This window comes from Lolium perenne, chromosome 3 (genome assembly GCF_019359855.2).
Source record: "Lolium perenne isolate Kyuss_39 chromosome 3, Kyuss_2.0, whole genome shotgun sequence".
NCBI classification, from domain to species: Eukaryota; Viridiplantae; Streptophyta; class Magnoliopsida; order Poales; family Poaceae; genus Lolium; species Lolium perenne.
The window spans coordinates 295,483,587-295,555,675 of NC_067246.2; the positions used below are offsets into that span (position 1 = coordinate 295,483,587).

The window sequence follows — 72,089 nt, forward strand, 5'->3', positions numbered from 1 at the left end:
TCGAACTTGCTCCGTTGGAGTTAGGATCAACATAAGGTGGTGGTGGAGGTGCTGCCGCTATTCTGAGCTGATGCCGATTGTCGTCTGTAATCGCGGGAGGCGGCGGCAAGTGAATCTCGCTTCTGGGTTCTCGAGGATTTCTCTGTGCTGCCCGCGCATTAGCGTTCTCTGCATACCGCAACATTGCTTGAAAATTTCGACAATCCTTCTGCAAGTGCCCTGACTGTCTTTTTCCGTTGCTGTCGAGGAAAAAATGCATCTGGCACGGTCCGTTCATCATCTCTTCAGGGGACACGAAAGGTCTTGGGAACCTAGGCCCGCTATTTTGCCTGTTGCGTGAATCATCCCTGTTATCACCTCGCTGTTCACTGCTTCTCTGGTAATCATCTCTGTTGCTTCCTCCTGTGTTTGTCCGAAAACCTGCCGAAATTTGTCCTGGAGCGTCGTAATTCTGGTACTGCCGAGGAAATCTTCGCCTCGGTTGATAGTTTCGACCGCGGTCCTCCTCTGGCGACCTGTGTCGTTTGTTGTGGACAGCGTCTTCTCCATCTGCCCATTTATTTGCTATCTCCATTAACGCGGATACTGTCTTTGGATTGGTCCTTCCCAAGTCCTCGACAAAATCTCCACGCCTGACTCCTGCGACAAACGCATCTATTGCTCTCTCGTCAGATATATTTTCTGCCGAATTTTTGATGATATTCCACCTCTGGATGTACTTCCTCATTGGCTCATCTGGCTTTTGTCGACACGCTCTCAACTCCTCTAACGACGCGGGTTTTTTGCACGTGGACCTGAAGTTCTTGACGAACACATCCTCGAAACTTTCCCAGCTGTCGATGGATCCTGGAGCGAGTTTCTTTATCCAAGATCGTGCGGCTCCACTCAAATGCACCTGGATGCTTTGCATGGCTGTTGCCCTAGTTCCTCCTGTCAGCTTCACCGTCTCTAGATAGTCGACTAGCCAGTCCTCTGGATCTTGAAGGCCGTCGAACTTCTTGAAATTATCGGGTAACTTGAATCCTGAGGGGACTCGAGTTTTCCGGACTCTCCTCGTGAAGCATGGCAAGCCACACATATCTTCGTCGGTCAGCTCCGGAGATTGCCGATGATCCCTTCTGCTCTGCCGTGCTCTGTCGACACTTGCTTGTGCTGCTGTGTCTCTTGCTCCACTTGGTCCTTCAGGTGCTGCCGCTGTTGCTGCTGCGGGTCGTGGACTATTTTGTCTTGCCGCTCCTTCGGGAGGCGTTGATACAAACGCTGTCCCCATAGCTCCAACTCCTGCTACCGCCATATTGTATAGTGTTTCCCTTGGATCACCTGGAGGTGGTTTAGATGCAAGGATAAAAGCATGTGTCGCCATATACCCAGCCTCTGGTGTCTTAGGGATGATATTTCCTCTTGTATCTATCGACATAAAGGACATGTCGAGGTTTTGGACCAAGTGCTCTCTTTCTGCTTCGGGTATATGTTGCAGCCTTGATCTTGCTCTGTTCCGCGCCTCCCGGTGGCTATCACCCGTAGTTCTAGATTGTCGACTTAGATCTGCCCTTCTCCTGCTGGATGCAGAAGCTGCCTCCTTCCTCCTGTTCAATTCAGCTGTCTGTTTTTCCAATTCCCTGGCAGCTCGTGCGAGCCTATATTGATATGCTTGCAATTCTTCTGGTGTGGCTGTGGTAGCCATTGGTTCTGTGCCGTTCATAGCTCGCGCGGCTCTGTCCCACGCTGCTTGTGAAAGTTGAACTCTATCTCGCGGCTCTGACCCGACGTATCTGTTGCCCAGGCCTTGCCGCAGATTGGAGGGATCGACGTATGGATTTCCCAGACTGTCGAAAGCCTCGGATGTCTCCTCTTGATCTTCAATGGCGTAAATCTGATGATACTTTGTACTCAGATCTACGTTGGGTTTGGTGACATCATCGTTGAGATTGATGAAGACCTTGCCCACTGTGAGAGATTTGTCGATAAAGTCGTAGCGTCGACATCGCTTGAGCCATCGCTTATATATGAGTCCGCAGATGACTCAAACGACATGTCGTTGAAGATCTTGGCGAGTTTCTCTCTTGTTCTGGTGCTGACGTAACGTGTCGCCGAGGTTTCTTCTTCTCCTGACTCGGTTGACGATGCATAGCTTGAAAAATCTGAATCGACCACCGACGATCCCGACGAAATCGGAATCTCGACACGATACGATCCTTCCTTCTCGACGCGAAAGTGAAACCTTCCGAACGTCATCTCCATGGGCTCCGCCAGATACGCATATGCATCCAAACGGGAGGGTGGGTGAGGAACAAAATCGACAAGACCAGCAGCGATCTGTTTACCTCGATCCATTATGTTGCTTGCGGTTGACGATGTCGAAGATCTTGAGCGTGCCATCGAGATCAGCTCCTTACGCCTCTAGTTCCCACAGACGGCGCCAATTGACAAGGTATCAACTTGTCAATGCCTATGGATTGTAGGCTAGGGTTTAGTTGGAAGTAGAGGGTAAGTAGATCTCGAAGGTTTCAGCCGAAAAGTACTCGACGAATATGAAAACTAGGGTTTGCAGACAATGATTCGATTGATTCTTCGTCCCTCGACTCCCCCTTTATATAGGAGGTGGAGCCGAGGGATTCGTGCTATACAAGTTTACAGAGTCCGGGACGGTTTCTAACTCATCCCGCCAGATTACAAACAACACTTCCTATTACAACTCTATCTTTCCTTAGTAAATCTTAGGCTCCCGAATCTTCTTATTCTTCGGGTATTGGGCCTCCAGTAAACCCCGGGTACCATCTTCGGCAGGCCCATTTGGGATGCCTATGTCAGGTACCGCCATAAATCTGGCGTAGGCTGGTCGTCCCAACAAAGCGTGGTACTGCGACGGGAAATCCACAACTTCGAACTCTAGCCTTTCTATCCTGTAGTTCTCTCGGGTTCCAAGCTGAACATCGAGATTGATTTTCCCCAGCGGATAACTTGGCTTGTCTGGTGTGATACCATGGAAACGCGTGTCGGTTAGTTTTAAGTTTGCCAGGGATATGTTCATCTTCCTTAATGTATCTGCGTATATAAGGTTTAAACTGCTGCCTCCATCTATGAATACTCGCGAAACGTCGAATCCTGCGATCACCGCTGGTAAGATCAGTGCTGACTGCCCTGGTCGAGGAACTTGCTGTGGGTGGTCCGCTATGGTGAAGCCAATGTCAGGTACTCAATTGTTGGTGGAGGCATCTTCTCTGCCATGAACACTTGTCGCGAGATTACTTTCTGAGCTCTGTTAAACGGCCTGGCTTTCTGAATCATCGAAACCGCGCCATTGGTGTCGATATAGGGAGGTGGGTTTGGAGCTGCCGCTATTTGCAGATGTTGTCGATTTGCATCTGTACTCGCGGGAGGGGGTGGAAGGTGGATCTCACTCCTTGGCCCTTGAGGGTTTCGCTGTGCTGCCTGCGCGTTAGCGTGACCTACGTATCTGTTCAACGCCTGGAAAGTTCGACAATCTTTCTGTAGATGTCCTGATTGCCTCTTCCCATTGTTGTCGAGATAAAAATGCGTTTGGCATGGTCTATTCATCATATCTTCGGGAGATATATATGGCCTCTGGAACCTTGGACCATTATTTTATGGACGGGAGCCGTCCTTGTAGTTCTATGCTGCTCACCACTTTTTTGATAATCATCTCGATTGTTTCCACTACTATTTCCTCGAAATCCAGCCGATATCTGGCCAGGAGCATCATAATCTGAAAACTGTCGAGGAAATCGTCGCCTATTTTGAAAGTTTCGGCTGCGGTCCTCCTCAGGCAACCTATGCCTCTTATTGTGAACAACATCTTCTCCATCTGCCCACCGATTCGCTATCTCCATTAATGCTGATATTGTCTTTGGGTTGGTTCTTCCTAAATCCTCGACAAAGTCCCTCCTTCGAATACCAGCAACAAACGCATCTATCGCTCTCTCGTCAGATATATTTTCTGCCGAGTTTTTGATGATGTTCCATCTCTGGATATACGTTCTCATGGACTCGTCAAATTTCTTCCTGCAAGCCCTCAGTTGTACCAATGATGCAGGTTTCTTGCACGTGGATCGAAAATTCTTTACGAATATGTCCTCGAAACTTTCCCAGCTATCGATAGACCCAGGAGACAGCTTCTTTATCCACGATCGTGCGGTGCCACTCAAGTGTACTTGAATGCTCTGCATGGCTGTTGCTCTAGTTCCACCTACTAACTTCACCGTCTCGAGATAATCGATTAGCCAATCCTCAGGATCTTGTGATCCATCGAATTTTTTATAATTACCGGGTAACTTAAACCCTGATGGAACTCGAGTTCTTCGTACTCGCCTCGTAAAGCACGGGAGTCCGCACATATCCTCTTCATCAATCTCTGGTGAATGCTGACATTCCCTTCTTTCCTGTCGTGCTCTATCCACCCTTGCTTGAGTCGCTGTGTCTCTTGCCCCACTCGTTCTCGCGTGATCTTGTGCCATTGCAGTAGGTCGTGGACTATTTTGCCTTGCAGATCCTTCGGGAGGCGTATTTGCGAATGCTGTTCCCATGGCTCCAACGCCTGCCATGGCCATGTTATACAACGCTTCTCTTGGATCTCCGGGAGGTGGCCTGGATGCCAGGATGAAAGCTTGTGTCGCCATGTATCCAGCTTCTGGTGTTTTGGGAATAATATTCCCCCTCGTGTCGATCGACATAAAGGACATGTCGAGGTTTTGAATTAAATTCTCCCTGTTAGCCTCAGGTATATTTTGCAGCCGAGATCTTGCTCTATTTCGAGCTGCTCTGTGACTATCTCCCGAAGTACCTGATTGTCGGCTCAACTCTGCCCTTCGCCTGCTTGACGCGGAAGCCGCGGCTTGCCTCCTATCCAACTCAATTTTCTGTTTTTCGAGCTCCCACCTGGTACGGGAAAGTCTGTATTGGTATGCTTGTAGCTCTTCAGGTGTCGCCGTTACGGTCATTGGCTCTGTACCATCAATAGCTCTTGAAACTCTATCCCACACTGCCTGCGGAAATTGCACCATCTCTCGTGTTCCAGGTCCTATATATTTGGTTCCCAAACCTCGCGTAAGATCCGCGAGATCGACGTACGGATTTCCCGCGTTATCGAAGTTCTCTGATGTCTCCTCCTGTGGGCGACTTTTATCTCCAATTGCATAGATTTGATGATATTTTGAACTTTGATCTTTGTCAGGATTGGTGACACTGTCATATAGATCGGTGAAGACCACTCCAACATTGGTAGATCTATCGATGAAGTTCAACTTGTCGATGCTATCCGAGTCGCTGCTTATATCAGAGTCCGCAAATGACTCGAAAGACATGTCGTCGATGATCTTGGCGATCTTTTCGCTTGCCATAATGTTGGTGAAGCGCGGCGGCGAAATCTCCTCGTCACCTGTCTCGATCGATGCTGTCGAGACCGAAAAATCGGAATCGACCGCTGACAATCCCGACGAAATCGGAACCTCGAGACGATACGATCCTTCTTTCTCGACGTGGAAGTGGAACTTTCCGAACGTCATCTCGATAGGTTCCTCCAGGTACGCATATGCATCCAAATGGGAGGGCGGGTGAGGAACAAAATCGACGAGATCAGTTTCGATCTGTTTACCTCTATCCATCGCGTTGCTTGCTACCGACGAAGTCGACGATCTTGAATGTGCCATCGAGATCAGCTCCTTGTCGCCTCTAATTCCCACAGACGGCGCCAATTGACAAGGGATTAACTTATCAATGCCTACAAGTTGTAGACTAGGGTTTTGTTGGAAGTAGAGGGCAAGTAGATCTAGAAGATTTCAGCCGGAAAAGTACTCGACTGCTTATAAAAACTAGGGTTGTGTTGATAATGATTTCGATCCTATCTTTGTCCCTCGACTCCCCCTTATATAGGAGGCGGAGTCGAGGGTTTCGTATTACACAAGTTTACAGTTTTCGGGAGACTCTCTGAGTTCAACCCGTAAAGTTACAAACCTCTGCTTTCCTAATACAACTCTATCTTTCCTTAACAACTAATTGGGCTTCCGAACTTCATATTCTTCGACTAGTGGGCCTTCAGTAAACACTGGGTACCATCTTCGGCAGGCCCATTGGGGATGCCTATGTCACGGGGTATCTGAAATATTTCTATCCACAACTCATGAAAAAGACAAATTCCAGCCAAGTTAGCACGAAGTTGGTCAGAATTGAACTACATGTACATGATATAATGTGTAGTTAGAGTTAAAATGGTCCATGTGAGAGATAAAAATAACTTAAGTTTTTTTGAAATTTTTTTAAATATTTTTTTTGAAAAATTCTAGCCAAAATTGCCAAACCGGCCGTTATTTCTATGCAGACGATTTTGCCGTTAGCATAGGATGATGTGCCGATGGCCAGCCTGTGCCAACGACAAATGAACCTATGCAGAGGCCATATTATGCCGATGGCAAGGTGCCAACGGTGAGCACTCGCCAGCACCAGCATTCCCCATGGTAGCTCCGCCACCAGGTAATTGCAGCACCGCCGCTCGCTGCTCCGCCGTTAGGCAATTGCAGCGCTGCCGCTAGTTGCTTGTAGCTCCACCGTCAGGCGATATCAGCGCCGCCGATCTACGCATGTAGCACAACCGGTCGTCGGTCGCAACTCCGGTGGGAAGGATTTGCAGCAACCCGAGCTCCCCTTTCAGCAGCGCGCGGCCGGCAGCGCCAAGGTGCACCTCTGAATTGCAGCAATGACAGTGGAAGGGAACTCGGGATCGGAAGTAAGCGGCCGAGGGAGAGGCCACATGCGGAGCCTTATCCAACGACGCTTGGGATGGAGGCATGCCACCATAGGTGGGGGTGGAGGCAGTGGCGCGCGGGATCGTGGCCTACGGCCATCGCGGGGAAGGAGGCGGCAAAGCGCTCCGTGGAGGCAGGCCGCCATGGGGAAGGAGGCGGCAGAGTGCTCTGTAGAGGCTGGCCATCGCAAGGGACGGATTTGGCCGTGTGTACTATGATCTGTCGAGGATGGGCGGAGAAGTTGTGGAGGACCAGATGAAGGAAAGTTAGGGAGAAGAGATGGGAGGATAGGATATGATTAGGTGGAAGGAGGTGGTGGGACCGGAACACACGTCACGCACCGGCAGAGATCAAAACCTCCGGAGGAAATAAATTGTTTTTCTTTATTTAATGCTTTTTTAGCTGTACAAATTTTATTTCCAAAATATGACTATGTTGGCAACCATTTGCATAACCCACTCTTCTAAAATACTACGAATATTTTTATTAGAACTAAAACTGGCTAATTCTTTCAGCCGATATCTCCTTATTTAAGTTTAGATTAATTATCCATCACATATACAATAGGCATCCTTTTAGGATTTTTGTTTCAATCATTCGGGGAGATTTACCTGCAATTTATACTTAGTCATAATATGCACAAATATTTACTAACTTAAAATAAACATCACTTATATCTAGGAGAGAAGTCATGTTCACATGGACTCACCGGAGTAAGTATTACACGGTGTGGACGCGTGGTCAACTAGAACACACCAAGCACTCGATGACTCAAGTAGTCAAGCCAAGCCAGTGGTAGAGATATCTTGGTCATGTAGTAAAGGCGTGTTTGGTAGGCTGGAGGTCCCTCGGCTCGCATCGGGGACACACTTTTTGGCCCGTTTGATTTCCTGATATCACCACCAGCACCATTTGCCGATGCCGCTGCCCTCCTCCTTCGTAATATCTCCAGCCTCGTATGATACCACCATTCTCTTGTGTAGACATCCATGTTGGATGGATCCATCATTATGATTTTGTTCTCCTCCGCAAGGAGCTCCGCTATGGCACTCTTCTCGTCTCCACTAGCTCTTCTATCATCAACGACGACCTTGTGATTCTCATCTTCCCAAAGTAGTTCCCACCTGGCTTTCTTCTCTTGGTTTTTCATCTCCATCTGGTGGAAAAACAGGCTTCGGGTGAGCCCCATAAGTCGCGATGCTGCAGGAACCGCGACTAATGGTACCTTTAGTCGCGGTTCGGGAGGAGAACCGCGACCAAAGGCCTGGGCCCAGGGCGCTCGGTGGCCAGCCGGTGCACGTGGGGGGTCTTTAGTCGCGGTTGGCCAGGCCAACCGCGACTAAAGGTGCCTGAAGGCCTTTAGTCGCGGTTGGCCAGGCCAACCGGGACTAAAGCCCCTCCCCTATATATACCCATCCAGCAGCCAACACTTAGCCATTTGGTGCCATTCTCTTCACAAGCTTCACAAGTGGGTGTTAGGTTTGCTTTTGGTTCCTCTTATGCACATAAGGTGTTTGATGAAATGCCCCAAGAGCATGAAACAAACATGATATGAAGTGTTGGAGCCACACTTGAGCTTTCTCATTTATTTTTTCCTCCTCGATCGCGGTTAGCAACTTGAACCTTTGATGTATCGTTGATAAAATGTGCATGTGTGTGTAGTTCATTGTTTAATTTATATTGTTTGTAGCTAGTTAGTTTAACAAATGCATGATGGTTAATTATATATTTTATATTATAATAATGCAGATGAATCGACAATGGATGTACGGTAACCGACTCTCCGGCGAGTTCAGTGCGGGTTTGAAAGATTTCCTCGTAGTGGCCAATGCGAACAAGCAGGGGGGTTTTGTTATCTGTCCATGTGTTAAATGTAAGAATCAGAATGGTTACTCTTCCTCAAGAGATGTTCACATGCACCTGCTTCGGCACGGTTTCATGCCAAGCTATAATTGTTGGACCAAGCATGGAGAAAGAGGGGTTATAATGGAAGAAGATGAAGAAGGGGATGATTTCAATGATGCCAAGCTATCTTGCTCATTTCGGTGATACTTTCATGGAGGATGCTGAAGGTGAAGGGGAAGGTGAAGGGGAAGGTGAAGAAGAGGCACGTGATGATCCCGTTGATGATCTTGGTCGGACCATTGCTGATGCACGGAGACGCTGCGAAACTGAAAAAGAGAGGGAGAATTTGGATCGCATGTTAGAGGATCACAGGAAGGCGCTGTACCACGGATGCGATGATGGTCTGAAAAAGCTGGGCTGCACACTGGATTTGCTGAGATGGAAGGCACAGGCAGGTGTAGCTGACTCGGCATTTGAAAACTTGCTGAAAATGTTGAAGAATATGTTTCCAAAGAATAACGAGTTGCCCGCCACTACGTACGAAGCAAAGAAGGTTGTCTGCCCTCTAGGTTTAGAGGTTCTGAAGATACATGCATGCATCAACGACTGCATCCTCTACCGCGGTGAATACGAGAATTTGAATGAATGCCCAGTATGCACTGCATTGCGTTATAAGATCAGAGGCGATGACCCTGGTGACGATGTTGAGGGCCAGAAACCCAGGAAGAGGGTTCCCGCCAAGGTGATGTGGTATGCTCCTATAATACCACGGTTGAAACGTCTGTTCAGGAACAAAGAGCATGCCAAGTTGTTGCGATGGCACAAAGAGGACCGTAAGTCGGACGGGGAGTTGAGACACCCCGCAGATGGAACGCAATGGAGAAAGATCGACAGAGAGTTCAAAGATTTTGCAGCTGACGCAAGGAACATAAGATTTGGTCGAAGTACGGATGGCATGAATCCTTTTGGCGAGCAGAGCTCCAGCCATAGTACCTGGCCCGTGACTCTATGCATCTACAACCTTCCTCCTTGGTTGTGCATGAAGCGGAAGTTCATTATGATGCCAGTGCTCATCCAAGGTCCGAAGCAACCCGGCAACGATATCGATGTGTACCTAAGGCCATTAGTTGATGAACTTTTACAGCTGTGGGGCAGACCTGGTGTCCGTGTGTGGGATGAGCACAAAGAAGAGGAATTTGACCTACGAGCGTTGCTTTTCGTAACCATCAACGATTGGCCTGCTCTTAGTAACCTTTCGGGACTGTCAAATAAGGGATACAATGCATGCACGCACTGCTTACATGAGACTGAAAGTGTACATTTGCCAAATTGTAAGAAGAACGTGTACCTTGGGCATCGTCGATTTCTTCCGAAAGGTCATCCAGTAAGAAAGAAAGGCAAGCATTACAACGTCAAGGCAGATCACCGGCCGAAGCCTGCGGAACACACTGGTGCTGAGGTATTTGATATGGTCAAGGGTTTGAAAGTCATCTTTGGAAAGGGTCCTGGCGGACAATCAGTTCCGAAGGGAGCTGACGGGCACGTAGCCATGTGGAAGAAGAAATCTATATTCTGGGAGCTAGAATATTGGAAAGTCCTAGAAGTCCGCTCTGCAATCGACGTGATGCACGTTACGAAGAATATTTGCGTGAACATCCTAAGCTTCTTGGGCGTGTATGGGAAGTCAAATGATACAAAGGAAGCACGGAAGGACCAGCAAAGTTTGAAAGACCCTGATGACCGGCATCCGGAACGGTTTCAAGGTCGTGCCAGCTACACTCTGACCAAAGAAGAGAAGGTCATCTTTTTTGAATGCATGAGCAGTATGAAGGTCCCGTCAGGATTCTCGTCCAATATAAAGGGAATAATAAACATGGCGGAGAAAAAGTTCCAAAACCTGAAGTCTCACGACTGCCACGTGATTATGACGCAATTGCTTCCGATTGCTTTGAGGGGGCTCCTGCCGGAAAATGTTCGAGTAGCCATTGTGAAGCTATGTGCATTCCTCAATGCAATCTCTCAGAAGGTAATCAATCCAGAAGTTCTACCACGGTTACAGAACGATGTGATCCAATGTCTTGTCAGTTTCGAGTTGGTGTTCCCGCCATCCTTCTTCAATATTATGACGTACCTCCTGGTTCACCTAGTCGATGAGATTTCCATTCTCGGTCCTGTATTTCTACACAATATGTTCCCCTTCGAGAGGTTCATGGGAGTATTAAAGAAATATATTCGTAACCGTGCTAGGCCAGAAGGAAGCATCGCCAAGGGCTATGGAAATGAGGAGGTAATTGAGTTTTGTGTTGACTTTGTTCCTGACCTTAAGCCGATTGGTCTTCCTCAATCGCGGCACGAGGGGAGACTAAGTGGAAAAGGCACGATCGGAAGGAAATCAATGATATGTATGGACGGCCATTCTCTGACTGAAGCACACCACACGATTCGACCAATTCCAGCTTGGTGGCTCCGTACTTTGAGAAACACAAGAATATTTTACGCTCGGACAACCACAGGAAGCCCGAATCCTGGATTAGGAAGGCCCACATGGAGACTTTCGGCAGTTGGTTGAGAAAACATTTAATGAGTGACAATAAGGTTGTAGATCAGCTGTACATGTTGGCCAAGACACCATCTTCGACTATAACGACTTTCCAAGGGTACGAGATAAATGGGAATACATTTTACACGATCGCCCAAGATAAAAAGAGCACCAACCAAAACAGTGGTGTCCGCTTTGATGCAGCAACCGAGAATGGGCAAAAGGTCACATATTATGGTTACATAGAGGAGATATGGGAACTTGACTATGGACCCTCCTTTAGGGTCCCTTTGTTCCGGTGCAAATGGTTCAACCTAACAGGAGGTGGGGTAAAGGTGGACCAGCAATACGGAATGACAATGGTGGATTTCAACAATCTTGGTTACCTTGACGAACCATTCGTCCTAGCGAAAGATGTCGCTCAGGTTTTCTATGTGAAGGACATGAGTAGCAAACCGAGGAAACGGAAAGATAAGAAAACGATCAGTACATCATGCGATGATCCAAAGCGCCACATTGTTCTTTCAGGGAAAAGAAACATCGTGGGAGTGGAGGACAAGACAGACATGTCAGAAGATTATAATATGTTTGCTGAAATTCCGCCCTTCAAAGTGAACACCGACCCAAGCATTAAGTTAAATGATGAGGATGCTCCATGGATACGGCACAATCGTAAGCAAGCAGGGACACAAGGGAAGAAATGATGTGTAATAATTTATTGTACCAAACTTTGTTGAATGAATCATGTGAATTATATTACCCGTGATGTGTTTGGTGTCCATTTTCGAATGATTCAATTGACTCGAGATAGCACTGATGATACATGAAATTTGGAGTGACTAAGTCATACTCCTGCATACATGAAATTTGGAGTGACTAAGTCATACTCCTGCATATAGGAAATTTGGAGTGACTAAGTCATACTCCTGCATACATGAAATTTGGAGTGACTAAGTCATACTCCTGCATATAGGAAATTTGGAGTGACTAAGTCATACTCCTGCATACATGAAATTTGGAGTGATTTAGTCATACTCCTGCCTAGGCGTATAATATGCATACTCGTAGTCTTCATAGCCGCCGCCGTTGTACTGGTAGTCGTCGCCTTCTAAGTTGCCGGCGTCGTCGTCGCTGCTGTCGTCGCTGTCGTCGGGCGGCGCTCGTGGCTCGAACTGAGGGTAGCGCAGGCGGGGGATATCGCCGGCCGTGATGTAGTCCATGACGCTCTGCAGAGTTCGGCCGTACCACCATAGCCGACGGCCGGCCTCGTGGAAATTTCCAGGAGGCAGACCGTCCTCCTCATACCTGGCGAGCGCCCTCTCACGCCGATTGATGAAGAAGGCGTCCCAAGTATGCTGGTTATCGGGATGCCAGCGGGGATTCATCCGCTGCTCCGGCGTGAGGTCGAGGTAGTAGTGGTTCGTGATGGCCGCCCGGCGCACAGTACCTTGAGGGACGGGAGGGACCGGCACGCCGCCGGCGCTTAGGCTCCAGCCGGCAGGGACGCGGTAGCCCGGAGGGCAAGGGTAGTTCGAGGCGCAAAGCTCCTCCACCTGCTGGTAGGTTAGAGTGGGTGCGGTGGAAGCCATGAGAGAGTGATGAGAGATTGTAGAGATGATAATGCTGGCCAAGCCGGGCTACCTATATGTAGTGACAAATGGCGGGAAAAATGGGAGCGGGAAGACAGGAGGCGGGAAGAAAGAGGCGGGGAGAAAGTGGCGGGAAGAAATTGGCGGGAAAAAATTGGCGGGAAGAAAGAGGCCGGAAGAAATTGGCGGGAAACAATTGGCGGAAAGAAAGAGGCGGGAAGACAGGGAAGAAATGGCGGGAAGACGAGGAGGGAAGAGGGGGTCGGCGGAAAGAGGCGGGAAGAGGGGGCCAACGAACTTTTGAATTGAATTAGTTTTATTTTTATGAATTTTTGATAATTTGTATTTTTAAAATTTTGAATTGAATTAGTTTTATTTTTATGAATTTTTTGGTATATTATTTGTATTTTTAAGATTTTGAATTGAATTAGTTTTATTTTTCTGAATTTTTTGATATATTATTTGTATTATTAACATTTTGAATTGAATTAGTTTTATTTTTCTGATTTTTTGGTATATTATTTGTATTTTCAACATTTTGAATTGAATTAGTTCTATTTTTCTGAATTTTTTGATATATTATTTGTATTTTTAACATTTTGAAATGAATTAGTTTTATTTTTTCTAAATTTTTTGATATATTCACCAACCGCGACTAAAGGTGCCTCCCTATAAATATCGCGCGGCGCGCAGGCGCGATTCAGTTCCTTCTTCCTCCTCGAAACCGCCAGGCTCCGCCGCTGCGCCCTCGACGACGCCTCGCTTAACGCCGCCGCCTCCGTCGTCGTCCGCGCCGGCCGCCTCTCTCGCCGTCACGTCCGCCGCGCCGCGCGCCGTGTATCTTTCCGTCGTCCGCCGTGACCGCCGGCGCCGCGCCCCGTGTCCCAAAACGACCCGCGCGCCGCCGTGCGCGCGTTGACCGCCGCCGCGCCCGTGACCGCGCGGCACCGGCGAACGCGCCACCGTGTCGCACGCACCGTACGTCGTCGCCGCCGCCGCTCGCCGTTGAGAGAGAGAGGACGTACGCGCGCCGCGCGCAGGTGACCCCCCGCCGGCCGTCGCGTTGCAGGTGCCGCCGGCCGGCCGCGCGCGCGTTGAGAGAGAGAGAGAGGCCGGAAGGAGAGGCCGACCCTTTTTTTTTTTAATTAACTCACAATTTGTTAATCAAAATTGTAAATCTAAAATTTTGTTAACTTAAATTTTTGTAAACTTAAAATTTGTTAATTACAATAGTGCTAAGTAATTAATTAACTTTTCTTTTAAATGTGTTGAAGTTTGTGTAAACAAACACCGTTAAGACCTTAGCCGGTCGATAACTTTATTAACTTAAAATCGGGCTCTTTGAGCTAGCTTATATTATCTAAAAACAAAATTTTGACATAACAAAAATTTAACTTAACAAAAAATTTACTTAACAAATTTTTTGACTTAACAAAATCTTGACTTAACAAAATTTTGACATAACAAAATTTTAACTTAACAAAAAATTTACTTAACAAAATTTTGACTTAAGAAAAATTTTACTTAACAAAATTTAGACTTAACAAAATTTTAACTTAACAAAAAAATTAAATTAATTAACAAGAATTATTTTATTTTGGGATCGAGAGGGGGCGGCGAGGGTTATGTGTCCTCGGCACCGCCACCGCCCTTTCGCCACCGCCCTTTCGCCACCGCCACCGGTCTCTCGGTCACGCGGTCACTACGCCCCCCCTCTCGCCTCCCTCGTCGCCCTCTCTCTTTATATGTAGAAGAGATGTGATATATAATGCATATACACAATTAATTTGTTTTGACTACATGTTTTCAGATCGACATATGGCGGACGATAGAGCTGACCCGATTCTGGACAACTATGATCCGGACGCTGAAGACCATATGTTCGGCATCATAAAAGGCGATATTCCATATGTGCCGACCGGAGAAGAAGAAGATGATATCTCTTCTTATCTGAACCTTGAGTGTGAAGATGAAGGGCGCCGTCAGCAAGCAGATGATGCCGAAGAAACGTCGATAAACGACGATCTTCAATTGGAAGTAGCAACCACCTCCGGCGCCGAGGTATATATATATACATATTGAGCGTCTGGTGATACAAACTAACTGATTTGAATAAATGTGTGTGTACTAACGCGCGCGACTCTCTTTCTTATTTTAGCCCTCGGCCGGATCGTCGAAAAAATCGAGTACGTCGTCAAAGCGTGGCGCAACCAAGACGATGAAAGCAGGAGAAACATGCACCATCGATGTTGTCGACGAAGCAACCGGCAGCCGCTGGAGCCCAGCAAGAACGCCACCAAGTTTGTCGGCCAATGCGGAGCCGTTGTTAGAGACAACGTCTCGATCACCCGCCAGAGTGGAATGAGCCAAAGAAGGCACGTGTTGGTTTCACTTTTGTCGATAAGAGAGAAAAAAAAGATTGCTTCAACAAGCTTATGGAACATTTCGTTCTACCTCCGGAATACCGCAAATACGATGAGGAGGGTAACAAGATTGCGGAAAACAAGGAGAGGCGCAAGCTAGTCAAACAGTTCGCTCTTTCTAGGATGGCCAACGCATTCCGGAAATACAAGCAAAATCTAGCCCATGACTTTGTCAACCAGGGCAAGACTCCGGATTTCAAAGGACAATATGAGAAAGTGCAACATGATTGGCCAGAATTTGTGAAGCAAAAGAAATCGGAGCAGTTCCTTGAACTATCGAAAAAAATAAGGAAAATGCGGCCAAGAAGGAGTACAATCATAAAATGGGGCCAGGAGGGTATCGCTTTTGGCAGCCTAAGTGGGAGAAGATGGAGAACGAGCTGAGGGCGCGAGGAATCCGTCCAGGTACGGAGGGATGGGACCCAAGGGCCAAAAGCTGGTGGTACGGGCATGGGGGATCGCTGAACCCGGAGACAGGGGAGTGTGTTTATCAGGGCAAAATAATTACACCCACCCAAAAGCTTATTGAGGCAATGAGGGAGGCTCAAGAGGGGAGGATCAGGTTCAACAGAGAGAACGACGCCCTGACAAAAGCCCTCGGGAATCCTGAACACGGAGGACGTATACGAGGCATGGGGCCCATTCCGTGGAAAATAGGGTTCCCCCAGAACGATGACCCGTACGGTTACAGAAGCCGTAAGAGAAAGATGGATCGGGATGCAGATGTTGTGGCGAAGTTGGTAACGGAAATGGATGTGATGAAGAAAACCGTGAGTGTACTAGTCGCCGAAAGAGATGCAGCTCGGGCGCAGCATGCTGAAGATCATCCAATGGATCTCGGAAGCCAGCAGCGGAGAAGAAGCAGCGTGGCTTCCACGGAGGCCTCACCGGCTGGTGCACCGACGATCGAAATTACTGCACCGGAGCCTCTGGTGGTCGAAATTACTGCACCGGAGCCTCCTCGCTACCCCGTGGACGATATAAAGGAGATGAAAGCATGTCATCTGTATTATCCTATCGGGAACATGTCCATGAAGGTAGCCATCGGCAGTGCTTTGCCACCTGGAGCACTCCACCACAACAACCCCATTCAAGATGGCTATGCTCGTGTGACGGTGGAGGAGATAGTCCAAGGGTTTGAGGACCTGGACATTGACATTGCTACACCCGAAGGGGTGAAAAGACTTGGAGATGTCAAGCGCCAGTTCATTCTATGGCAGAAGAAGTTTATCAAGTTTCCAGGCGAGGCGCCAACAAGTCCACCCCCCTACGGTGGTGGTGGTGGCGGTGGCGGTGGCAGTGACGGTGGCGGTGGCGGCGGTGGTGGTGGTGCTTCACCTAATACACCTCCTTCACATCAGCCGACGCCGCCCCCCAGTCCTCGTCCGGCGGGTAAGCAGACGCCGCCCCCTAGTCCTCGTCCGGCGGGTGATCAGCAGACACCGCCCCCAATCCACCTCCGGCGAAGAAGCGAAGCAGTCCTGGGTTTTTAACCCTGACCCTTATGTACCTAAGAATACAAACATACGATAGCCATCACTTATGCGTCTCATCCCGAGGCCTTGGGAACTTAGTGTCGAGGAAAATGCAGCGGCCGTGGCTGCTCAGCATGAGAAATGGAAGGAGGAGTGCAAGAAGAAAAGAGAGGGCGAGCCCAAGCCAGTATATTCTGACAAGCAAAAGCAGTGGGCTAAGTCATTTTTGAACACACCGTCCCAAGCCGCGAAGAATATGCCTGACGACTATTTACGTGAACTTCGTAGGCAAGCACTCGCGTTCAAGAGGAACCAAGAGTTGGCGGAGAAGAAAGCCTTGGAGGACGAGGCCGAGTCAAAATTAGAAAAGGGGAAAGAAGTTGCCCAGCTCGGGGAACAAAGTAAACAATCGATCGCCCCGCTCATAGTGCAAGCCGCCGATCCGGATGCCCCCGATATCATAGCAGCTGCGGCAAGACATGGATTGACCGTAACGAGTGCCGAGAACAAGCGGCCGAGTTAGGTATCACTCTTCGTGCAATCGCTAGGCCTTGATGAGGCGCCAATGAAGGACGTAGTATTTACATATGTGAAGAATGGCCCTCTCGTCGAGCTGCGCAGAAGAGGATCTACCTCGACAAATGAAAGGTCTGCTAAATTGGTACAAGGGTTACATAAAACATAAAAACGCCAAAGAGTATATCTATGCGGAAGTTAGATATGAGCATCACTTCAAACATTATCGGGTACAAATTCATCCGAGTGAATTGTTCCAGCTGTTCAATCTGCGCGACCTCGACAAATCTATCATCGGTTGCTACGTTACGTAAGTGATTTATTAATTTCTACCCCATCTCGTTCATTGCCTGCACTGTCCTAACTATCTTGTTGTGTACGCTATTATGCGAGAATGAAGAAGCGGGAAATGCGAATAAGGAACATCCATGATGTTGGGTTCATTGACCCACACATCGTTAATTCACATGTGTTAGAACACCACCCCGCCGACGTGGAGGATGACCTGTGGCGGTTTATTAGAAAACGACAACAGAAAAGTGATATTCTATTTCCTTACCATTTTGGGTGAGTGTTTCTGTCTTGAGCACATTCTCTTTTGTTTACTCCATGCATGGTATGTGGCTAATCGATGAGTTATGCATGATCGTGCATGTATCGTGTCCGCAGGTTCCACTGGATTCTTATGGTAATTAAAGTTCAGACCTCCTCGGTTCTCGTCCACGACTCTCTCGAATATGGATCCGGCGCTTTGGGGCGACATGAGAAAAATGATGCAAAAGTAATTATTTTCATTCATTTGCGCTCTATATCGATCGGCCTATTTCGTTCATCATTTCCTAATATCAAGTAACTAATTAATAACTCTCTTGTTTATTTAATTTTCTTTGCCTCGTAGGGTTTGGAGACGGTTCGTAGATACCAAGGTCGGTGAATTCAAAAAAGAGCTACATTTTAAATTGGCAGTGCGGACGAATGGGGATATTCAGCCACCGGGGACCAATCTATGTGTAGACTATGTTAGTGAGAGGATCCGGAGATACTGCAATGAGCGGGACCAGACGTGTGAGAACAACATCCTGAGGAATAACCTCCGGAAGACGCTTAGTCCAGAAGCTCGCTTCCGACCACTTCAAGAGGAACTAGCTGGATGGTTGGCGAGGGAAGTCATTGATCCTAGAGGAGAACACTATTACGATGACGTAGAACTTTATATGCACCAGAATTTGTAACTAACTTGTTCAAAATTGTATATGGTCATCCGATATTGAATATATATTGTATATGGTCATCCGATATTGAATATATATTGTATATTCCTCTTGAATTCTTTTTGGTTCTAATTTCAAATTTGTTTGAAATTGTACATTCATATGCATGTATGTATACAGTACCGTAGAATATGTGAAACTCCTTCAAAATTAAAACCCAAAAGAAATAAAACAATACAAATTAAAAAGAAACCAGATTTAGGGGGAGGGGGGCTAAAACCCTAAACCCTGCGGAGGCCTTTAGTCGCGGTTGGCCAGAAGAACCGCGACTAAGGGTCCGCCGCCCGGGCGCGCCTGCGCCCCACGGGGCCGGGCCTTTAGTCGCGGTTCGTAAGGAACCGCGACTAAAGGGGGGGGCCTTTAGTCGCGCTGCTTTGGTCGCGGTTGCGCCACCGCGACTAATGGCAGTTGCCAACCGCGACCAAAGCCCTTTTTTCCACCAGTGATCATCATCATCATTTTAGTCTCCAAAATTTTCTTCAGCAACTTCTTCTTCGATTTCACCATTTCATCAATCTTGTCCCTCAAACCTTGTGCCTTGGCTTGCTTCCTAATCTTCTCTTTTGCGCTCTTGTTACCATCAGGTCTTCCCTTGTTCTCCGCCTCGGCCAAGAGCGCATCATCCTCATCATTGTCCAATTGTACTAATGCCCTCTCGCCGGTAGTGCTTCTTGCTCCCTCAACTTCCACTTGTCACTATGTTTTAGCAACTTGAAGCAATGCATGAGCAAGAATGGCCTTTCCTTTCGAAGCCGACATTTTCCTATACATCTCCATTGCAATTCCCTCCAACAATGCACAATTATAGAATGGATAGGCATATATGTTGCAATAAGAAAATAATGCATATGAAAGAAAAGAATGTGTGGATACCAACTCAACCAATCATCAATAGTAGTGCCACTGGGAGGGGCATTCCTCACTTGCTCAATGCAAACGGTCCGTCGGCTGCAAGCATTCTTGATAACATCCCAACGCCCTTGGAGTGACCGATAAGACACTAGTAGGAAAAGCCTCATCAGTGGCGCACCAAAAATGGATTCTGTGGCGCATGGGAGGTGCGCCACAGAAACTTCGCCACAAAAATAAGGTTTCTGTGGCGCACCGGCCCATGCGCCACAGAATTAAGGTTTCTGTGGCGCACGTGTTCTTAGGTGCGCCACAGAAAAGCGTGCACCACAGAATTGGTTTTCAGTGCGCCACATAATTTGCTTGTATTATACACGATTTTGTGCTGCCTGCTATACACATGCAGTTTATACACAGCAATATACAGAGATACAGGTTATATACAACAACATTCAGATATAATATAAATATCATGTACATTGCACAGATATAACATAGACATCATCATCACATTACTTAGAGCCCGATCGAGATACATATATAGTGGCAAGTGTCAAATGTTTTGCATACAACTCTTAATTCATACAAAATTCACAATTTCGAGATACAAAGTAGTCTTCATCCGGTTCCTCCTTTGCTCCCTCATCTCTACCCACCATGCTCGCTTGCATCGGGGTCCTTCATCCAGTTCCTACTATGATGAAAATGGAAGAAAGTGAGACCAACAAGTCCGATGCACAAGAGAAATGGAATAAATGCCTCATACATTGTTGGTCAACACAAATATTAACATTCAGGGACGGTGTAAGTGAGACCAAGTCCGATGCACAAGAGATTGATATTTGTGCTATCTTACCAGGCTCACTTACGCCGCCCCCGAGTGTACGGTGACCAAACATTTTAATCATCGGTATTTTGAAAATCTCAAAGCAAATGGAATGAAAAAATGGAATAAGTGTCTCATACATTGTTGGTCAACACAAATACTATGGTCAGAAACCATAGTTGCAGTATACACCGCAGTATACTTTGCAGAAGGGCCCCCTTTCCCCGGCCGTCGTTCCGTGAACGGGTGCTTGACGACACAACGACGCCGATCTGCCTCTCTGGCGCAGAACCACGGCAGTCCCTCGCCGTCCAGTGAACGAGTCCTTGATGACGCCGATCTGACACCGTCTTTGCACTAAGGACTCGTTCACGTACTGGACGGCGAGAGAAGAAAAGTGGTGATGCACTGGAGAGGCAGGTCGGCGTTGTTGTCTCGTCAAAGACTCGTTCACGGAATGGCGGCCGGGGAAAGGGGGGCCCATCTACAAAGTATATTGCGGCGTATAGGTGACCAAACATTCTAATCATCGGCACTAAAATGGAAGAAAGAGCCAAGTGGTATCTCAACTAGATATCATATGCCTCATACTTTGTTGGTCGAAAGAAATATTAACATTCCGGGATGGGGTCAGTGAGGCCAGGTAGAATGCACAAGAGATTGATATTTGTGCCATCGCACCAGGCTCACTGGCCCCACCCCAAAGTGTACAAGTGACCAAACAATTTAATCATCGGCACTAAAATGGAAGAAAGGCCAATGCAATTAAGAAGTAGCTAGTATGAACTAAATGGAATGCCTCATACTTTCTTGGTTGAAACAAATATTAACATCCAGGGATGGAGTAAGTGAGGCCAGGTAGGATGCACAAAATATTGATATTTGTGCCATCACACCAGGCTCACTTGCTCCACCCCCGAGTGTACGAGTGATCGACCAACCATCTAATCATCGGCAAGTACAAAAATACCAACAAACCAGCAACCATGGTGACATAAGTTAAGATGCTCAAACACACATAGCATGCATGGAGCAGATGCTCCAAAGGGATTATTCATCACTTGGTATATAGACCAAGTGATGCTGGCAAAAGAGAGGCCAATCAAGAACCAAGAAATCCAAAGAAGTGATAGATATGCCTAAACAAGCAACAACACATAGCATATCCCAGCTAACCAGATGAGACAAGTCTTGGTAGCCAACTGAATCACCTAGCACCACCTAGCCTTTTAAAACCATCAGAAACAGTCCTTTTTCTTCAAAGGATACCACAGTGGCATTCATTTACATGATCCCCTACTGTGGATATCTCTATTTTCATCAAAGCCAACAAGAAAAGGATACCACAGTGGCATTCATTTACATGATTCCCTAATGTGAATATCTCTATTTTAGTATACCATCATAAGCATTCCATTTAAATCACACATTTTAGTATCTGTTCTTATCCAAGTTTTGCCTCAGCCTTTGCATCATTGGCTGAGCCAAGACATCAAGCATCTGGCCAGGGAGCATTCTTTCTTTTTAGGGAACTATATGAACTATATGCACATGATCCAGTAAGCATCCCCACTAATCAGAGCATTATAAGCATAGTAGCATACCATAAGCTCACAAGAATCCATCAAGTAAATCTTCACAAGGATACCACAGTAGCATAGTAGCATACCATAAGCTCACAAGAATCCATCATTTTCTTCACAAGGATACCACAGTAGCATACCATAGTAGCATTTCATGCATTTAAATGAACCAGTAGCATCAAAACCAACCAAATGTCCAACTAGCAAGCAATACCAAGTGAGCAAGTCTTCATTACCTTGTACAGGTTCAGACATGGATTTATTTCCAACAAAGGATGGAAATCAAATTAACATCATTGAATTAAATTGAATCATTACCATCACATGGTTCATCAATAACAAGTGGCAGTAAACCTCCACAAACAACAGGTACATATGATCCAATAAGCCACACAGGCATAGCAAATGATATAAGTTGACAATAACCAACACCAATATGTAGTAGCAGCATAGAAGTGTCACTGATATAGAACACTCCAATAAGCATCACTAGCTCACCAGTTAATGGTAAGCAAGTACAGAGAGGCATAGAAAATTTCTATTGCTTAAGACAGGCAACAACAAGGATTAGTAGCATAACAATATACTAACCACTAGCAATCCAGGCTCCAAATGGAACCTTTGGAGCAGATATATATAGAACCAATATAGCATGTCACTGCTAGTAGTTGGTGTTCATATGAACACCATATGAAGCAAAACGATTAGGGGCAATGCATCCAGAGCAACAGCAGCAATGCATCCAGAGCAAGAGCAGCAATGCATCCAACAGCAATGCATCCAGAGCATTTCGTCGAGCACTTTGTGCTCGCGCGGGAGAGGAAGAGGGAGGGGAGGGGAGGGGAGAGAGTTCACCGACAACAGGGGTGGAGGAGGAGGTTGACGACGATGGCAGCGGTGGAGGAGGAGGAGGACGCGGCGGCTCCTCCACCTTCACGCGACGGCTCCTCCACCTTCACGCGACGGCGGCCCCTCCTCGCGGCGGCCCCTCCTCGCCGTAGCGGCAGCTTGTGCTGCAGGTGGCGGGGATGGGAGGACCGTGGCGGCATGCGGCCCTCGCGGAGGAAGGCGGCAGCGACGGCGATGGCGACGACCATGGCGGCGCGCGGCAGAGCGGAGGAGAGGGGAGAGGGGAGAGGGGAGAGGGAAGGGGAGAGGGGAGAGGGGAGAGGTGAACAGGCGGGGGAGGGCACGGGCGAGATGATATAAGTTACCTTAATTCTGTGGCGCACCCGAGCAAGTGCGCCACAGAATCAACTACTTCTGTGGCGCCCACCGAAGCACGTGCGCCACAGAAAGAGTTATTTCAGTGGCACAGCACGCCATGTGCGCCACAGAAATACCTACACTAATAATTGGTGGTGGCAGGATGTGGGCCCCATACAATTTCTGTGGCGCAATGTTCAGGAGTGCGCCACAAAATTAAGCTATTTCTGTGGCGCACCTAGCATGGTGCGCCACAAAATAACATTCTGTGGCGCATTTTCAGTGGTGCGCCACAAAACTAAGCTCTGCCTATAAGGGTTTTCCTAGTAGTGAGAGCGTGGTGGTGTCGATGTGAGGCGCACCATGTTTTGAAAGAAATTGTCTTCGATCCTTTGCTAATAGCTCTTCTGGGTTTGATCGGTGCCGGTCACGACATCGAGGGAAAATGAATCTCGAGCCTTGATCAAATCCATGTCCTCGATCTCGCTGTAGTTGGTAGTTCTCATCATTTTCGCCTTCGGCGGCACAGCGCCATCGATCAACACCGCAACATCTTCTTAGCTTGGCGTCTCCACGCTCTCGTCGTTAGGGACGCTGCCCGCACCAAGCTCGCCGTGCTTGTAGTCCTGAATGTTCTCGTCATAATCGTCTCCGAGCGGCATGTTGTCTAGCTCGATGAACGCGTCGTTGAGCGTGCTCACGAATGACATTGGAGGGACGGTCCCATTAGCCCTACAAATGTCAATTCTTAGTATGCAATCGATGGTAACACTAAAACTGATCAAGAGTTGTAAAATTACCTTGGGGGATCGCGGTTGAACACCTCGCGAGCGGTCTCGTTGCCGGTGGCAGGAGCTCTTGGTGTGGTCTTCACACTTTCCACAGTCAGAGCCGCCAAACAACCCTTCTTGGCCGGCTTCTTCGATGCTAGTTTCTTCCCCTACTTTTTTGTTCATGGCTTGCTCTTGCCCGCCATGGCGGTGGCGGGAGCGATAGACGGAGATCCCATGCAGACAACATGGTTTACCTGCCGCTTGCGCTTGGCCATGGCGTGCACCTGCATCTGGAGCACGATGATGTAGTCCTACGCTTCAGTATCCGGAAGGCACTCGGGCACTCTACACAATTTTCTTTGACTTTTTTTTTGCAATTTTAGGCTATGCGGATAAACAAAGTGGACTATTCCAAACTAAGTGGAGCAACCTATATGTGAAAATACAAATATCTAGAACTTCACGCTTAAAGGCTATCACAAATTAAATAAGTGGAAAGAAATAACCGAAGCACACGGAGACGATGATGTACCCCGATGTTCACTTCCTTGAGTGGAAGCAGTCATCGTTAGTGAGGTGCGGTTACCATGAAGGACACCGAACGCCACGAAGGGTCACCTTCTTCTCCGTGAGCTCCTTCCACGAAGTAGGATCCCTTTCCACTATGTGAAGACCTTAGGGAGGCCTTCGATCCCGTACAAACTTTTTGGCTCAATCACAAGTTGATCGCTCCCGGTGACCGCTACCGCCTAGGAGTCCTCAACCTCCAAGAGTAATAAAATCGGAGAGGGAAACTTGGTACGATGGTTCAAATCGAAATATGTGTGGTTGAAAGAGAGAGGATGAAGAGATCTTCGAGATGCACAGATCAACTCTCAAAATCATTGGACTAATCTCCTGGAATCAAGGATTTGACGTGGGGAATTGCAATAGAGTTCTTGAGACCTTTGAAAATGGATCTAGATCCAACAGAATGGCAAAAGGTAAGTTTGCACAAAATTGGGGTTGTCTTATATAGCAAAACTAGCTGTTGGAGTAGAAAAACGCCCAGGAAAAATAGCTGGTGGGTATAACCAGCTCTGGGCCCGGTTATACTGGCCCAACCTACTAGAATGACGAACCAGAAAAAAAAACATGAAGATCTTCCGGTATGATCGGCATGGGCCCAGTCATACCTGTCCATGAGCTGAAGATCCAGAGAGAGGGAGCGGGGGGTAGCGAGCAGCGCATGGCGAGGGAATCGAGGATGTGCGCGGCTGGTGAGAGAGGGAGCGAGCGGCTCGGTTGACGCGTGCAGAGTACAGCACGGCACGCGCGCGAGAGATGTGACTGAAAGAAGGAGCGGCGGTTGGAGCGATGTGGCGCGGGAATCATGGAGCTGCGCGTGCGTGCAGGTCAAGGCAGCAGCGGGCCATCAGTATCTTGACGTGATGCTTGCTCTATATGACAACGATTACTTCGGTGTCCTCCCCCTCATCTCCGCGGTTCCGAGAAGTTGGCGAGGAAGGTAACAGTCAATGTACTTGCCATGAGATCAATCGCCAAAGGCTAGCAAGTACTTGGTGTTGTTTGCATGTTCCGAGAAGTTGGCAAGATTGTTTTTCTGCTTTTTTGCTACAAATACGCAGCGTTGCTTCCACGGTACAGAAAAAAATGGAGCGGTTGTTTATTTACGTTCCGTTGCTACCGATAAGTGACCGAAATTTTACGCATGTCTTATCTTCCTCCTCTCCCAGGCACGTTTTCCAACGTCCAGCCTTTTTACCCGATTTAACTTTACTGCATCGCGATTCACGTCTGCCACCATGGAATCGAGGCCACGGACGAACAAATCGACGTACCATTCACGGAGAGGAACTTATCCAATCCGTTCTCACCGCCGCACAAATCGAGTTGTAGCTCGCTGCAGCTGCTAGGAGCTTGTGGTAGCCGCCTCATCCAGGACGAAGCTGAAGCAGATGGAGGTGGACTGCGAATTCAAGACGCTGAGCGAGGAGAAACAACAGCTGGAGAAGGAGGAGCAGGAGCTCCGCGTGCTCAAGATCGTCTCGCCGCACTGCTACAGGGGAACATTCCGCTGCCCACCACCCTCACCATGTGCCCCTCCTGAAGCATGTCTCCAACAACAACAACAACCACTCAACGGCCGCTAAAGGTACGTCGATTCATTCGGCGGCAACCTCGATTCGGTGGTCGTAGACGTGAATTGTGCTGCGTTGAAGTTAAATTGGGGAAAAGTCTGGGTGTTGGGAAACGTGCACGTGAGAGGAGAGAGGAGGAAGATAATACGTACGTAAAGTTTCAATCACTTATCGGTGGGAATAGGACGTAAATAAATAGCCGCTCTGCATTTTTCTGTACCACGGAGCCAACTTCACGTATTTGTAAGAAAAAAGTTGGAGCAGCTTCAACTTCTTGAAACCGTGGAACTGAGGAGAAGGACATCGGAGCACACCCTCCTATTTGACCGCTGGCGACTAACCTGATATAGTGATATTCTTGGACTCAGTTAGAGAGGTTTTAGGCATATTATTTACTACACCATCAAATCGATCATGTGTGTACTTTGACGCAGTTGACAATTTTATTTTCCGCGCCCAGTTGAATATCTGATTTCAGTGTCTGAAACCCGGCCAATATTCTGCATGCGCTAGTTTGTAGTGTTCAGCCTGAACTTTTTAGTGTTCGGATTATCTTTCTCTCGCACTTCCGTTGCATTAACAGAACATGAAGAGAGAGTTGTACAAAAAAAAACCGTGTCCTGGTGGTTATCTCTCGCCGGCAACAATTTCGGTGGTCGGTGGCAGCACGGTGATCCATTCATAATGGAGGTGGTAAAGTGGCGTAACCCGGATGCATTCGATGATGCACTGGAGTCTGGAAGACTAGAATATATACACCGGAGAATTCTGTCAAGGAAAACATAACAACACCGGGAGAGAAATAACTAGCTAGATACTGAATTTATTGATGACGATTGCAGCACCTCATACTTCAAATTTTACGGTACAGTGTAGTAGATAGTCTAACATAACATATGCTTAGTTGCTTACATAGGTAGAATTCACCGCTAACGTGGTTTGGACAAGCGAAGCAAAGCTCATTCCGATGGTAGCTTCGAATAGAACTCCACGTAAGTCGTCTGGTCCATCAGAAGTTTGAGCGATCTCGGCACCGGCGGGACGTTGACCTCAACCAGCCCCTCAAGAGCCTGCACGACCGTCGCCATGGACGGCCTAGCGCCCTCGTCGTCCTGGACGCACCAACACGCGACCTTGCATGCTCTCTCCACCTCGGCTGGGTTCACGTTGCAGTCCAGCAAGGTATTCACAAGTCCTTCCAGCTCTCCTTCAGTTACCTTCGTCGCGGCCAGCAACGGGAAAAAATCCAGCGTGCCGTCCTGGCGCTTTATCGCATTCCTCCTGCCAGAGACAATCTCAAACAACATCATACCGTAGCTATAAACATCTGCCTTGGTCGTGATGGCCGTGCCTGCTATCCACTCTGGCGCCAGGTATCCAACGGTTCCTCTCATCGTTGTCAGGACACGGCTGAAGTCGTGGCCCATGAGTTTTGCGAGCCCGAAATCTGCAACTTTAGGCACAAAGGTGTCGCTCAACAGTATGTTTTCAGGTTTGATGTCACAGTGGATGATGCAGTCCCTGCATCTCTCATGGAGATAGTGTAATCTTCTTGCTACTCCCAGTGCGATCTGGTACCTGGTACTCCAGCTTAGCACCAGTTGATTGCTACTCCCGGACAGGTATCTGTCCAGTGAGGTGTTTGGCATGTACTCGTAGATGAGTAGCTTGCGCGTTCTCTCTGAACAAAAACCGAGCAGTCGAATTAGGTTGACATGGCGAATGGTGCCAAGTGTGCTCACCTCCGCACGGAACTGCTTCTCCCCTTGACGAAATCCCTCCAGCTTCTTCACAGCCACCAAGGTTCCTTCAGGTAGTAGCCCTTTGAACACCGAACCAAAGGCGCCCCCCCGGCGGCACCTGGGGAGCACCACGGGAGGGGAGGGGTTAGGGTCGGGACTTCGACTCTGCATAAGAGATACATACTATCTTTCACTAACCTGATCTTCTTGGACTCACTCAGAGAGGATTCAGCCAGATTATTTACTACACCATGAAATTGGACCATGAGAGTATTTTGACATGGTTGACTGATTTCTGTGTTTGCAACCCGGCCATTATCTCTGCATGCGCTAGTCTGTACTGTTGAGTCTGAAATATTTAGTGTTCCGTTTATCTTTCTGTCGCACTTTCTTTGCTCTTTTCGTCTGTTCTTTGTATTACCGGAGCATGGAGAGATAATTAGAGAAAAAGAGGTGTCCTCGTGGTTATTTCCGGCGGCTATTTCGGTGGTCGGCGGCAGCAGAGCGATCCATTGGTAATGGAGGTAATGTGGCGTAACCCGGCCGGATGCATTTGATGATACACTGGAGTCTGGAAGACTAGAATATATACACTGGAGAATTCCATCACAGAAAACATAACAACACCGCAAGAGAATTACTAACTCGATAGTGAATTTATTGATGACGACTGCAGCGCCTCTTGGACTTCAAATTTTACGGTACAGTGAAGTAGATAGTTTAACATAACATATGCTTAGTTGCTTACATAGGTGTAATTCTCATTGGACACGTGAAGCAAAGCTCATTCGGATTGTAGCTTCGAGTAGAACTCCACGTTAGTTGTCTGGTCTGCCAGGAGTTTGAGCGATCTCGGCACCGGCGGCACGTTGACCTCAACCAGCCCCTCAAGAGCCTGAACGATCGTTGCCATGGACGGCCTAGCGCCCTCGTCGTCCTGGATGCACCAGCACGCGACTCTGCAGGCCCTCTCCACCTCGGCCGGGTCCACATCGCAGTCCAGCAAGGCATCCACCAGTCCTTCCAGCTCTCCTTCAGTTACCTTCATCGCGGCCAGCAACGGGAAAAAATCCACCGTGCCATCCTGCCGCTTTATCGTGTTCCTCCTGCCCGAGATGATCTCGAACAACATCATGCCGTAGCTATAAACATCTGCCTTGGTCGTGATGGCCGTGCCGGCTATCCACTCAGGTGCAAGGTATCCAATGGATCCTCTTACCGTCGTCAGCACACGGCTGAAGTCGTGGCCCATGAGTTTTGCGAGCCCGAAGTCTGCAACTTTAGGCACAAAGGTATCGCTCAGCAGTATGTTTTCAGGTTTGATGTCACAGTGGACGATGCAGTCCCTGCATTTCTCATGGAGATAGTGTAATCCTCTTGCTACTCCCAGCACGATCTGGTACCTGGTACTCCAGCTTAGCACCGGTTGATGGCTGCTTCCGAAGAGGTATCTGTCCAGTGAGGTGTTTGGCATGTACTCGTAGATGAGTAGCTTGCGCGTTCTCTCTGAACAAAAACCGAGCAGTCGAATTAGGTTGACATGGCGAATGGTGCCAAGTGTGCTCACCTCTGCACGGAACTGCTTCTCCCCTTGACGAAATCCTTCCAGCTTCTTCACAGCCACCAAGGTTCCTTCAGGTAGTAACCCTTTGAACACCGAACCAAAGGCGCCTCCTCCGAGCTTATTGGAGAAGTTTTTGGTCAGAGCTTGCACATCCCGGTATCTGAATGCAATCAGTGAGCCGTCGACATGGGCCACCTCCTTAAACCTCTTCCTCGCCAGGAAAACTGAAGCAACAACTATTAGTGTAACACCGATAGTAGCAATGGTGATTATAATGGCCAGTTTCTTTGCGTTCTTTTTATTAGAGAACTCGGATGCAGCCAAACGAATTTGAATGGAAACACCTTTAGTACCAGTAGAAGCACTGCTCAAATCTTGTAGGTTGATAAGGTCCTTGTACCAAAGTGAGCAGCTGCCATTAAACGAATAAGCAGTGCAGTCACGGTTGCTTAGACACGCAAGCTCACATTTCTGATTACTACTTGCTGCGACGATGTTTTGTGCATTGCTAGGTAATTCCACATCAACCATAGTGTAGAACTTATCACTCCGTGATCCGTTGGTGTTGCCCTGAAGGGCAACATTTCTTCTGCATCCTTGAGTATGATCGCCCTTTGACCACTGGCCCTGGTATTGCTCACTAAAACCACGAAGGCAACTGCAAGATGAGAATGCATTCTCGGTGCAGACACTGAAAGACCCACACAACGAGTACACATCGCACTGTGTATGGGGCTTCGACAAGGTTACCATCCAATCCTTGGCGCTCACCGACCACCTGATGACATTAATAACCCCTGTCACGTCCATGACAAATCTCGTGATGAGCCCGCCGTCCTTGACACCATACACGGCATAGCTCCCATTTGCACCGTCGATGTAGTCGAATGTGTACATCGAGTTGGGGAAGCCATTGTTGGGATTCATCTCGGGCATGCCAGCAAAACTGTGGCCAGTCCAGTTTCCGCTGGTCTGGTACTGCTGGGTACTATTCCACATGAGGAAGAACTGGCTCGTACCGTTTGGGTCCAGTATAATGGAGAACAACCCTAGTGCTGGGTCGGTGGAAGTCTTCCAGGAGACTAGACGTGTGCACCCGCCACTGAGCTTGCCCCGGCCGAGCTTGCCACCAGGGAGCCACGTGTTGCCGCAGTGGTCAAAGCTTTGCCACAGGATGTTGGAGGTGTTGGATGCGTCTGCTAGGACAAGGTTGCCAGTTTCAAGGATGATACCAACTGTCGAAGAGCGGATGGCCGTCAGGTTGGTAGACCAGACCACCGACCCTGAATGATCGAGGAGGACCATATTACCATCAGATGCTATGGTTAGGCGTGACGACTCTGGACTAGAGACCGGAGAGTCCCTATTTGCGTCCCAGATAGAAACTTGGTCCGGTAATTGGTTGTACCATATGCCGATGTACCAACGCCCTGTGTTACCTGTTGCACATCATAAGGAAATGTGAAGGCGTGATGGAGGTAGTGAAATTCTTTTGTTGGGAGCTTCAGTTTATTTATTTATTTATTTTTATTTAGCATGCCTTAATTTCTAACTGGGTAGAGAATATCTTATCTCTAAACTGAAAATGCCGACCATTGAATTTTTGAAACCATTGTAATTTGCAAGGGACGCCACCGAAGAAAGGCCAAAATTTTCCTTTTCTCATATCTACAAACTCAGTTAGAAGTTTGAGAAAAGATAAAATAACCTCCACCACAAGAAGCGAAAAGAATTAATGTCGTAGATTTATCTAAATTTAGATACGTCTAAACTATACATCCTAATTTAGAGAGATTTTTTTTCGGGACGGAGGGAAGCACCAAGCATGTTATGTCCGTGTTCATCAATCAAAAGAGTAAAAGAGCTAATTAAGGTAGCTGGGTACGTAGTTGTTGGGTTCTTTTACGGTACAATTTACTAGTCCATAAGACCAATAGGGTTAAAACAATTGTCTCGTGGGATAGAACTTAGCTCCCTCTCTATTGGAACCTCCCGGCCCTCGTATAATAGGCATGGTCCCATAGTCCTATCTGGGCCGGTTTACAATACAGAGACAAACACCTTTTCCGGTGGCTAGACATGGCTGCGAGGTGGGCGTGATCCAGGGTTTTAGGTGGTCGTGAATGGTGTGGCATCGCCGAGAAAGCGGTTTTCCTTTTATATAGAGGCAACAAGCGAAGCGGCAGGCAGGGCCGGTAGGGCGCAATAACGTCGGCGTGCAGGGCCACGTGGCCATGCGCGACGAGACGCTTCATTATGCCTGAGAAAACTGTGCGGCTCGCTGTGAAAGTTGTGGGGTCATTACACCGCCTGACCAAAGGTAGGGATGGCTTAAAACCCCGCGTCCAAACCTGTGTGTCGCTGACACGGCTAGCCTTCCACTCGCGGCGCGATTTTTAGTTGCGGCTAGCCTTTGGAAAACGTTTTGGGGAACGCGACTAGAGATGGTCTAAGACGGTACTGCATTTGAAGTGTGTAAGCAGTAGTGGCGGAGCTTAGTGCAAGCGGGGGGGAGGGGGGGTGGGGAGCTTTGTACCAAAATGTGAAGAAATTCTGGCGGTAGTGGTCCAAAATACTCAAGAACAACAAGTGTAGGACCGAGAATCCAGCCCATTTTACATGCTTATCAAGAAATTAAACCCGTCCTACTCTCATTTCTTTATATATGTGACCATTGTTGCATGACTTTTGCTACTGCATTTTGACATACAAAACAAGTCTACTTTTTTTAATGAATGTAGTGGGATCGACACCACATGTAACATTTTGTTTCTCTAGAATTCATGAAGTGTTGATCCAATTTTGTGAGCCACATGCAGGAATTCTTTGTCCACAAAATTAGTCTAAGAAATAAAATAAAGGAAGTATTATAAGGAATTGTCAATCTAATGAAACTAATATGTGGAGGTTTCCTATATTAGATGAATGTTTGTCTTTTATTCCAAATCTGCTCTTTTGTGAAAAAATACTACTCATTTGATTAACAAGTATTGATCAAGATGGACCATTGGATTTCATAGGCTGGACGGTGGATATTAGCTAGTCCCTACCGTAAAAAGCCTCTAGTTTTTACATGCATGAAATGGGTCACAGGGTAGACAAAGCAAAGAGATGAAGAAAGAGGAGTACATGCATGTGTTGGTTGTACGTACCTGGCTGGAAAAATCCCAGCGCGAACATCCACTACGGGAGAGATGGAGTATGCCGACGGCCGCCAGCCGTCGGCACAGCCTAGAAGGCCGTCGGCACAGGCTGTGCCGACGGTGACCGTTGGCATAGCGTCGTCGGCATAGTTCTGGTCGGGGACTGCCCGATCACCGTCGGCACAGACCGGCCATCGGCATAGATTGTTGTGCCGACGGTAAAACCGTCGGCATAGTATTTCAAAATTTTCAAATTTATTTTCGAAAAAATATTCAAAAAAAATTTGAAAAAAAATTAATTTTTTTTCACTTTTCTTCTTCTACTTTTTTACTTGTTAATCTTTCACAATCACACTTAATACACTTAATCTTAGGTTAAATTGCACTTATGGTCAAACTTCCCAGTTGGTCACCCATCCTCACACTACTCCCGTCCCAGCACGCTTAACTTCTTGGTTCTCTTTGGATGAGCTTCCCTGAAAGAAATGACACCTTGATGTTAATATTACCATATCTATCATATTAACCCTTTGACCGTGATGTCACACCTCTATATTTTTAAATTCTAAACAATTATTTAAGTAAACAACAATGAATATATAAAAATAATAATAATATATAATTTGAAAAACAATTAAATGATTTTATTTTTTATTTTTTATTTAATAAGGAATAATTAATATCAGTAAATGCGAATTTGGCAAATAATATGTCTAAATTGATCAGAAAAATGAGAGGAATACAAATATGACATCCATATCATCTTTTGAACCTACAAAGTTAACTTACCCAAAAATCATGAGCATTAGATCAAGTACCTCTAGTTTAAATTTGACTGACTTTATCGAAAATGAGGTGGGAAACGGCCTCGGCATGGCATGGTTTGCCGAAACAAGGTCATATTTGGCACGTGTGTGGGCCCTAGGATGGGAAGTAGGACCCCGGACGCGCATTTCAAATCCGATCCACGATCGGCCATCTTTTCATTTTTAGCGTGCCCAAACGGTTTTTATTTGTGAAGCAGCTACATGGGACGCATTTTAGTATGAAGTGAAACCTCCGTGCGATGATAGTAGACCACCTACGCACCACCTATTAGATGACATGTGCACGTGTTAGCTTTTTGGGAACCCATGCGGCTTCCGGTGGGGTCCCGCCGTATCCGCTGGAAACTGACCGGATTTGAACTAGGGGTCAACTATCCGTCGCTCCAGAAATTCCGGAAAAATTGTTTTTAGTTCAACGACGCATCATTATATGTGCCTTTTTGTCCGTTTAGTTTGTTCCCGAATGGGTGCACCCGCACACCCGGTACGGCGATACCGCATGTCCCGGGGGCCCTATTTTGGCCAGATGGCTTTTTGAACGAAGTCAAAAAAAATCCCACGGAGCCGGGTGGCGTCATTTTATATGTCATAGTAACTATTCCGTTTGTCAAAACTGGGATACAGAAATTATTTTTAAAAACCCTTCATGAAAAGGGCTATCACGTCCGGAGTTCTATGGATTTCATGTGAAATGAGGTGGGAAACGGCCTCGGTATGGCATAGTTTGCCGAAACGAGATCATATTTAGCACGTATGTGGGCCCTAGGATGAGAAGCAAGACCCCGGACGCGGATTTCTAATCCGACCTACGGACGACCATCTTTTCATTTTTAGCATGCCCAAACGGTTTTTATTTGTGAAGCAGCTACATGGGGCGTATTTTAGTATGACATGAAACCTCCGTGCGATGATAGTAGACCACCTACGCACCACCTATCACAAGACATGTGGACTCGTTAGCATTTTGGGAACCCATGCGGCCTCCGGCGGTGTTCCTTCGAATCCGCTGGAAACTGACCAGATTTGAACTAGGGGTGAACTATCCGTCGCTCCCGAAATTCCGGAAAAATTATTTTAAGTTCTACGACGCATCATTATATGTGCTAATTTTTGTCCGTTTAGTTTGTTCGTGAATGGGTGCACCCGCACGCCCGGTACGGCGATACCGCATGTCCCGGGTACTGTTTTGGCTAGATGACAATTTGAACGAAGTCCAAAAATCCCACGGAGCCGCGTGACGTCATTTTATATGTCATAGTAACTATTCCGTTTGTTAAAACTGGGATACGACAATTATTTTGAAAAACCCAACACGAAAAGGGCTATCACGTCCGGAGTTCTATGGATTTTAGGGAATTGAGGTGGGAAATGGCCTCGGCATGGCATAGTTTGCCGAAACGAGATCATATTTGGCACGTGTGTGGACCCTAGGATGGGAAGCAAGTCCCCGGACGCGGATTTCTAATCCGACCCACGAGCGACAATTTTTTCATTTTTGGCGTGTGTGAAAGCCATGAAACCTCGAAAATTATAGCTCATTTCTAAAAATATTTGTTTAGGTATTTAAAATATTCCATTTTTTATACTTTTCTATGATAGATCTTGTTTTTCTGCAAAATTTGATATATTATACTTATTTTTCTCAATTAGAATGATTTAGTTATGCTTTTTTGAAGACTGTCGTGCAGAAATAGAAAAAAGCTATGCCGACGGTATAACCGTCGGCACAAGTCTGTAGTAAAAAAAAAGAAAAAAAATGTTGTGCCGACGGCCACGGTCCAGTCTGTGCGACGGCTAGACCTGTGCCGACGGTGACCGTCGGCACAACCGGCTTGTGCCGACGGCCATTTTAACGCCGACGGCCATCTTTGTCGCCGCGGTCCGGATGCTTCTGTGCCGACGGCCCCGATATTTGGCCGTCGGCACACACGGCGGCCATCGGCACATCTGTGCTCTCCCGTAGTGATCCCACGCCTGGAGACCAGTGGCGTGTGGCTGCCGGACAAAGGCCGGTCGACGGTGAGCGTATCGGCGGCACCGGCGTGTAACACCGCTGCTTGCAGAGCAGCCAAGCCTATGACGACGAAGAGAGCGGGAAGGAGTGCAGGGAAGACGGGTGTCCCCTTTCTCGACATTGCTATCCAATAGTTGAGAACCAACGTGGAAAACACAAGCTGTTATATAGATACAAGAAAGGTTGAGGAATAGCGGAACGAAGCGAAATGTAAAGTTACCTGACACATTTAAACGCTGAAACCACCCAGCCGACAGGCGATGATTGTATTTAAAGGTGCTTAAAAGAAGCCATAGATAATTAATCATGCCGTGTCAATAAAAAAACATTTCAACATCTCACTTATTTAATGTGCCCTTAAGGCCTTGACTAAAGAGCCATATTATTTTCTAAATCATAGCGTGGATGTAAATATTTTGTAGAAAGAAGGGTAACACCAAATGTGTACTTTAAAGACGACGCCCTCGCATTTGCGAGGACCACTGTGCTAGTGGCATAAAAAGTGCAACGATACTGTTAGGAAGTTGTATGATAGATGAGCTGGCCGAGCATATAGTAGCTCTGTTGAATGGTGCCATAAGCCAGCCCCCCTTCAATGGACTTTCCATGAACTAAACCAAGTTCGATCAAAATGGATGGCTGTCTGTTCTGACTTGATCTCTCTACACATGTTCAAGAGTCCTAGGCGTTTTGCTTGACTGCTTTTCTTGCCTGTATATACATATGTTGGTAAACCGGTTTTTTCTCTCAGCGGACCAGGATCATCAACTGATTTCCCAGAAACAATTCAAAAGTATGTAAACCCAAACATGATGGCTATTTGATTGACTGTCTTGTGGAAGTAAGCTTTTCTGCAGCAAAAAACAAAAGTACCACAAGCCTGGGCGGCCACTCTTTACATCATATTGATGCATTCCTTGGTGCAGGTTGCTGAAGAATATCCTTTTGTTCCTGGTACCCTTTATATCTGAGAGTGAACTACATTGACCATTACCTTTCTTGCCATGAGATCAATAGCCAAAGGCTTACAATTACTTGGTGTTGCTTGCATGCTCATAGCTGCGTAAGGCATTACCATCCAACAAAGTTACTTTTATTTCTTTTTCAATTACTCTTGATTTATACTTCGCTGGGTAGCATACAAATTTTTTCTCGATTATCAGTAAATATGAGGAGATATGTGCACCCTTAGGTAAAGAAAAAAAAAGATATCTGCACCCAAAGTAGAAAAATTCTGCTAGCAGTGCACTGACAATACCTGCTTCAAGCATTTTGTTCAATGTTTTGTCACGCTGTCTCCACCATTCTCCAATTCATAGATAAACTGGTTTTGGACATGGAAGCTTAAGTTTTTGATTATCTTGGTTTCCATCGCGTGCAAGCGTTGCATTACTTTTCTGTTCCTGGTGATAGTACCATGTAAACCGAAATATAATCAGTTTGTTATCGTATTTTGTCAAGTGATTTGCGTCCGAAACCCTGAGCGTCTTCCTGAAACTTACCTTTTTTTCGAGAATCCGAGCTGTGCGTCATTGTATTAAGCTATAAAAGGACTACGATCTAGTTTATGAGGTAAACCAGACCCAAAACCCTTAAACATGAAGCCAAACGGCGAACCACGCATACCCGAAAGCACAAACAAGCATGCACGCTTTGCCCAACCACGGGCCAAGAAGGCCCCGGATTGGGACACAGGGCCTCGAGACCGCGTCACAATGATTCCTGTTAGTACCTTGACGTGATGATTGCTCTATGACCGTCAGCGACTAACCTGATCTTATTTTTTTTAGATAAAAGCACGCACCATCCTAATGGCAGTACGGATGCACACAGCCAAAAAAACAGGAAAGAAAACTAAGAAACAAAAGTCCCGCTACAGTAGCTCGGGCCTAACAACAGCAATACATCCACCACCAAGACAACACCTAAAATACGGACTCTCCAAAAGCGACACCTCCAAAAAGGGAACAATGCTCTAACACCGTCGTCGCCCGATCAAAAGATCTTAGGTTTTCACTCTCAAAACAATGCCTCCAACAAAATCATTGCAGGCACAATCAGTTAAGGCCAGACCTTGGGTTTTCACCCTGAAAGTTAGGACTCTGGATTTCACATGTGCTGTCGCCCCCACTTTCATACCACTTATGTGAAGCCCGAAACACCAAACAAGTCCCTCAACAGCGCGGAGACTTGAACCTCCCTTAGCTAGTCCTCCCATCCGGCCTTCATGATATTCTCTTCTTCCGACTTTCATCATGGATCCATAGTCACTTGATGTCAACACAGAAAAAGAGCTTCACGTCGCTCCTCCAAAATCAAACGGTCAGGAATAAAAGCATGGGTGCGCGCGATCGAATACCACCCGATCCAGCAAACCACATGCAAAAGATGCACGGTACCATTCGTCAGCGGAGCCTTCCGGAACTCAACACTCCGGCTAGATGAAAAGGATCAGCATCCGGTAGGTCTTCATCTTCGGAGAAGAAGAACCCTAGGACCACCACCTTCAAACCCGAAGCAGACGAACAGGCCCCAACGCCGCCATCCGGACCAACGATGACGAAGGAGAATTTGGTGGAAGGCGGAAGCGGCAACCACACCTTCCTCGCCCCGCACATCGCCGCCCCCTTCCTCGCGCCGCCAGCAGAAGCCGGTGATGGATCTTGGCGGACCCAAGATCCAACAGTCGCCGCCACCACCATCCATTGTCGGAGGCCGTGGAGGAGGAGCCGCCGCCGCAAATCCAGGGATGCCGCCCTAGACGCGGAGCACACAGCCGGAGGTTGCCGCCCCAGCCGCCACCTCCAACAACCCCCCCCCCCCCCCCCCCCCCCCGGGGGCACTTTGGCGCCGGGCCCGCCGCCGCCGTAGCCAGCGCCGACGGCAGCGGCGGAGGGAGAGAAACAGAGGGAGGGGCGCGGAGGGAGGGAGATCGCCCCCCCGGCGGCACCTGGGGAGCACCACGGTAGGGGAGGGGTTAGGGTCGGGACTTCGGCTCTGCATAAGAGATACATACTATCTTTCACTAACCTGATCTTCTTGGACTCACTCAGAGAGGATTCAGCCAGATTATTTACTACACCATGAAATTGGACCATGAGAGTATTTTGACATGGTTGACTGATTTCTGTGTTTGCAACCCGGCCATTATCTCTGCATGCGCTAGTCTGTACTGTTGAGTCTGAAATATTTAGTGTTCCGTTTATCTTTCTGTCGCACTTTCTTTGCTCTTTTCGTCTGTTCTTTGTATTACCGGAGCATGGAGAGATAATTAGAGAAAAAGAGGTGTCCTCGTGGTTATTTCCGGCGGCTATTTCGGTGGTCGGCGGCAGCAGAGCGATCCATTGGTAATGGAGGTAATGTGGCGTAACCCGGCCGGATGCATTTGATGATACACTGGAGTCTGGAAGACTAGAATATATACACTGGAGAATTCCATCACAGAAAACATAACAACACCGCAAGAGAATTACTAACTCGATAGTGAATTTATTGATGACGACTGCAGCGCCTCTTGGACTTCAAATTTTACGGTACAGTGAAGTAGATAGTTTAACATAACATATGCTTAGTTGCTTACATAGGTGTAATTCTCATTGGACACGTGAAGCAAAGCTCATTCGGATTGTAGCTTCGAGTAGAACTCCACGTTAGTTGTCTGGTCTGCCAGGAGTTTGAGCGATCTCGGCACCGGCGGCACGTTGACCTCAACCAGCCCCTCAAGAGCCTGAACGATCGTTGCCATGGACGGCGTAGCGCCCTCGTCGTCCTGGATGCACCAGCACGCGACTCTGCAGGCCCTCTCCACCTCGGCTGGGTCCACATCGCAGTCCAGCAAGGCATCCACCAGTCCTTCCAGCTCTCCTTCAGTTACGGGAAAAAATCCACCGTGCCATCCTGCCGCTTTATCGTGTTCCTCCTGCCCGAGATGATCTCGAACAACATCATGCCGTAGCTATAAACATCTGCCTTGGTCGTGATGGCCGTGCCGGCTATCCACTCAGGTGCAAGGTATCCAATGGATCCTCTTACCGTCGTCAGCACACGGCTGAAGTCGTGGCCCATGAGTTTTGCGAGCCCGAAGTCTGCAACTTTAGGCACAAAGGTATCGCTCAGCAGTATGTTTTCAGGTTTGATGTCACAGTGGACGATGCAGTCCCTGCATTTCTCATGGAGATAGTGTAATCCTCTTGCTACTCCCAGCACGATCTGGTACCTGGTACTCCAGCTTAGCACCGGTTGATGGCTGCTTCCGAAGAGGTATCTGTCCAGTGAGGTGTTTGGCATGTACTCGTAGATGAGTAGCTTGCGCGTTCTCTCTGAACAAAAACCGAGCAGTCGAATTAGGTTGACATGGCGAATGGTGCCAAGTGTGCTCACCTCTGCACGGAACTGCTTCTCCCCTTGACGAAATCCTTCCAGCTTCTTCACAGCCACCAAGGTTCCTTCAGGTAGTAACCCTTTGAACACCGAACCAAAGGCGCCTCCTCCGAGCTTATTGGAGAAGTTTTTGGTCAGAGCTTGCACATCCCGGTATCTGAATGCAATCAGTGAGCCGTCGACATGGGCCACCTCCTTAAACCTCTTCCTCGCCAGGAAAACTGAAGCAACAACTATTAGTGTAACACCGATAGTAGCAATGGTGATTATAATGGCCAGTTTCTTTGCGTTCTTTTTATTAGAGAACTCGGATGCAGCCAAACGAATTTGAATGGAAACACCTTTAGTACCAGTAGAAGCACTGCTCAAATCTTGTAGGTTGATAAGGTCCTTGTACCAAAGTGAGCAGCTGCCATTAAACGAATAAGCAGTGCAGTCACGGTTGCTTAGACACGCAAGCTCACATTTCTGATTACTACTTGCTGCGACGATGTTTTGTGCATTGCTAGGTAATTCCACATCAACCATAGTGTAGAACTTATCACTCCGTGATCCGTTGGTGTTGCCCTGAAGGGCAACATTTCTTCTGCATCCTTGAGTATGATCGCCCTTTGACCACTGGCCCTGGTATTGCTCACTAAAACCACGAAGGCAACTGCAAGATGAGAATGCATTCTCGGTGCAGACACTGAAAGACCCACACAACGAGTACACATCGCACTGTGTATGGGGCTTCGACAAGGTTACCATCCAATCCTTGGCGCTCACCGACCACCTGATGACATTAATAACCCCTGTCACGTCCATGACAAATCTCGTGATGAGCCCGCCGTCCTTGACACCATACACGGCATAGCTCCCATTTGCACCGTCGATGTAGTCGAATGTGTACATCGAGTTGGGGAAGCCATTGTTGGGATTCATCTCGGGCATGCCAGCAAAACTGTGGCCAGTCCAGTTTCCGCTGGTCTGGTACTGCTGGGTACTATTCCACATGAGGAAGAACTGGCTCGTACCGTTTGGGTCCAGTATAATGGAGAACAACCCTAGTGCTGGGTCGGTGGAAGTCTTCCAGGAGACTAGACGTGTGCACCCGCCACTGAGCTTGCCCCGGCCGAGCTTGCCACCAGGGAGCCACGTGTTGCCGCAGTGGTCAAAGCTTTGCCACAGGATGTTGGAGGTGTTGGATGCGTCTGCTAGGACAAGGTTGCCAGTTTCAAGGATGATACCAACTGTCGAAGAGCGGATGGCCGTCAGGTTGGTAGACCAGACCACCGACCCTGAATGATCGAGGAGGACCATATTACCATCAGATGCTATGGTTAGGCGTGACGACTCTGGACTAGAGACCGGAGAGTCCCTATTTGCGTCCCAGATAGAAACTTGGTCCGGTAATTGGTTGTACCATATGCCGATGTACCAACGCCCTGTGTTACCTGTTGCACATCATAAGGAAATGTGAAGGCGTGATGGAGGTAGTGAAATTCTTTTGTTGGGAGCTTCAGTTTATTTATTTATTTATTTTTATTTAGCATGCCTTAATTTCTAACTGGGTAGAGAATATCTTATCTCTAAACTGAAAATGCCGACCATTGAATTTTTGAAACCATTGTAATTTGCAAGGGACGCCACCGAAGAAAGGCCAAAATTTTCCTTTTCTCATATCTACAAACTCAGTTAGAAGTTTGAGAAAAGATAAAATAACCTCCACCACAAGAAGCGAAAAGAATTAATGTCGTAGATTTATCTAAATTTAGATACGTCTAAACTATACATCCTAATTTAGATAGATTTTTTTTCGGGACGGAGGGAAGCACCAAGCATGTTATGTCCGTGTTCATCAATCAAAAGAGTAAAAGAGCTAATTAAGTTAGCTGGGTACGTAGTTGTTGGGTTCTTTTACGGTACAATTTACTAGTCCATAAGACCAATAGGGTTAAAACAATTGTCTCGTGGGATAGAACTTAGCTCCCTCTCTATTGGAACCTCCCGGCCCTCGTATAATAGGCATGGTCCCATAGTCCTATCTGGGCCGGTTTACAATACAGAGACAAACACCTTTTCCGGTGGCTAGACATGGCTGCGAGGTGGGCGTGATCCAGGGTTTTAGGTGGTCGTGAATGGTGTGGCATCGCCGAGAAAGCGGTTTTCCTTTTATATAGAGGCAACAAGCGAAGCGGCAGGCAGGGCCGGTAGGGCGCAATAACGTCGGCGTGCAGGGCCACGTGGCCATGCGCGACGAGACGCTTCATTATGCGTGAGAAAACTGTGCGGCTCGCTGTGAAAGTTGTGGGGTCATTACACCGCCTGACCAAAGGTAGGGATGGCTTAAAACCCCGCGTCCAAACCTGTGTGTCGCTGACACGGCTAGCCTTCCACTCGCGGCGCGATTTTTAGTTGCGGCTAGCCTTTGGAAAACGTTTTGGGAAACGCGACTAGAGATGGTCTAAGACGGTACTGCATTTGAAGTGTGTAAGCAGTAGTGGCGGAGCTTAGTGCAAGCGGGGGGGGGGGGGGAGGGGGGGGGAGGGGGGTGGGGAGCTTTGTACCAAAATGTTAAGAAATTCTGGCGGTAGTGGTCCAAAATACTCAAGAACAACAAGTGTAGGACCGAGAATCCAGCCCATTTTACATGCTTATCAAGAAATTAAACCCGTCCTACTCTCATTTCTTTATATATGTGACCATTGTTGCATGACTTTTGCTACTGCATTTTGACATACAAAACAAGTCTACTTTTTTTAATGAATGTAGTGGGATCGACACCACATGTAACATTTTGTTTCTCTAGAATTCATGAAGTGTTGATCCAATTTTGTGAGCCACATGCAGGAATTCTTTGTCCACAAAATTAGTCTAAGAAATAAAATAAAGGAAGTATTATAAGGAATTGTCAATCTAATGAAACTAATATGTGGAGGTTTCCTATATTAGATGAATGTTTGTCTTTTATGCCAAATCTGCTCTTTTGTGAAAAAATACTACTCATTTGATTAACAAGTATTGATCAAGATGGACCATTGGATTTCATAGGCTGGACGGTGGATATTAGCTAGTCCCTACCGTAAAAAGCCTCTAGTTTTTACATGCATGAAATGGGTCACAGGGTAGACAAAGCAAAGAGATGAAGAAAGAGGAGTACATGCATGTGTTGGTTGTACGTACCTGGCTGGAAAAATCCCAGCGCGAACATCCACTACGGGAGAGATGGAGTATGCCGACGGCCGCCAGCCGTCGGCACAGCCTAGAAGGCCGTCGACACAGGCTGTGCCGACGGTGACCGTCGGCATAGCGTCGTCGGCATAGTTCTGGTCGGGGACTGCCCGATCACCGTCGGCACAGACTGGCCGTCGGCACAGACTGGCCGTCGGCACAGACTGGCCGTCGGCATAGATTGTTGTGCCGACGGTAAAACCGTCGGCATAGTATTTCAAAATTTTCAAATTTATTTTTGAAAAAATATTCAAAAAATTTTTGAAAAAAAATTAATTTTTTTTCACTTTTCTTCTTCTACTTTTTTACTTGTTAATCTTTCACAATCACACTTAATCCATTTAATCTTAGGTTAAATTGCACTTATGGTCAAACTTCCCAGTTGGTCACCCATCCTCACACTACTCCCGCCCCAACACGCTTAACTTCTTGGTTCTCTTTGGATGAGCTTCCCTGAGAGAAATGACACCTTGATGTTAATATTACCATATCTATCATATTAACCCTTTGACCGTGATGTCACACCTCTATATTTTTAAATTCTAAACAATTATTTAAGTAAACAACAATGAATATATAAAAATAATAATAATATATAATTTGAAAAACAATTAAATGATTTTATTTTTTGTTTTTTATTTAATAAGGAATAATTAATATCAGTAAATGCGAATTTGGCAAATAATATGTCTAAATTGATCAGAAAAATGAGAGGAATACAAATATGACATCCATATCATCTTTTGAACCTACAAAGTTAACTTACCCAAAAATCATGAGCATTAGATCAAGTACCTCTAGTTTAAATTTGACTGACTTTATCAAAAATGAGGTGGGAAACGGCCTCGGCATGGCATGGTTTGCCGAAACAAGGTCATATTTGGCACATGTGTGGGCCCTAGGATGGGAAGTAGGACCCCGGACGCGCATTTCAAATCCGATCCACGATCGGCCATCTTTTCATTTTTAGCGTGCCCAAACGGTTTTAATTTGTGAAGCAGCTACATGGGACGCATTTTAATATGAAGTGAAACCTCCGTGCGATGATAGTAGACCACCTACGCACCACCTATCAGATGACATGTGCACGCGTTAGCTTTTTGGGAACCCATGCGGCTTCCGGTGGTGTCCCGCCGTATCCGCTGGAAACTGACCGGATTTGAACTAGGGGTCAACTATCCGTCGCTCCAGAAATTCCGGAAAAATTGTTTTTAGTTCAACGACGCATCATTATATGTGCTAATTTTTGTCCGTTTAGTTTGTTCCCGAATGGGTGCACCCGCACACCCGGTACGGCGATACCGCATGTCCCGGGGGCCCTATTTTGGCCAGATGGCTTTTTGAACGAAGTCAAAAAAAATCCCACGGAGCCGGGTGGCGTCATTTTATATGTCATAGTAACTATTCCGTTTGTCAAAATTGGGATACGGAAATTATTTTAAAAAACCCTTCATGAAAAGGGCTATCACGTCCGGAGTTCTATGGATTTCATGTGAAATGAGGTGGGAAACGGCCTCGGTATGGCATAGTTTGCCGAAATGAGATCATATTTGGCACGTGTGTGGGCCCTAGGATGGGAAGCAAGACCCCGGACGCGGATTTCTAATCCGACCTACGGACGACCATCTTTTCATTTTTAGCGTGCCCAAACGGTTTTTATTTGTGAAGCAGCTACATGGGGCATATTTTAGTATGACATGAAACCTCCGTGCGATGATAGTAGACCACCTACGCACCACCTATCACAAGACATGTGGACTCGTTAGCATTTTGGGAACCCATGCGGCCTCCGGCGGTGTCCCGTCGAATCCGCTGGAAACTGACCAGATTTGAACTAGGGGTGAACTATCCGTCGCTCCAGAAATTCCGGAAAATTGTTTTAAGTTCTACGACGCATCATTATATGTGCTAATTTTTGTCCGTTTAATTTGTTCGTGAATGGGTGCACCCGCACGCCCGGTACGGCGATACCGCATGTCCCGGGTACTGTTTTGGCCAGATGACAATTTGAACGAAGTCCAAAAATCCCACGGAGCCGCGTGACGTCATTTTATATGTCATAGTAACTATTCCGTTTGTTAAAACTGGGATACGACAATTATTTTGAAAAACCCTTCACGAAAAGGGCTATCACGTCCGGAGTTCTATGGATTTTAGGGAATTGAGGTGGGAAATGGCCTCGGCATGGCATAGTTTGCCGAAACGAGATCATATTTGGCACGTGTGTAGACACTAGGATGGGAAGCAAGTCCCCGGACGCGGATTTCTAATCCGACCCACAAGCGACAATTTTTTCATTTTTGGCGTGTGTGAAAGCCATGAAACCTCGAAAATTATAGCTCATTTCTAAAAATATTTGTTTAGGTATTTGAAATATTCCATTTTTTATATTTTTCTATGCTAGATCTTGTTTTTCTGCAAAATTTGATATATTATACTTAATTTTCTCAATTAGAATGATTTAGTTATGATTTTTTGAAGACTGTCGTGCAGAAATAGAAAAAAGCTATGCCGACGGTATAACCGTCGGCACAGGTCTGTAGTAAAAAAAAAGAAAAAAAATGTTGTGCCGACGGCCAGACTGGTCCTGTGCCGACGGCTAGAACTGTGCCGACGGTGACCGTCGGCACAACCGGCTTGTGCCGACGGCCATTTTAACGCCGACGGCCATCTTTGTCGCCGCGGTCCGGATGCTTCTGTGCCGACGGCCCCGATATTTGGCCGTCGGCACACACGGCGGCCGTCGGCACATCTGTGCTCTCCCGTAGTGATCCCACGCCTGGAGACCAGTGGCGTGTGGCTGCCGGACAAAGGCCGGTCGACGGTGAGCGTATCGGCGGCACCGACGTGTAACACCGCTGCTTGCAGAGCAGCCAAGCCTATGACGACGAAGAGAGCGGGAAGGAGTGCAGGGAAGACGGGTGTCCCCTTTCTCAACATTGCTATCCAATAGTTGAGAACCAACGTGGAAAACACAAGCTGTTATATAGATACAAGAAAGGCTGAGGAATAGCGGAACGAAGCGAAATGTAAAGTTACCTGACACATTTAAACGCTGAAACCACCCAGCCGACAGGCGATGGTTGTATTTAAAGGTGCTTAAATTAATAAAAAAAACATAGATAAAAAAACATAGATAATTAATCATGCCGTGTCAATAAAAAAACATTTCAACATCTCACTTATTTAATGTGCCCTTAAGGCCTTGACTAAAGAGCCATATTATTTTCTAAATCATAGCGTGGATGTAAATATTTTGTAGAAAGAAGGATAACACCAAATGTGTACTTTAAAGACGACGCCCTCGCATTTGCGAGGACCACTGTGCTAGTGGCATAAAAAGTGCAACGATACTGTTAGGAAGTTGTATGATAGATGAGCTGGCCGAGCATATAGTAGCTCTGTTGAATGGTGCCATAAGCCAGCCCCCCTTCAATGGACTTTCCATGAACTAAACCAAGTTCGATCAAAATGGATGGCTGTCTGTTCTGACTTGATCTCTCTACACATGTTCAAGAGTCCTAGGCGTTTTGCTTGACTGCTTTTCTTGCCTGTATATACATATGTTGGTAAACCGGTTTTTTCTCTCAGCGGACCAGGATCATCAACTGATTTCCCAGAAACAATTCAAAAGTATGTAAACCCAAACATGATGGCTATTTGATTGACTGTCTTGTGGAAGTAAGCTTTTCTGCAGCAAAAAACAAAAGTACCACAAGCCTGGGCGGCCACTCTTTACATCATATTGATGCATTCCTTGGTGCAGGTTGCTGAAGAATATCCTTTTGTTCCTGGTACCCTTTATATCTGAGAGTGAACTACATTGACCATTACCTTTCTTGCCATGAGATCAATAGCCAAAGGCTTACAATTACTTGGTGTTGCTTGCATGCTCATAGCTGCGTAAGACATTACGATCCAACAAAGTTACTTTTATTTCTTTTTCAATTACTCTTGATTTATACTTCGCTGGGTAGCATACAATTTTTTCTCGATTATCAGTAAATATGAGGAGATATGTGCACCCTTAGGTAAAGAAAAAAAAAGATATCTGCACCGTACCCAAAGTAGAAAAATTCTGCTAGCAGTGCACTGACAATACCTGCTTCAAGCATTTTGTTCAATGTTTTGTCACGCTGTCTCCACCATTCTCCAATTCATAGATAAACTGGTTTTGGACATGGAAGCTTAAGTTTTTGATTATCTTGGTTTCCATCGCGTGCAAGCGTTGCATTACTTTTCTGTTCCTGGTGATAGTACCATGTAAACCGAAATATAATCAGTTTGTTATCGTATTTTGTCGAGTGATTTGCGTCCGAAACCCTGAGCGTCTTCCTGAAACTTACCTTTTTTTCGAGAATCCGAGCTGTGCGTCATTGTATTAAGCTATAAAAGGACTACGATCTAGTTTATGAGGTAAACCAGACCCAAAACCCTTAAACATGAAGCCAAACGGCGAACCACGCATACCCGAAAGCACAAACAAGCATGCACGCTTTGCCCAACCACGGGCCAAGAAGGCCCCGGATTGGGACACAGGGCCTCGAGACCGCGTCACAATGATTCATGTTAGTACCTTGACGTGATGATTGCTCTATGACCGTCAGCGACTAACCTGATCTTATTTTTTTTAGATAAAAGCACGCACCACCCTAATGGCACTACGGATGCACACAGCCAAAAAAACAGAAAAGAAAACTAAGAAACAAAAGTCCCGCTACAATAGCTCGGGCCTAACAACAGCAATACATCCACCACCAAGACAACACCTAAAATACGGACTCTCCAAAAGCGACACCTCCAAAAAGGGAACAATGCTCTAACACCGTCGTCGCCCGATCAAAAGATCTTAGGTTTTCACTCTCAAAACAATGCCTCCAACAAAATCATTGCAGGCACAATCAGTTAATTAAGGCCAGACCTTGGGTTTTCACCCTGAAAGTTAGGACTCTGGATTTCACATGTGCTGTCGCCCCCACTTTCATACCACTGATGTGAAGCCCGAAACACCAAACAAGTCCCTCAACAGCGCGGAGACTTGAACCTCCCTTAGCTAGTCCTCCCATCCGGCCTTCATGATATTCTCTTCTTCCGACTTTCATCATGGATCCATAGTCGCTTGATGTCAACACAGAAAAAGAGCTTCACGTCGCTCCTCCAAAATCAAACGGTCAGGAATAAAAGCATGGGTGCACGCGATCGAATACCACCCGATCCAGCAAACCACATGCAAAAGATGCACGGTACCATTCGTCAGCGGAGCCTTCCGGAACTCAACACTCCGGCTAGATGAAAAGGATCAGCATCCGGTAGGTCTTCATCTTCGGAGAAGAAGAACCCTAGGACCACCACCTTCAAACCCGAAGCAGACGAACAGGCCCCAACGCCGCCATCCGGACCAACGATGACGAAGGAGAATTTGGTGGAAGGCGGAAGCGGCAACCACACCTTCCTCGCCCCGCACATCGCCGCCCCCTTCCTCGCGCCGCCAGCAGAAGCCGGTGATGGATCTTGGCGGACCCAAGATCCAACAGTCGCCGCCACCACCATCCATTGTCGGAGGCCGTGGAGGAGGAGCCGCCGCCGCAAATCCAGGGACGCCGCCCTAGACGCGGAGCACACAGCCGGAGGTTGCCGCCCCAGCCGCCACCTCCAACAACCCCCCCCCCCCCCCCCCCGGGGGCACTTTGGCGCCGGGCCCGCCGCCGCCGTAGCCAGCGCCGACGGCAGCGTCGGAGGGAGAGAAACGGAGGGAGGGGCGCGGAGGGAGGGAGATCGCCCCCCCGGCGGCACCTGGGGAGCACCACGGGAGGGGAGGGGTTAGGGTCGGGACTTCGACTCTGCATAAGAGATACATACTATCTTTCACTAACCTGATCTTCTTGGACTCACTCAGAGAGGATTCAGCCAGATTGTTTACTACACCACGAAATTGGACCATGAGAGTATTTTGACATGGTTGACTGATTTCTGTGTTTGCAACCCGGCCATTATCTCTGCATGCGCTAGTCTGTATTGTTGAGTCTGAAATATTTAGTGTTCTGTTTATCTTTCTGTCGCACTTTCTTTGCTCTTTTCGTCTGTTCTTTGTGTTACCGGAGCATGGAGAGATAATTAGAGAAAAAGAGGTGTCCTCGTGGTTATTTCCGGCGGCTATTTCGGTGGTCGGCGGCAGCAGAGCGATCCATTGGTAATGGAGGTAATGTGGCGTAACCCGGCCGGATGCATTTGATGATACACTGGAGTCTGGAAGACTAGAATATATACACTGGAGAATTCCATCACAGAAAACATAACAACACCGCAAGAGAATTACTAACTCGATAGTGAATTTATTGATGACGACTGCAGCGCCTCTTGGACTTCAAATTTTACGGTACAGTGAAGTAGATAGTTTAACATAACATATGCTTAGTTGCTTACATAGGTGTAATTCTCATTGGACACGTGAAGCAAAGCTCATTCGGATTGTAGCTTCGAGTAGAACTCCACGTTAGTTGTCTGGTCTGCCAGGAGTTTGAGCGATCTCGGCACCGGCGGCACGTTGACCTCAACCAGCCCCTCAAGAGCCTGAACGATCGTTGCCATGGACGGCCTAGCGCCCTCGTCGTCCTGGATGCACCAGCACGCGACTCTGCAGGCCCTCTCCACCTCGGCCGGGTCCACATCGCAGTCCAGCAAGGCATCCACCAGTCCTTCCAGCTCTCCTTCAGTTACCTTCATCGCGGCCAGCAACGGGAAAAAATCCACCGTGCCATCCTGCCGCTTTATCGTGTTCCTCCTGCCCGAGATGATCTCGAACAACATCATGCCGTAGCTATAAACATCTGCCTTGGTCGTGATGGCCGTGCCGGCTATCCACTCAGGTGCAAGGTATCCAATGGTTCCTCTTACCGTCGTCAGCACACGGCTGAAGTCGTGGCCCATGAGTTTTGCGAGCCCGAAGTCTGCAACTTTAGGCACAAAGGTATCGCTCAGCAGTATGTTTTCAGGTTTGATGTCACAGTGGATGATGCAGTCCCTGCATTTCTCATGGAGATAGTGTAATCCTCTTGCTACTCCCAGCACGATCTGGTACCTGGTACTCCAGCTTAGCACCGGTTGATGGCTGCTTCCGAAGAGGTATCTGTCCAGTGAGGTGTTTGGCATGTACTCGTAGATGAGTAGCTTGCGCGTTCTCTCTGAACAAAAACCGAGCAGTCGAATTAGATTGACGTGGCGAATGGTGCCAAGTGTGCTCACCTCTGCACGGAACTGCTTCTCCCCTTGACGAAATCCTTCCAGCTTCTTCACAGCAACCAAGTTTCCTTCAGGTAGTAACCCTTTGAACACCGAACCAAAGGCGCCTCCTCCAAGCTTATTGGAGAAGTTTTTGGTCAGATTTTGGACATCCCGGTATCTGAATGCAATCAGTGAACCGTCGACATGCGCCACCTGCTTAAACCTCTTCCTCGCCAGGAAAACTGAAGCAGCAACTATTAGTGCAACACCGATAGTGGCAATGGTGATTATGATGGCCAGTTTCTTTGTATTCTTTTTATTAGAGAACTCGGATGCAGCCAAACGAATTTGAATCGAACCACCTTTAGTACCAGTAGCAGCACTACTCAAATCTTGTAGGTTGATAAGGTCTCTGTACCAAAGTGAGCAGCTGCCGCTGAATGAATAAGCAGTGCAGTCATGGCTGCTTAGACACGCAAGCTCACAGTTCTGATTACTACTTGCTGCGATGATGTTTTGTGCATTGCTTGGTAATTCCACATCAACCATAGTGTAGAACTTATCACTCCGCGATCCGTTGCTACTGCCCTGAAGGGCAACATTTCTTCTGCAGCCTTGAGTATGATCGCCCTGTGACCACTGGCCCTGGTATTGCTCACTAAAACCACGAAGGCAGCTACAAGATGAGAATGCATTCTCGGTGCAGACACTGAAAGACCCACACAACGAGTACACATCGCACTGTGCATGGGGCTTCGACAAGGTTACTAACCAATCCTTGGCGCTCTCCGACCACATGACGACATTAATAACCCCCGTCACGTCCATGACAAATCTCGTGACGAGCCCGCCTCCCTTGACACCATACACGGCGTAGCTCTCGTTTGCACCATCGATGTAGTCGAATGTGTACAACGAGTTGGGGTAGCCATTGTTGGGATTCATCTCCGGCATGCCAGAAAAACTGTGGCCAGTCCAGTTTCCGCTGGCCTGGTACTGCTGGGTACTATTCCACATGAGGAAGAACTGGCTCGTGCCGTTTGGGTCCAGTATAATGGAAAACAACCCTGGTGCTGGGTCGGTGGAAGTCTTCCAGGAGACTAGACGTGTGCACCCGCCGCTGAGCTTGCCCCGGCCGAGCTTGCCGCCAGGGAGCCACGTGTTGCCGCAGTGGTCAAAGCTTTGCCATAGGATGTTGGAGGTGTTGGATGCGTCTGCTAGGACAAGGTTGCCAGTTTCGAGGATGATACCAACCGTCGAAGAGCTGATGGCCGTCAGGTTGGTAGACCAGACCACCGACCCTGAATGATCGAGGATGACCATATTACCATCTGCTGCTATCGTTAGGCTTGACGACTCGGGACTAGAGACCGGAGAGTCCCTATTTGCGACCCAGACGGATACTTGCTCCGGTAATTGGTTGTACCATATGCCGATGTACCAACGCCCTGTGTTACCTGTTGCACATCATATGAAAATGTCAAGGTTCCATGGAGGTAGAAAAATTCTTTTGTTGGGACTTGGGAGCCTCAGTTTTTTTATTTCTTTATTTATTTAGCATGCCTTAATTTTAACCAGGTAGCGAATATCTTATTTTCTAAACTGAAAATGCCAACCATTGAATTTTTGAACTCTAGCTACCTAGGTAGAGAATTTTCTGTTTGTAATTTGTAAGGGACACGACCGAAGAAATGCCAAAAGTTTCCCTTTTTTCATATCTACAAAGCCAGTAAGAAGTTTTAGAAAAAATTACAAACTCCACCTCAGAGAAGCGAAAAGAATTAATGCCGTAGATTTATCTAAATTTAGATGCATCTAAACTATACGTCCTAATTTGATAGATTCTTTTTGGGAAAGAAGGAGTACCAGCATGTCTTTGTTCACAAATCAAAAGAGTTAAAAGAGCTAATTAAGGTAGTTGGGTAGTTTTTACATGCATGCAAGAGGTTACAAGGTGGGCAAAGCAAAGCGAAGAATAGACAGGAGTACATGCATGTCTTGGTTGCACGTACCTGGCTGGAAAAATCCTAGCGCGAACTGGCCACGGGTGGAGATCAGTGGCCCCCGGCTGCCGGATAAGGGCCGGTCGACGGTGAGCGTATCGGCAGCGCCGGCGTGTAAAACGGCCCCTTGCAGAGCAACCAGGCCTATGACGATGAAGAGAGCGGGAAGGAGTGCAGGGAAGAGGACGGGTGTCCCCATTCTCGGCATTGCTATCGACAGCCTCCAGTAGATAAGAACCAACGTGGAAGACACAAAGGTGTTATATAGATACAGAAAGGTTGAGGAACAGTGGAACGAAAGCGAAAGCACTGTCGATGAAATTCGATCGAGGAAGTCAGAGCTTAAATGAGGACACGGAATACGACTCATCGAGTCGTACGTCGCATATATAGACGACGGTGGCCATGCGAGTCCCATCGCCTTCGCTCCTGCATGTTGCGTTCGCGCGCTCATGATCGAAGCAACGACCCCGGCCGGCCGGGTCTTCCCGTCCTCAATCGGCCAAGACAAGAAAGATTCGGTAAGGTGCGCGTGCGGTGTCCAGTCCATATCTCCACTAGTAGCCTAGCTACTAGTAATACCGAAATAGAAGTCCGATAAGTTGTGCGCTAGGGGTTAGAGAGACTCCCTTCAATTAATCAGGATCCGCGACGGTGACCTTTGAAACGACCCGGCCCACATCGCGCATGTGCATAAGTAAGAATGCGAGACCTTTTGCTCAAAAAAAAAAGAATGCTAGACCTTGACTATTCTAGATGCTTAAAGAAAATTTTGGACTATTATGGACACTTGGAAGACAATTTTGAACACGGCACACCCACTCCCATGGACGTCAAGATTATTGATGATTTTTTTTTTCTAAATCACCAACATTATTGATCAGTGCATTTTAAGGCTCCCGTGCGGCGGCGCCCACGCCGCACCGGGGCGTCCGTCTCCTCTCTCCTCGAGCCCTCTCACACCTATCCCTCCCCCTGCCGCCGCCGGGAACATCGCTGGGCAAAGCCCGGGCGGCGCGGCAGCGGCGGCGGATCTTCACGGACGTCGATCAGGGACGCGGCGGCGGCGCGGCAGCGGCGGCAGATCTTCACGGACGTCGATCAGGGACGCGGCGGCGGCGCCCACTACGGTGGTCCCAGCGATGGTGCTGCTGGCTGCGGCGACTAGGGCGTCGCGGCACGCTCATGGTCATGGGCACGGCGGAAGGCATGTTGCGGCGGCGTGCTGGCGGGTCCGATCTGGGCTCATATGGGCTGGGCGGGCACAACTTCTCCTGCTTTTTGGCTGGCTCGACGGTGGAATGCTGCAGCGATCTTGGTCGTGTGGCTTAGCCCGCAGCACGTTGACACCGGGGCAGCGGCCTTGGGCATGGAGGTGGAGGTCTCCTCGCCGGAGGAGGTCGGCCAGTTGTCGACTAGCTGTGGCGGATCTTGGGATTCCACACTAGTCTTCGAGTCGAGTTGGGAGACATGGTTGCGAGTGAAAACCGAGCTCAATCTCCGGGCACGACGGACGGATGGTGGTGTGGGGGTCTGGCGAGACGTGAAGCTTTGCCTTCTTGTCGACCTGAATAAAGGAGGTGGTCCTAGGGTCTCTTTTGGGCGAAGATGAAGACCTACCGGAGGCCTGCCCTTCATGATCTGGCCGGAGTCTTGAGTTCCAGAAGGCGCCGTCAGCGAATGTACCGTGCTTCTATTGCCTGGAGTTTGCTGGATCGGTGGTATTCGATCATGCGCGCTCATGCTTTTATTCTGACCATTTGGTTTTGGAGGATGCTGCGCGAAGATCTTTTCTGTGTTGGCACCAAGTGACAGCTGATCCATGGTGAAGTCAGAAGAAGAGAATATCGTGAAGGCCGGATTTGGAGGACTAGCTAATGGAGGTTGAAGTCTCTGCGATGTTAAGTGGCTTGCTTGGTGTTCCGGACTTCGCAACAGTGGTATGAAAGTGGGGGCGGCAGCACATGTGAAGTTCAGAGTCTTACCTTTCAGGGTGAAAACCCAAGGTCTGACCTTAACTGGTTGTGCCTGGCAATGTCCTTGTTGAAGGCACTATTTTGAGAGCGGAGACTATCTTCAGGGTGAAAACCTAAGATCTTTGATCGGGCGACGACGGCGCTGGTGCACTGTTTCCTTCTTGGAGGTGTTGCTTTTGAAGAGTCTGAATTTCAGGTGTTATCTTGGTGGTGGATGTATTATTGTTGCTAGGGCTGGGATATTGTAGCGGGACTTTTATTTTTTAGTTTTATTTTTCTCTTTTTTGGTTGTGTGCATCCGTAATGTTATTAGGACATTGTGTTGTTGCAGAGACTGGGTGTAATTGGTATCTTCTGATATTAATGTATTTCCTTTATCGAAAAAAAATCTAGATGCTTAAAGAAAATTTCGGACTATTAGGGACACTTGTTGAAAGACATTTTTTAACACGGCACACCCAGTCCCATGGACGTCAAGATTATTGATCTTATTTTTTCTAAATCACCAACACTATTGATCAGTTCATTTTACGAATGCTAGACCTTGACTGTTCTAGATGCTGAAAGAAAATTTCGGACTATTACGGACACTTGTTGAAAGACATTTTGAACACGGCACACCCACTCCTATGTACGTCAAGATTACTGCTGGTTTTTTTTCTTAATCACCAACACGAATATAAGTGCATTTTGAACGTAAAATCCATTGATCACTGTGTGCTAGTATTTTTCCTTATAACTAGCACACGGTGGCTCTCGCAAATATGAGGCCATCATCTTAATGTGTCAAACAGCATGCAACATAAATTTATAGTTTATGCAATCTTAGAAATAAAAATAAACATCATAAGTGATATGCCAATGAATTTCAAATTTGAGTTGAACATTTCATCAGCTATGGATTCCCATGTGTTAATTAGTTGTTTCAATCATAAATTGGTACTGTAACTTATTTGATCTAGAGAATGCATGATTACTATGCCAAGCTTCATTCACTAGCCAAATGCAATCAAAAGTTCGAAATGAAGAAAAAGGGCTAGTACACCCCCCTCTCCTGTGTGACGGGAAAAGAGAAAATCAACACGTGGATAGAAGAAGGGCATACGTATAAATGAGTATATACGCGGACAAAGAGGATGCAACATCAATTTTCAGGATAAATAACTCAAGTCAAGACTCGAACTCGAGACCCTAGGTTCTGATAGCATGTCAAACTTCATGCACTAGCCAACACAACAAAAAGTCTAAAGTGATAGGAAAGAGCTAGTATAATCCAATTATAAACTTCACAACAGATTAATTAAGTTCACATTGTCACCCTAAATCATAATGTTACTCGATAAATATTTCATCCCTAAGGTACGTTTGAACCAACAAGCGTTTTTAATTTATATACATTACAAATAAGAAAACAAAAATGGAACAAAGCTTAATGTCTACAGTTTGTGCAAACATCGCTCTTGTTGTCCCTACGTGTAGTTTAGCTGCATTCTCTAATAGTTTTGTTTGTTCATTACAAAATTATTATCCCAACATTTATAGACCATGTCAACAGAAATAAGGCAAGCTGCCTAAATTATTGACCAATGTGTTTGTCTCGGTTTACTCCACTAAACTACTCCCTTCAATTTAAACTAATTGACTCAACTTTATCTAAAGTTAAAACATGTCTAGATACATCTATATCCTGATAAAATAGAGTTAATTAATTTGACTCAGGCCTAGGGGGCAATAAAATTTCGTCTTGATTTTTTTGTTTTCTCGTTAGTTCACAAATGGACAAACTTTTGGAATCATGCATTTACAAGAGATGTTTGCCTTGACAAAAAGCATGGTCCATATTTGCAGGTGGCGTCTCGTGTGGCTATCAAAACTATAAGGGTGTGTTTGGTAGCCCGGGTCAACTGAGAATATATATCTCTCATCATACATGCTGACCCTAGCTAAGCTGAGGTCAGACTCATCACATGTTTGGCAGCCCCGGATGTGTTGAGCTAGGCTCATATGGGATGGTGTTTGGTGCATTTTGTGCTGAGGTGAGCAGGTCTCATAGCAGTTTTACAGAATGGTCCAACTTTTTTAGCAAAAAGGTCCTAAAACAAAGAGAGAGAAAAGCAATCAGGCCCTCAAGATTCATCTCACGCCATGGACCTGCTGGGCGGCGCGGTGGCCAGAGCTGGGTAGCCTTGGGCGGAGGCGGGCGGCGGCGGGCGGCGCTGGACGGCAGCGAGCGGCCCTGGGCGAGTTTGGGCGGCGCTGGCTGAGCTTGGGAAGCGCTAGGCGACGGGGCGAGCGGTGTCCAGGGGAGGGGGCGACGGCGGCCAGGGGAGGGAGCAACGGCGGGCGGCGAGCGCTGTCCAGGGGAGGAGGCGACGGCGCCCAGGGAAGGGGGCAACGGCGGGCGGCGAGCGGTGTCTGATGACCCACAAGTATAGGGGATCGCAACAGTCTTCGCGGGAAGTAAAACCCAATTTATTGATTCGACACAAGGGGAGCCAAGGAATATTTGTAAGCCTTGACAGCGGAGTTGTCAATTCAGCTGCACCTGAAAACAGACTTGCTCGCAAGAGTTTATCAGTATTAACAGTTTTATAGCAGTAGCAGTAGTGAAATAACAACAGCAGTGTAACAAAGACAGTAATAGTGATTATAGTAAACAGCAGGATTAAAATACTGTAGGCACAGGGATGGATGAACGGGCGTTGCATGGATGAGAGAAACTCATGTAACAATCAAAGTAGGGCATTTGCAGATAGTGATAAAACAGTATCCAAGTACTAAACAATCCATAGGTATGTGTTCCATATTTAGTCGTACGTGCTCGCAATGAGAAACTTGCACAACATCTTTTGTCTTACCAGCCGGTGGCAGCCGAGTCTCTAGGGAATCTACTGGAAATGAAGGTACTCCTTTTAATAGAGCACCGGAGCAAAGTGATAACCCACAAGTATAGGGGATCGCAGCAGTCTTCGAGGGAAGTAAAACCCAAATTTATTGATTCGACACAAGGGGAGGTAAAGAATACTTATAAGCCTTAACAACTGAGTTGTCAATTCAGCTGCACCTGGAAAAGCACTAGTAACAGGGGTGATGTGAAAGTAGCAGTAATATGAGAGCAATAGTAACAGTAACACAGCAGCAGTAATAGTAACACAGAGGTAATGGCACCAGAAGATAGTTGATACTACTTCTAATGACATGTAGAACAAGTATATGATGATGAGAGATGGACCGGGGTTCCCAGCGATCTACACTAGTGGTAACTCTCCAATAACAAGTAACAAGTGTTGGGTGAACAAATTACAGTTGGGCAATTGATAGGATTGATAAGGCATTAAGAAAGAACATCAATTCATTAATCATGTAGGCATGTTTTCTAATTATAGTCGTACGTGCTCGCAATGAGAAACTTGCACAACATCTATTGTCCTACCAGCCGGTGGCAGCCGGGCCTCAAGGGAATCTATTGGATATTAAGGTACTCCTTTTAATAGAGCACCGGAGCAAAGCATTAACACTCCGTGAAAACATGTGTCCCTCACATCACCGCCATCCCCTCCGGTTGTCCCGATTTCTGTCACTTCGGGGCCTTTGGTTCCGGACAGTGACATGTGCATACAACTTGTAGATACAATCTAAGCAATAATTATAGAGCTCAAATCTAAGATCATGCCACTCGGGCCCTAGTGACAAGCATTAAGCATAACAAGATTGCAGCAACAATAACTTCATAAACTTTATAGATAGACTAATCATAATGTATCATCCATCGGATCCCAACAAACACAACACCGATTACATCAGATGAATCTCAATCATGTAAGGCAGCTCATGAGATCATTGTATTGAAGTACATAGGATAGAGAGTACCAACTAGCTACTGCTAGAACCCGTAGTCCATGGGGGAACTACTCACGGAGCATGATGGAGGCGGTGGCGTCGATGGAGATGGCTTTCGGGGGCACTTCCCCGTCCCGGCAGGGTGCCGGAACAGAGACTTCTGTCCCCCGAATTGGAGTTTCGCGATGGTGGCGGCGCCCCTGGAGTCTTTCTGGAGTTTCGTCAATTTGTACTGTGTTTTTAGGTCGAAAGGGGTTAAATAGGCGAAGAGGCGGCGCAGGAGGGTCGACAGGGTGGCCTCCCCCTAGGCCGGCGCGGCCAGGGTCTGGCCCGCGCGGCCCTATGGTGTGGGGGCCCCCTGGCTCTCCTCCGACTCCCCTTCGGTGTTCTGGAGCCTTCCGGGAAAAATAAGATCTTTGGCGTTGATTTCGTCAAATTCCGAGAATATTGCCCGAACAGCCTTTCTGGAACCAAAAACAGCAGAAAACAGGAACTGGCACTGTGGCATCTTGTTAATAGGTTAGTTCCGTAAAATGCATGAAAACATTATAAAGTGCAAGCAAAACATGTAAGTATTGTCATAAAACAAGCATGGAACATCAGAAATTATGGATACGTTGGAGACGTATCAGCATCCCCAAGCTTAGTTCCTGCTCGTCCCGAGCAGGTAAACGATAAAAAGAATAATTTCTGTAGTGACATGCTACTTACATAACCTTGATCATACTATTACAAAGCATATGAAATGAATGAAGTGACTCAAGGCAATGATCTATAGTTGCTAACAAATAGATAACATATAGCAAAACTTTTCATGAAGAGTACTTTCAAGACAAGCATCAAAAGTCTTGCACAAGAGTTAACTCATAAAGCAATAGATTCAAAGTAAAAGCATCGAAGCAACACAAAGGAAGATATAAGTTTCAGCATTTGCTTTCAACTTTCAACATGCATATCTCATGGATAATTGTCAACATAAAGTAATATAATGAATGCAAATAAGCAAGTATGTAAGAATCAATGCACAGTTGACACAAGTGTTTGCTTCTAAGATGGAAGGAAGTAGGTAAACTGACTCAACATAAAGTAAAAGAAAGGCCCTTCGCAGAGGGAAGCAGGGATTAAATCATGTGCTAGAGCTTTTTAAGTTTTTGAAATCATATAGAGAGCATAAAAGTAAAGTTTTGAGAGGTGTTTGTTGTTGTCAACGAATGGTAGTGGGCACTCTAACCCCCTTGCTAAACAGACTTTCAAAGAGCGGCTCCCATGAAGGACGTTATCTCTACCAGCAAGGTAGATCATTCCTCTTCTCTTTTGTTTACACATGTACTTTAGTTTTATTTATGGTTGACACTCCTCCCAACCTTTGCTTACACAAGCCATGGCTAACCGAATCCTCGGGTGCCTTCCAACAATCTCATACCATGGAGGAGTGTCTATTTGCAAAATTAAGTTGCTTACTGATGAATCAGAGCAAAACATGTGAAGAGAATTATTAATGAAGTTAATTAATTGGGGGCTGGGAACCCCGCGCCAGCTCTTTTTGCAAAATTATTGGATAAGCGGATGAAGCCACTAGTCCATTGGTGAAAGCTGCCCAACAAGATTGATAGATAAAACACCACATACTTCCTCATGAGCTATAAAACATTGACACAAATAGGAGATAGTAAATTTTGAATTGTTTAAAGGTAGCACATGAAGTATTTACTTGGAATGGCAGGAAATACCACATAGTAGGTAGGTATGGTGGACACACATGGTATAGGTTTTGGCTCAAGGTTTTGGATGCACGAGAAGTATTCCCTCTCAATACAAGGCTTTGGCTAGCAAGGTTGTTTGAAGCAAACACAAGTATGAACCAATACAGCAAAACTTACATAAGAACATATTGCAAGCATTATAATACTCTACACTGTCTTCCTTGTTGCTCAAACACTTTTACCAGAAAATATCTAGACCTTAAGAGAGACCAATCATGCAAACCAATTTCAACAAGCTCTACGGTAGTTCTCCACTAATAGGTTTAAACTACATGAAAAAACTTAATCATGCTCTACTTGAGAGCTCAAAACAATTGCCAAGTGTCAAATTATCCAAGACATTATGAGGCATTTTCTGTTTCCAACCAAATAAAAATAATTATTGTAGCTTCCAACTTTTATCATTGAACATTAAAAGTAAAACGAAGAACAAGTGTTCTTATGAAAAAGCGGAGCGTGTCTCTCTCCCAAACAAGGATTGCTAGGATCCGATCTTATTCAAACAAAAACAAAAATAAAAGCACACAGACGCTCCAAGTAAAGCACATAAGATGTGACCGAATAAAAATATAGTTTCAATAGAAGAAACCTGATAAGTTGATGAAGAAGGGGATGCCTTGGGCATCCCCAAGCTTAGACGCTTGAGTCTTCTTGAAATATGCAGGGATGAACCACGGGGGCATCCCCAAGCTTAGACTTTTCACTCTTCTTGATCATATATCATCCTCCTCTCTTGACCCTTGAAAACTTCCTTCACACCAAACTTCTCATAAACTTCATTAGAGGTGTTAGTACATAATCAAAAAATCACATGTTCAGAGGTAACACAATCATTCTTAACACTTCTGGACATTGCTCAAAGCTACTGGAAGGTAATGGAACAAAGAAATCCACCCAACACAGCGAAAGAAGCAATGCGAAATAAAAGGCAGAATCTGTCAAAACAGAACAGTCCGTAAAGACGAATTTTTAATAAATACTTCCGTTGCTCAAATCAGAAAACTCAAAACTAATAAAAGTTGCGTACATATCTGAGGAACACGCACGTAAATTGGCATGTTTTTCTGAGTTACCTACAGAGAAAACAGCCCAGATTCGTGACAGATAGAAATCTGTTTCTGCGCAGAAATCCAAATCTAGTATCAACCTTCGATTAGAGGCTTCACTTGGCACAACAAAACACAAAACTAAGATAAGGAGAGCTTGCTACAGTAGTAAACAACTTCCAAGACACAAATATAAAATAAAGTACTGTAGCAAAATAACACATGGGTTATCTCCCAAGAAGTTCTTTCTTTACAGCCATTAAGATGGGCTCAGCAGTTTTAATGATGCACTCGCAAGAAACAAGAGTAGAGGTAAAAGAGAGCATCAAAAAGCAAATCCAAAACACATTTAAGTCTAACATGCTTCCTATGTAAAGGAATCTTGTAAATAAACAAGTTCATAAAAAGCAAAGTAACAAGCATAGGAAGATAAAACAAGAGTAACTTCAAATTTTTAAGCATATAGAGAGGTGTTTTAGTACCATGCAAATTTCTACAACCATATTTTCCTCTCTCATAATAATTTTCAGTAGCTTCATGAATAAACTCAACAATATAACTATCACATGCAGCATACTTTTCATGATTTCCAAACACATAATTTTTATCAAGCTCAAAAATAGTGGGATCCAAACTTTCAAACTCACTTTTATCAATAATATAACAAGATGAATGATCAATCTCAAGAGATATGGGACACATAGATAATGTCAAGCACTCTCCAATCCCATTTTCATTAGTAGTACAATTAATATTATCAAGTAACATAGGACCATCATCTAGAGCTTTATCATAAACATTTGCCAAGCAAAATTCTTTAGTACCATGCATTTCGACATCAGGCACAAACAAAGCATTATCATAAGATTTATCAAAGTAGCATGGATTATCATATATAACAGTAGCATAATTATTCTCACAAGTTTTACTTATAGGAAATATTTCAAGAGAATCCACAGGAACATAACATTCAACCTTTTTCGGTAAGCATGGAGGACAATCAAATAGTGTAAGAGATAAAGAGTTACTCTCATTAGAAGGTTGGCATGGGTAGCTAATCCATTCTTCCTCCTTTTGTTCATCACTCTCCTCTTCTTTTTCATCCAATGAGCTTTTAGGTTCATCAATTTCCTCCTCTTTTTCATCCAATGCGCTTTCAGGTTCATCAATTTCTTCTTCCACAGGTTCCTGCAAATTGTGAGTGCATTCTTGTGCATTAATGAGTCTCTCCTTATAATCAATGATATAAGGATTATCACTGTAGCATTCTATGCAACAATTAAGGATAGAAGAGACATAATCTTTAAGGTCCTTACAAACAGCACAAGTTTCATAATTCTCAACCATGAAGGATTCTATCTCAGAGGCTCCCATAAATAAGACAAATTGTTCTACCTCTTCGAACCCATAATGAATATAGCAATTCCGATTATAGTTCTTAATTAAAAATTCCTCACTAAAGCCACATTGAAATTTAAGATGTTTAGTATCCTGTTGAGAGCAACAGTTTATATCATGGCGTTTAAGCAAGATTTTAGCAATTGTATTCAATTTTTCTATCATAGCACTCATTACTTCACCCGCTCTTGATTTTCTATAATTATTATAACATTCTATGAGCTCCAAGTAGGTTGTTGGTTCTCCCATAACAGCAGTTTTTTAATTTTTAGATTTTTCAAATTTTTATGGATTTTTGGGTATAAAATAAAACAAGACAAAAAGAAACTAAGCAAAAGTAAACTAAGCAAAATAATACTAGACAGAAATAAACTAAGCACAAGTAAACTGGGAAAAAGTAAACTAAGCAAATCAAAATAAAATAAAACAGGGAGAGAGGTGGAGTGTACTCCCCAGGTGAACTTATGAGTAGAGCTATGCCTCCCCGGCAACGGCGCCAGAAAACAGTCTTGATAACCCACAAGTATAGGGGATCGCAGCAGTCTTCGAGGGAAGTAAAACCCAAATTTATTGATTCGACACAAGGGGAGGTAAAGAATACTTATAAGCCTTAACAACTGAGTTGTCAATTCAGCTGCACCTGGAAAAGCACTAGTAATAGGGGTGATGTGAAAGTAGCAGTAATATGAGAGCAATAGTAACAGTAACACAGCAGCAGTAATAGTAACACAGAGGTAATGGCACCAGAAGATAGTTGATACTACTTCTAATGACATGTAGAACAAGTATATGATGATGAGAGATGGACCGGGTTCCCATGATCTTCACTAGTGGTAACTCTCCAATAACAAGTAACAAGTGTTGGGTGAACAAATTACAGTTGGGCAATTGATAGGATTGATAAGGCATTAAGAAAGAACATCAATTCATTAATCATGTAGGCATGTTTTCCAATTATAGTCGTACGTGCTCGCAATGAGAAACTTGCACAACATCTATTGTCCTACCAGCCGGTGGCAGCCGAGCCTCAAGGGAATCTATTGGATATTAAGGTACTCCTTTTAATAGAGCACCGGAGCAAAGCATTAACACTCCGTGAAAACATGTGTCCCTCACATCACCGCCATCCCCTCCGGTTGTCCCGATTTCTGTCACTTCGGGGCCTTTGGTTCCGGACAGTGACATGTGCATACAACTTGTAGATACAATCTAAGCAATAATTATAGAGCTCAAATCTAAGATCATGCCACTCGGGCCCTAGTGACAAGCATTAAGCATAACAAGATTGCAGCAACAATAACTTCACAAACTTTATAGATAGACTAATCATAATGTATCATCCATCGGATCCCAACAAACACAACACCGATTACATCAGATGAATCTCAATCATGTAAGGCAGCTCATGAGATCATTGTATTGAAGTACATAGGATAGAGAGTACCAACTAGCTACTGCTAGAACCCGTAGTCCATGGGGGAACTACTCACGGAGCATGATGGAGGCGGTGGCGTCGATGGAGATGGCTTCCGGGGGCACTTCCCCGTCCCGGCAGGGTGCCGGAACAGAGACTTCTGTCCCCCGAATTGGAGTTTCGCGATGGTGGCGGCGCCCCTGGAGTCTTTCTGGAGTTTCGTCAATTCGTACTGTGTTTTTAGGTCGAAAGGGGTTAAATAGGCGAAGAGGCGGCGCAGGAGGGTCGACAGGGTGGCCTCCCCCTAGGCCGGCGCGGCCAGGGTCTGGCCCGCGCGGCCCTATGGTGTGGGGGCCCCCTGGCTCTCCTCCGACTCCCCTTCGGTGTTCTGGAGCCTTCCGGGAAAAATAAGATCTTTGGCTTTGATTTCGTCGAATTCCGAGAATATTGCCCGAACAGCCTTTCTGGAACCAAAAATAGCAGAAAACAGGAACTGGCACTGTGGCATCTTGTTAATAGGTTAGTTCCGTAAAATGCATGAAAACATTATAAAGTGCAAGCAAAACACGTAAGTATTGTCATAAAACAAGCATGGAACATCAGAAATTATGGATACGTTGGAGACGTATCACAAAGCATTAACACTCCGTGAACACATGTGATCCTCACATCACCGCCTTCCCCTCCGGTTGTCCCAATTTCTGTCACTTTGGGGCCTCGGGTTCCGGACAGCGACATGTGTATACAACTTGCAGGTAAGATCATAAAACAATGAATATCATCATGAAACAATAACATGTTCAGGTCTGAGATCATGGCACTCGGGCCCTAGTGACAAGCATTAAGCATAACAAGTTGCAACAATATCATAAAAGTACCAATTACGGACACTAGGCACTATGCCCTAACAATCTTATGCTATTACATGACCTATCTCATCCAATCCCTACCATCCCCTTCAGCCTACAGCGGGGGAATTACTCACACATGGATGGGGGAAACATGGCTGGTCGATGGAGAGGCGTCGGTGGTGATGATGGCGATGATCTCCTCCAATTCCCCGTCCCGGCGGAGTGCCAGAACGGAGTTTCTGGTCCCGAGACGGAGTTTCGCGATGGCGGCGGAGTTCTAGATGTCTTCTGGCAATTTCGTCTAACCCCCGTGCGTTTTTTTAGGTCGAAGACCTTAAGTAGTCCAGAGAGGAGCACCTGGGGCCGCCCGAGGCGTCGCCACCATAGGGCGGCGCAGCCCGGGGGCCCACCGCGCCGCCTTATGGGGTTGGCGCCTCGTGGCCCCCCTCCTTCTGGTCTTCTGGCTCCGTCCCTCTTCTATGAAAATAGGCCCATTGGAATAAACTCCGGGGATTTTCCTCAAAGTTGAGTTTCTGCACAAAAACGAGACACCAGGGCAATTCTGCTGAAAACAACGTTAGTCCGTGTTAGTTGTATCCAAAATACACAAATTAGAGGCAAAACAAAAGCGAAAGTGTTCGGGAAAGTAGATACGTTTTGGACGTATCAACTCCCCCCAAGCTTAGCTTATTGCTTGTCCTCAAGCAATTCAGTTAACAACTGAGTGCGATAAAAGACCTTTCATGAACACATTTGTTCATATGATTTAAATATTCTCATGATATGGACAAGTACTTAGGCAATTCATAATAAGATACATGCAAATAAAATCATCTAATAGCTATGTCAATCATGGAAAAGGTACCAACAAATTAATAATAAGCATCATGAATCATGTCTATCAGCAAGATTGCAATGTTCATAAAAGGATATGATAAAGTGGTATCTCGCTTGCCTGTATTTGTACAGCAAAACATAAATGCTCGGGCACCTTTGAGGTTCATGGAAAGACTAGAAGTAGAGATTATCAAAGATAAAAGCATCAAAGTTATACCACAGTTAATCACATTTTGGGACAAGCATATTACACTAAGAATGACAGTTGTGCTCTCAAAAAAGTGCTCAAAGAAAGGATGGTGACTCAACATAAAAGTAAATGATTGACCCTTCGCAGAGGGAAGCATGGATTAACATGCGCTAGAGCTTATCATTTTTAAATCAGGAGTAAAATTATTTTGAGAGGTGTTTGTTGTTGTCAACGAATGGTAATGGGCACTCCAACTACCTCGTCAACCAGTCTTTCAAGAGCGGCTCCCATGAAGGACGTTATCTTTACCAGCAAGGTAAATCATCACTCTTCTCTTTTGTTTACACACGTCCTGTAGTTTTATTATGGGTGACACTCCCCCCAACCCTGGCTTACACAAGCCATGGCTAACCGAATCCTCGGGTGCCTTCCAACATTCTCATTCCATGGGGAGTGTCTATTTGCAAAATTAAGTTGCTTACTGATGAATCAGGGCAAAACATGTGAAGAGAATTATTAATGAAAGTTAATTAATTGGGGCTGGGAACCCCTTTGCCAGCTCTTTTTGCAAAATTATTGGATAAGCGGATGTGCCACTAGTCCATTATGAAAGTCTGTCAAAAGTAAATGACAAGGTTGAAAGATAAACACCACATACTTTCTCATGAGCTATAAAACATCGACACAAATTGAGAAGCATTTTGAAGGTTTAAAGGTAGCGCATGAGAATTTACTTGGAGTGGTTTGAAATGCCATGCATAGGTATTTATGGTGGACACTCTGGAATAACTTGGTTTTCAGGGGTTTGGAAGCACGAGCAGCGTTCCCGCTCAGTACAAGTGAAGGCTAGTGATACGTCTCAAACGTATCTATAATTTCTTATGTTCCATGCTACTTTTATGATGATACTCACATGTTTTATACACATTATATGTCATTATTATGCATTTTCCGGCACTAACCTATTAACGAGATGCCGAAGAGCCAGTTGTTGTTTTCTGCTGTTTTTGGTTTCAGAAATCCTAGTAAGGAAATATTCTCGGAATTGGACGAAATCAACGCCCAGGGTCCTATTTTTCCACGAAGCTTCCAGAAGACCGAGGGAGAGACGAAGTGGGGCCACGGGGCGCCGCCACACTAGGGCGGCGCGGCCTGGACCCTGGCCGCGCGGCCCTATGGTGTGGCGCCCCCGTGAGGCCCCCTGACCTACCCTTCCGCCTACTTAAGCCTTCGTCGATAATAGCCCCAGTACCGAGAGCCACGATACGGAAAACCTTCCAGAGACGCCGCCGCCGCCAATCCCATCTCGGGAGATTCAGGAGATCGCCTCCGGCACCCTGCCAGAGAGGGGAATCATCTCCCGGAGGACTCTACACCGCCATGGTCGCCTCCGGATTGATGTGTGAGTAGTTCACCCCTGGACTATGGGTCCATAGCAGTAGCTAGATGGTTGTCTTCTCCTCATTGTGCTATCATTGTTAGATCTTGTGAGCTGCCTAACATGATCAAGATCATCTATCTGTAATGCTACATGTGCGTTTGTTGGGATCCGATGAATAATGAATACTATGCTATGTTGATTATCAATCTATCTATGTGTTGTTTATGATCTTGCATGCTCTCCGTTGCTAGTAGAGGCTCTGGCCAAGTCATTGCTTGTAACTCCAAGAGGGAGTAATTATGCTCGATAGTGGGTTCATGCCTCCATTAAATCTGGGGGAGTGACAGCAACCTCTAAGGTTGTGGATGTGTTGTTGCCACTAGGGATAAAACATCAATTCTATATCTAAGGATGTATTTGTTGATTACATTACGCACCATACTTAATGCAATTGTCTGTTGTTTGCAACTTAATACTGGAGGGGGTTCGGATGATAACTTGAAGGTGGACTTTTTAGGCATAGATGCATGATGGATAGCGGTCTATGTACTTTGTCGTAATGCCCAATTAAATCTCACACTACTCATCATAACATGTATGTGCATTGTTATGCTCTCTTTATTTGTCAATTGCCCAACTGTAATTTGTTCACCCAATATGCTATTTCTTATGGGAGAGACACCTCTAGTGAACTGTGGACCCCGGTCCATTCTTTTACATCGAATACAATCTACTGCAATACACGTTCTACTGTTTCCTGCAAACAATCATCTTCCACACTATACATCTAATCTTTTGTTACAGCAAGCCGGTGAGATTGACAACCTCACTGTCACGTTGGGGCAAAGTAATTTGGTTGTGTTGTGCAGGTTCCACGTTGGCGCCGGAATCCCTGGTGTTGCGCCGCACTACACTCCGCCGCCATCAACCTTCAACGTGCTTCTTGACTCCTACTGGTTCGATAAACATTGGTTTCTTACTGAGGGAAAACTTGCCGCTGTACGCATCACACCTTCCTCTTGGGGTTCCCAACAGACGAGTGCTTTACCGTCACAAGGAAGCTACTTTCTGGCGATGTTGCAATCCCACGTCAACTCCCACATCAGCAGCACTTTTTCTGGCGCCGTTGCCGGGGAGATCAAGACAGGCTGCAAGGGGAGTCTCCACCTCCAATCTCTTTACTTTGTTTTTGTCTTGCTTTACTTTTATTTACTACTTTGTTTGCTGCACTAAAACAAAACACAAAAAAAATTAGTTGCTAGTTTTACTTTATTTACTATCTTGTTTGCTATATGAAAAACACACAAAAAATTAGTTACTTGCATTTACTTTATCTAGTTTACTTTATTTACTATTGATAAAATGAATACTCCTGAAAATACTAAGTTGTGTGACTTCACAAACACAAATAATAATGATTTCTTATGCACACCTATTGCTCCACCTGCTACTACAGCAGAATTCTTTGAAATTAAACCTGCTTTACTAAATCTTGTTATGAGAGAGCAATTTTCTGGTGTTAGTTCTGATGATGCTGTTGCCCATCTTAATAATTTTGTTGAACTATGTGAAATGCAAAAGTATAAGGATGTAGATGGTGATATTATAAAGTTAAAATTGTTTCCTTTCTCATTAAGAGAAAGAGCTAAAGATTGGTTGCTATCTCTGCCTAAGAATAGTATTGATTCATGGACTAAATGTAAGGATGCTTTCATTGGTAGATATTATCCTCCTGCTAAAATTATCTCTTTGAGAAGTAGCATAATGAATTTTAAGCAATTAGATACTAAGCATGTTGCACAAGTATGGGAAAGAATGAAGTCTTTGGTTAAAAATTGCCCAACCCATGGACTGACTACTTGGATGATCATCCAAACCTTTTATGCAGGTTTGAATTTTTCTTCACGGAACCTATTGGATTCAGCTGCTGGAGGTACCTTTATGTCCATCACTCTAGGCGCCGCAACAAAGCTTCTTGATGATATGATGATAAATTACTCTGAATGGCACACGGAAAGAGCTCCACAAGGTAAGAAGGTAAATTCTGTTGAAGAAACCTCCACCTTGAGTGATAAGATTGATGCTATAATGTCTATGCTTGTGAATGGTAGATCTAATGTTGATCCTAATAATGTTCCGTTAGCTTCATTGGTTGCTCAAGAAGAACATGTTGATGTGAACTTCATTAAAAATAATAATTTCAACAACAATGCTTATCGGAACAATTCTAGTAACAACAATAGGCCATATCCTTACAATAATGGTAACAGTTATGGTAATTCTTATGGGAATTCTTACAACAATAATAGGAATACACCCCCCGGACTTGAAGCCATGCTTAAAGAATTTATTAGTACACAAACTGCTTTTAACAAATCTGTTGAAGAAAAGCTTGGGAAAATTGATATACTTGCTTCTAAAGTTGATAGTCTTACTGCTGATGTTGATCTTTTGAAATTGAAAGTTATGCCTAATAAGGATAATGAAAATAAAATTGTTACTACAGCAAATGCCATCCAAGTTAGAATTAATGAGAATATAAGATTAATGGCTGAATTGCATGCTAGGTGGGAAAGAGAAGAAAATGAAAAACTAGCTAAAAAGAATAATGTAGCTAAAGTTTGGACTATTACCACCACTAGTAATGCTAATGCTCCACATGTTGCTGCACCTCCTACTATCAATGGTAAAATAATTGGTGTTAGCAATGTTTCTACTTCTAATGCAAAGCGAGTAAATCGCTCGAAACTGCTAAAGCTATTAAATCGCCGTGATAAAACTGCTGAAATTTTTTCCAACATTGGGAACAATGATCCCATTGCTTTAGATCATAATGGTTTAGGTTTTGATGATTGCCACATCTCTGAAGTTATAAATTTCTTACAAAAACTTGCTAAAAGTCCCAACGCTAGTGCTATAAATTTGGCCTTTACAAAACATATTACAAATGCTCTCATAAAAGCTAGAGAAGAGAAACTAAAACTTGAAACTTCTATTCCTATGAAGTTAGAAGATGGTTGGGAGCCCATCATTAAGATGAGGGTCAATGATTTTAATTGTAATGCTTTATGTGATCTTGGTGCAAGTATTTCTGTTATGCCTAAAAAAATTTATGATATGCTTGACTTGCCACCATTGAAAAATTGTTATTTGGATGTTAATCTTGTTGATAATGCTATAAAGAAACCTTTGAGGAGGATTGATAATGTTCGTATTATGGTTAACAATAACCTTGTCCCCGTTGATTTTGTTGTCTTGGATATTGAATGCAATGCATCTTGTCCCATCATATTGGGAAGACCTTTTCTTCGAACTGTTGGTGCTACCATTGATATGAAGGAAGGTAATATTAAATATCAATTTCCTCTCAAGAAAGGTATGGAACACTTCCCTATAAAGAGAATGAAGTTACCTTTTGATTCTATTATTAGAACAAATTATGATGTTGATGCTTTGTCTCTTGATAATACTTGATACACACTTTCTGCGCCTAGCTGAAAGGCGTTAAAGAAAAGCGCTTATGGGAGACAACCCATTATTTTACTACAGTACTTTTATTTTATATTTGAGTCTTGGAAGTTGTTAATACTGTAGCAACCTCTCCTTATCTTAGTTTTATTGCATTGTTGTGCCAAGTAAAGTCTTTAATGATAAAGTTGATACTAGATTTGGATTACTGCGCAGTAACAGATTTCTTGCTGTCACGAATTTGAACAGTAGTCTCTGTAGGTAACTCAGAAAATTATGCCAATTTACGAGCGTGATCCTCAGATATGCACGCAACTTTCATTAGTTTTGAGTTTCTCATTTGAGCAAGTCCGGTGCCCCAGAAAAATACGTCCTTACGGACTGTTCTGTTTTGACAGATTCTGCCTTTTATTTCGCATTGCCTGTTTTGCTATGTTTGATGGATTTCTTTGTTCCATTAACTTTCAGTAGCTTTGTGCAATGTCCAGAAGTGTTAAGAATGATTGTGTCACCTCTGAACATGTGAATTTTTGGTTATTCACTAACCCTCTAACGAGTTTGTTTCGAGTTTGGTGTGGAGGAAGTTTTCAAGGATCAAGAGAGCAGGATGATACAATATGATCAAGGAGAGTGAAAGCTCTAAGCTTGGGGATGCCCCGGTGGTTCATCCCTGCATATTTCAAGAAGACTCAAGCATCTAAGCTTGGGGATGCCCAAGGCATCCCCTTCTTCATCGACAACATTATCAGGTTCCTCTAGTGAAACTATATTTTTATTCCATCACATCTTATATGCTTTACTTGGATTGTCTTTATGTTTTTGTTTTTTTTTTGTTTGAATAAAGTTGGATCCTAGCATTCATTGTGTGGGAGAGAGACATGCTCCGCTGTTGCATATGGACAAATATGTCCTTAGGCTTTACTCATAATATTCATGGCGAAGGTTGAACTGCTTCGTTAGATTGTTATATGGTTGGAAACGGGAAATGCTACATGTGGTAATTGGTATAATATCTTGAATAATTTGATACTTGGCAATTGTTGTGCTCATGTTTAAGCTCTTGCATCATATACTTTGCACCTATTAATGAAGAAATACATAGAGCTTGCTAAAATTTGGTTTGCATAATTGGTCTCTCTAAGGTCTAGATATTTTCTAGTAAAGGTCGAACAACAAGGAAGACGGTATAGAGTCTTATAATGCTTACAATATGTCTTTTATGTGAGTTTTGCTGTACCGGTTCATACTTGTGTTTGCTTTAAACAACCTTGCTAGCCTAAACCTTGTATCGAGAGGGAATACTTCTCATGCATCCAAAATCCTTGAGCCAAACACTATGCCACTTGTGTCCACCATACCTACCTACTACATGGTATTTCTCCGCCATTCCAAAGTAAATTGCTTGAGTGCTACCTTTAAAATTTCCATTCTTTATCTTTGCAATATATAGCTCATGGGACAAATAGCCTAAAAACTATTGTGGTATTGAATATGCACTTATGCATCTTATCTCTTATAAGTTGGTTGTTGAGCGATAACCATGCTCCTGGGGACGCCATCAACTACACTTTGTTGAATATCATGTGAGTTGCTATGCATGTTCGTCTTGTCTTAAGAAAGGGTGATTTACCATGAGTTGAATGGTTTGAGTATGCATATTGTTAGAGAAGAACATTGGGCCGCTAACTAAAGCCATGATTCATGGTGGAAGTTTCAGTTTTGGACAAATATCCTCAACCTCATATGAGAATATTAGTTGTTGCTAAATGCTTATGCATTAAAGAGGAGTCCATTATCTGTTGTCTATGTTGTCCCGGTATGGATGTCTAAGTTGAGAATAATCAAATGCGAGAAATCCAATGCGAGCTTTCTCCTTAGACCTTTGTACAGGCGGCATAGAGGTACCCCATTGTGACACTTGGTTAAAACATATGTATTGCGATGATAATCCAGGTAATCCGAGCTAATTAGGACAAGGTGCGGGCACTATTGGTATACTATGCATGAGGCTTGCAACTTGTAGG

The 72,089-nt window shown here is 45.8% G+C and overlaps 3 protein-coding genes and 1 pseudogene across 3 annotated transcripts; all 4 read right to left on the reverse strand.

Annotated features, from left to right (window-relative positions):
* Window positions 1-26,600: 26,600 nt before the first annotated feature.
* LOC127340187 (G-type lectin S-receptor-like serine/threonine-protein kinase At2g19130) lies at window positions 26,601-27,707 on the reverse strand. Its single transcript, XM_051365961.2, has one exon. It carries the CDS (start codon window positions 27,705-27,707, stop codon window positions 26,754-26,756), a length of 954 nt encoding a protein of 317 aa, XP_051221921.1. The 3' UTR covers window positions 26,601-26,753.
* A 470-nt stretch (window positions 27,708-28,177) lies between these two features.
* LOC139838612 (G-type lectin S-receptor-like serine/threonine-protein kinase At2g19130) lies at window positions 28,178-35,286 on the reverse strand. The gene is made up of 4 exons (XM_071828563.1): window positions 35,043-35,286; window positions 32,790-32,791; window positions 32,253-32,283; window positions 28,178-30,539 (listed from the first exon to the last, which is right to left on the reverse strand). The coding sequence occupies exons 1-4, from the start codon at window positions 35,203-35,205 to the stop codon at window positions 28,321-28,323; spliced, it is 2,415 nt and encodes an 804-aa protein (XP_071684664.1). The 5' UTR covers window positions 35,206-35,286; the 3' UTR covers window positions 28,178-28,320.
* Window positions 35,287-38,557: 3,271 nt separating this feature from the next.
* On the reverse strand, window positions 38,558-40,963 carry LOC139838613 (G-type lectin S-receptor-like serine/threonine-protein kinase At2g19130; annotated as a pseudogene).
* An 8,030-nt stretch (window positions 40,964-48,993) lies between these two features.
* On the reverse strand, window positions 48,994-52,209 carry LOC127345111 (G-type lectin S-receptor-like serine/threonine-protein kinase At2g19130). The gene is made up of 2 exons (XM_051371547.2): window positions 51,911-52,209; window positions 48,994-51,355 (listed from the first exon to the last, which is right to left on the reverse strand). The coding sequence occupies exons 1-2, from the start codon at window positions 52,107-52,109 to the stop codon at window positions 49,137-49,139; spliced, it is 2,418 nt and encodes an 805-aa protein (XP_051227507.2). The 5' UTR covers window positions 52,110-52,209; the 3' UTR covers window positions 48,994-49,136.
* Between the last annotated feature and the right edge of the window lie 19,880 nt (window positions 52,210-72,089).

What these genes read in the sequence shown, in the direction of transcription:
- LOC127340187 (XM_051365961.2), bottom strand. Translation starts at nt 27,707, where the DNA reads ATGCAGAGTCGAAGTCCCGACCCTAACCCCTCCCCTCCCGTGGTGCTC.
- LOC139838612 (XM_071828563.1), bottom strand. Translation starts at nt 35,205, where the DNA reads ATGTCGAGAAAGGGGACACCCGTCTTCCCTGCACTCCTTCCCGCTCTC. An exon ending in GCTGGGATTTTTCCAGCCAG is followed by an intron (nt 30,540 to 32,252) that starts GTACGTACAACC and finishes GATGTGCAACAG; the next exon opens with GTAACACAGGGCGTTGGTAC.
- LOC127345111 (XM_051371547.2), bottom strand. Translation starts at nt 52,109, where the DNA reads ATGCCGAGAATGGGGACACCCGTCCTCTTCCCTGCACTCCTTCCCGCT. An exon ending in GCTAGGATTTTTCCAGCCAG is followed by an intron (nt 51,356 to 51,910) that starts GTACGTGCAACC and finishes GATGTGCAACAG; the next exon opens with GTAACACAGGGCGTTGGTAC.